Source organism: Saccopteryx bilineata, chromosome 4 (assembly GCF_036850765.1).
Source record: "Saccopteryx bilineata isolate mSacBil1 chromosome 4, mSacBil1_pri_phased_curated, whole genome shotgun sequence".
NCBI lineage: Eukaryota > Metazoa > Chordata > Mammalia > Chiroptera > Emballonuridae > Saccopteryx > Saccopteryx bilineata.
The window spans coordinates 262,721,009-262,792,820 of record NC_089493.1 but is presented as its reverse complement, the minus strand read 5'-3'; the positions used below and the strand labels follow the sequence as shown (position 1 = coordinate 262,792,820).

The 71,812-nt window shown below is 44.2% G+C and overlaps 2 protein-coding genes across 2 annotated transcripts in view; both read right to left on the bottom strand.

The window, feature by feature from the left end:
- Positions 1–25,457: 25,457 nt before the first annotated feature.
- ZSCAN21 (zinc finger and SCAN domain containing 21) lies at positions 25,458–42,529 on the bottom strand. Its single transcript, XM_066274321.1, has 6 exons — positions 42,407–42,529; positions 36,386–36,529; positions 32,532–32,791; positions 28,708–29,185; positions 28,244–28,421; positions 25,458–26,999 (listed from the first exon to the last, which is right to left on the bottom strand). The coding sequence occupies exons 4-6, from the start codon at positions 29,098–29,100 to the stop codon at positions 26,242–26,244; spliced, it is 1,329 nt and encodes a 442-aa protein (XP_066130418.1). The 5' UTR covers positions 29,101–29,185; positions 32,532–32,791; positions 36,386–36,529; positions 42,407–42,529; the 3' UTR covers positions 25,458–26,241.
- Positions 42,530–70,225: 27,696 nt separating this feature from the next.
- ZKSCAN1 (zinc finger with KRAB and SCAN domains 1) overlaps positions 70,226–71,812 on the bottom strand; it is a 50,838-nt gene continuing 49,251 nt past the window's right edge. Inside the window, exon 9 of the mRNA XM_066276823.1 lies at positions 70,226–71,475. Within this exon, the coding sequence (XP_066132920.1) occupies positions 70,643–71,475 (833 nt within the window). The 3' untranslated portion in view covers positions 70,226–70,642. The remainder of the gene's footprint in view (positions 71,476–71,812) is intronic.

The window sequence follows — 71,812 nt, the reverse complement described above, 5'->3', positions numbered from 1 at the left end:
TTGTGGTGGAAGTGTAAAATGGTAGAGCCACTCTGGAAAAACAGTTTGGCAATTTATCATAGAAGTATTGAACGTGCACATATAAAATGGCCCAGCGGTCCTAATCCTAGGTATTGACTCTAGAGAAATGAAAGTCATGGTCACATAAAAACCTGTACAGTGATGTTACAGCAGCTTTATTCATAATCTCCAGAAACTGGACACAAGTGAATTGTCCAAGTGGTGAATGAATCACCAAATTGTGGTACATTGTACAATGGAATTACTTAGCAATAAAATGAAATGAGCTATGGACACTTGCAACAGCTTAGATGAATCTAAAAGCATTATGCTGAGGGAAGGAAGCCAGTCTCAAAAAGTTACATACTGTATTATCTCATTTATATGACGTTCTTGAAAAGACAAACTCTCACTATAGTGATGGCTCAGTGGTGGCCATCAAGAGTGGAGGGAGGCTGTGATGAGAAAGGGCTGGCAGAGGAAGTTTGTGATGGAACAGGTGTGTGTGGTGACTGGGCTGGGGTTCCATGAATCTATGCATGTGTTAAAAATTCACAGAACTGGAAAACAAAAGAAAACTCACTTTACACGATAATTTTTAAATATTTAAAAATGTCTACTTCATGGATTGTTGAGTAGGCAAATCATCTGTGTCCAGGAAACAAAGTACTTGATGTGCCCATGATGTTAATTGGTGTAGCTGATTTGGTTATACAGGAAGAAACTATGGACTGTGACTCCAAGAACATTGTATGTTAAAGGTGGGGCTAATGGGCCCGCAGGGAAGTTTGTTCGGGGAGTCCTTGGAGGGGCTGATCAGAAGGGCAAATAGCGAGTAATCGGGCTCTCAGAGCAGCATGCGACCCTGTGCTGAGAGGCGGGGCGGCTCTGGAAGGGGCCCACAACCCTACCCTGGCTGGGAGCCACCCCCCCTCGCTTCCACTCCCGCCAGGTGGGAGTTTGGACACAAGGGGAGCCCGGGGACCGCAGTGCCACCCACTGCCCTGCCTCACTTGGTCTGCAGACCCCACGATCGGCAAGCCCCTTAGGAGGGAACCTGTATTTCTCGCTGGGAAAACCACGGTGTCAGAATCGCTGGCCCAGTCCAAACCCTGCTGCAGACTGTGGCACGGAGTCTCTAAGAGCTCACCCAGGTTTCCAGCATCAGAGGACCCCAACACTTCCTTAAGCACAGGCAGGCATTTGGGAGCCGGGCCTGCAGTGTGAGCTTCCCAGGTGATTTCAATGCACGATCAAGTTGAACCTGGAAGATCCTCTTTCTGGTCAGGTGGCAGTCTTCAAGGTGCCTGGATGGAAGTAGAAAGGAACAATCCACTCTGGTCTGCAGATCCATTCCTTTCATGCCATGCTTAAATGTTTGCTGTAACATGCAGCTCCTTTTAGAACATACAAACAGTCTGAACCGCAGCAGCCAGAGACCTGGAGCTCCCACTCTTATTTATTCTTTTTTTTTTTTTTTTTTTTGTAGAGAGAGAAGTGGGGAGGAACAGGAAGCATCAACTCCCATATGTGCCTTGACCAGGCAAGCCCAGGGTTTCGAACCGGTGACCTCAGCATTCCAGGTTGACACTTTATCCACTGAGCCACCTCAGATCAGGCCTGCAGCTCCCTCTCTAAACCCCTCACTTCATTGTCAGACAAGCTGACTTAAGTGCATGCACAGCCCCAGGTAAGAACACTACCTAGAAGAGCAGGACTTCCAGTACTTCCAACCACTGCAGTAAGTTGACCGAAGCACAAAGAATGGCTCTGCTGGACAAGCTGGACACCCCTGAGAGGAGATGGTGTTGAAGGGTAAAGAGAAGGTAGGGAGTCTGTTCATGGTGGAGAAACATCAAGTACTGATCCCAGGTTGGAGAAGGGAAGCTGAAGCAGGTCTGAGAAATAGGGCTGGTAGGAGAGGAAAGGGTCCCCCAGGAAAAGGTAGGGTGACCCTGTTTAAGGTCAGATTGGAAAAGGCCTTATATGGCAAGCTAAGGACTAGTCTCTTTCCTATAGTACCAGGGAAATCAAAGGAGGTTTGTAAGCATGGTGATTCAGTGAAAAATGTGAAGGTGTGGCTGATTCCCCTATGTAATGTGCCTAGCAACAAAGCCACTGGGGTCTGAGGCTATGTAGATAGACTGTGGGAGGGACGTACGTGCAGAATCATGCTTGGTCTGGCCATTATATTCAGAGGGCATGAGAATTGGGAGTCCATGCAGGTGTGAGAGTGCTCATGAAAAACTGGAAAAGGCTTTGCCACAAGAGAGATGATGAGGGATGGACAGGGACAGGGACCAGGGAGGGGAAGCTGTGGTATGAGAGATTTGGTCTAATGATCAGGTTCTCCAGAGGTAAAGGGATGAATTCCAAGAGGTCATCCTCAACTCTGGGCCCTGGGGCTCAGAAGTCCAGGGATGTTAGAAAAAAGACTGGGTGTTAGAGCAGACATTCAAACATCATATGAAAGATTGCATATTAATTTATTCAGTATTTATTGAGCAGCTGCCCAGGTAACACTCTAAGCTTAAGGTAAAGCAGGGAACAGAACAGTCTCTGGCATGACCAGGCAGTGGCACAGTGGATAGAGCATTGGACTGGGATGTGGAAGGACCAAGGTTTGAGACCTCGAGGTCGCCAGCTTGAGCGTGGGCTCATCTGGCTTGAGCAAAAAAAAAAAAAAAAAAAAAAAAGCTCACTAGCTTGGACCCAAGGTCACTGGCTCGAGCAAAGGGTTACTGGGTCTGCTGAAGGCCCGTGGTCAAGGCACATATGAGAAAGCAATCAATGAACAACTGAGGTGCTGCAACGAGAAACTGATGATTGATGCTTCTCATCTCTCTCCGTTCCTGTCTGTCTGTCCCTATCTATCACTCTCTCTGACTCTCTCTCTGTTCCTGTAAAAAATTAATTAATTAAAAAAATAAAAAATAAAAAAAAGAACAGTCTCTGGATCTTCTTTAAGTGGGAACAAAAATCATGGGTAAGCAATGAGTAGGAGGTAGAGTAATAGAAAGCAAAATCAAAGAGGTAAGAGGATATGATAGTTTCATGTGTCAACCTGGCCAGGCTACAATCCCCTGACATTCAATCAAACACTAATCAAGGAGTAGATGCGATGTGCATTTAGTCAGTGAGATAATTATTTGACTTTAAGTCAAGGAGGTCATCCTAGGTAGCTTAGTGGACTGATTTGGTCAGTTAAAGGGCCTTCAAGAGATCTCCTTTCCCTGAAGGAAGTCTCCTATTAGCAGCAGTTTCAGCTTGAGGTGGAGAGCTCCAGCCTGCCTTCATGATGGTCTGCACCCACAATTAACTAAGCCACTGCTGTAGGGAATCACCCATCTAACCTTGAACCCTCTATGACTTGGGTTGGGGAACTTTAGTTAAAAGCCCTGAGCAGAGGTAGATTTAATGGCAGGCGCATGCTTGAGGCCCCACAAAACCGCAACCTTACACTTTTTTCTAATGTAAGAGGCCCAATATTTTCTTCTGCAACCTGGGCCTCAACCGACCTTAACCCGCCTCTGGCTCCAAGTGATGTCTCTTGGATGCAAACACTAAGAAGCTGTATGAGTGACCTTTGTGCAGACATAACAGAATGCATGTTAACAGTCTTTAGAAAATTAGCCTAGAGCAGTGGTTCTCAAAGTGTGCGCCAGGGCGCACTGGTGCGCACTAGAAGATTTCCAGGTGCACCCTATAGTATTCCAGAGAAATATGTGCCTGTTGGGGACCAAAAAACCAACAGGGTTTTTGGAGTTTAGATTTTTGAGGGATAGAGGTATAAGGAACTGGTTGTAAGCTGACAGTCTGTCCAACCCCCCACCTCACTTGCCTGATTAGGTTGCAAAAGGCTGTTAAGCTGTGGTGCTGGATTGTTTACAGTACCCTCCATGTTCCCTGGGAAGACTGGAGGCAAGTTTCTTCTATCCTTTGGTTGGTGTCAAGTTAAGATGATATGTATGGTGGGGGTTTTGGATTGATGATTACACATAAGGAATTGTCTCCTGAAGGCTTTTGGATTTCTATAAAAGAAGAATATGTGGCAATATCTAAAAAAGCTTTGAACGTTTTACTACAATTTTCAACATCCTATTTATGTAAATTAGGATTTCCTACCCTCAACACAATTAAGAGTAAAAAGAGAGGAATTCTTCAGTGTATTGATGAGGAAATGAGAGTTTGCCTTTCAAATATATGCCCAAACATTGAAGAAATTGCTAGGATACATCAGGCTCATGTTTCTTTTTTATTTATTTATTTATTTTTCTGAAGCTGGAAACGGGGAGAGACAGACAGACTCCCGCATGCGCCCGACCGGGATCCACCCGGCACACCCACCAGGGGCGATGCTCTGCCCACCAGGGGGCGATGCTCTGCCCCTCCGGGGCGTTGCTCTGCCGCGACCAGAGCCACTCTAGCGCCTAGGGCAGAGGCCAAGGAGCCATCCCCAGCACCCGGGCCATCTTTGCTCCAGTGGAGCCTTGGCTGCGGGAGGGGAAGAGAGAGACAGAGAGGAAGGGGGGGGGTGGAGAAGCAAATAGGCGCTTCTCCTATGTGCCCTGGCCGGGAATCAAACCCGGGTCCCCCGCACGCCAGGCTGATGCTCTACCGCTGAGCCAACCAGCCAGGGCCCAGGCTCATGTTTCTTATAAACACAAGAATGAAAACCGTAACACATTCGCACTGGGACCTGCTGAATTTACTAAATCTTCTTAAGAATATATCTATATATATAAAAAGATAACTTTTCATGATTTATTTATTTATTTATTTATTTTTCCGTATTTTTCCGAAGCTGGAAACGGGGAGGCAGTCAGACAGACTCCCACATGCGCCTGACCGGGATCCACCCAGCACGCCCACCAGGGGGTGATGCTCTGCCCATCTGGGGCATCGCTCTGCTGCAACAGAGCCATTCTAGTGCCTGAGGCAGAGGCCACAGAGCCATCCCCAGTGCCCTGGCCAACTTTGCTCCAACGGAGCCTTGGCTGCGGGAGGGGAAGAGAGAGACAGAGAGGAAGGAGAGGGGGAGGGGTGGAGAAGCAGATGGGCGCTTCTCCTGTGTACCCTGGCCGGGAATCGAACCCAGGACTCCTGCACACCAGGCTGACGCTCTACCACTAAGCCAACTGGCCAGGGCCAGTTTTTTTATTTTTTAACCCCTCTTTTTTATGAATTCTAAAAAGCATAACAAAAAATGTAATATAAAAATTTTTTTTTTTTTTCATTTTTCTGAAGCTGGAAACAGGGAGAGACAGTCAGACAGACTCCCGCATGCGCCCGACCGGGATCCACCCGGCACGCCCACCATGGGGCGACGATCTGCCCACCAGGGGGCGATGCTCTGCCCATCCTGGGCGTCGCCATGTTGCGACCAGAGCCACTCTAGCACCTGGGGCAGCGGCCAAGGAGCCATCCCCAGTGCCTGGGCCATCTTTGCTCCAATGGAGCCTTGGCTGCGGGAGGGGAAGAGAGAGACAGAGAGGAAAGCGCGGCGGAGGGGCGGAGAAGCAAATGGGCGCTTCTCCTGTGTGCCCTGGCTGGGAATCGAACCCGGGTCCTATAAAAATGTTTTTTAATGTCAGATTAAATTTAATTTTGTTGTATTTATTTTGTTTAATTGCCATAAAAGCACGCTTGGACTTTATATTTTTTCTTTAATATTTGACTTAATTATTATAACATATTTCTCATAAATTTGTATATAGTGTGCCTACAATTATTTGTAGAATTTTAAATGCGCCCCAACTTCAAAAAGTTTGAGAACCAGTGGCCTAAAGATTCTAGATTGCCCCTTCCTCTGTGCTTGTTAATTAGCAAAAGAAAAAGTATGTACTGATCCAAATTAGCCCTTTCTCCATGTCAGCAAAATAGCCCTTAGTCATTCTTTCCCCTTATCACCTGGCCTCCCTCCCTTGTAATCCTGTTATCTCTGTTCTGTTTCTGATCAATAAAAGCCAAGGGAGAAGGAAATTCAGGAGGTCTTCTGTGCCTCCCTTGGCAGGCCTCCCCCCTCTTCCTCTTGACATCAGCTTATGTCTTGAGTAGGTTTTTTCCACAGGACACTGGTAGTTCCTAATGGGCTAGAGTACTACACACTTCCTTGCAATAAACCTCTTAAACTATCTTTTCCCTCTGACAAAGTGGGGCATGTCATGTAAGGCAATGTCAACCACTGTCAGGGATTAGACCTGTTTCCTGAGAGAGCCAGGAGTCATGAGAGGGCTTCAGCAGAGTGGACATGGTCTGACTTCCAGTGACAAGGTCTCACTCTGGCACCAAAGAGTCATGTTGGAGAGCAGAAAGGAAAAGTTTGGATGAGGAATGAAATTGATGTGCTGTAGAGATAGGTTGTTAGCTGTGGCTAGAAAGGCCACAGGAACTCAATGTTTTAAATTATTTATTTTGAATCAGCAAATAGTGTGATAAACTCAAAATGTGATCAAGTCCTGGTGGAACTAAAACAAACTCATCAGATCAGATCCTTGATCTTATGGGCATTACCTATCAAGTCATTTCCTGCTTCTCTCTCTTTTTTTTTTTTTTTTGTATTTTTCCTTAGTGAGAAGCCGGGTGGGAGTGGGAGACAGATAGACCACCGCATGCAGCTGACCAGGATCCACCCAGCATGCCCACTAGGGGGTGATGCTTGGCCCATCTGGGGTTGCTCTGCTGTAACCAGAGCCATTCTAGTACCTGAGGCAGAGGCCATGGAGCCATTCTCGTGCCCAGGCCAACTTTGCTCCTGGAGCCTTGGCTGTGGGAGGGGAACAGAGAGATAGAGAGAAAGGAGAGGGGGTATGGCGGAGAAGCAGATGGGTGCTTCTCCTGTGTTCCCTGGCCAGGAATCAAACCCAGGACTTCCACACCCTGGGCCAACGCTCTACTGCTGAGCCAACTGGCCAGGGCCCCTACATCTCTTGACTTCACAATCTGTTTTCAATATCTTACCATAAACCTAAACATATTCTCTGATAGTCAGCTAAGCTGCTGTTGAAACTTAAAAAAACTTTTTTTCCCCATTGATTTGGGGGTAGGTGGGGGAAGGAGATGAGAGAGAGAGAGAGAGAGAGAGAGAGAGAAGCATCAACTCATTGTTTCACTTTGTTGTTCCATTTAGTTGTGCATTCATTGATTGCTTCTCACACATGCCCTCACCCCGGGGTGGAACCTGCCACCTTGGTGTACCAGGTTGATGCTTTATTCACTGAGCCACCCAGCCAGGGCCAAAACTTGTTTTTTAAAGAGATGGTCTAGCCCAGGGGTAGTCAACCTTTTTATATAAACTGCCCACTTTTGTATCTCTGTTAGTAGTAAAATTTTCTAACTGCCCACCAGTTCCACGGTAATGGTGATTTATAAAGTAGGGAAGTACTTTACTTTATAAAATTTATAAAGCAGAGTTACAGCAAGTTAAAGCATATAATAATAATTACTTACCAAGTACTTTATGTCGGGTTTTCACTAAGTTTGGCAGAATAAATCTTTATAAAACAATCTACTAGCCTGGCCAGGTGGTGGCGCAGTGGATAGAGCGTCAGGATAGAGCATCAAACTGGGATGTGGAGGACCCAGGTTCAAGACTCTGGGGTCGCCAGCTTGAGCACAGGCTCGTCTGGTTTGAGCGGAGCTCACCAGCTTGGACTCAGGGTCGCTGGCTCGAGCGAGGGGTTACTTGATCTGCTGTGGCCCCACGGTCGGGCACATATGAGAAAGCAATCAATGAACAACTAGGGTGTCACAATGAAAGACTGATGATTGGTGTTTCTTATCTCTCTCCGTTCCTGTCTGTCTGTCTGTCTGTCCCTGTCTGTCCCTCTCTCTGACTTTCTCTGTCTCTGTAAAAAAAAAACAAAACAAAAAAACAATCTACTATAGTTAAATCTATTTTTTATTTATACTTTGGTTGCTCCGCTACCGCCCACCATGGAAGTTGGAACACCCACTAGTGGGTGGTAGCGACCAGGCTGACTACCACTGGTCTAGCCTGACTTGTGGTGACACAGTGGATAGAGAGAGAGTCAACCCAGGACACTGAGGTCCCCAGTTTGAAACCCAGAGGTTGCCAGCTTGAGTGTAGGCATGCCCACTCGAGCGCAGGGTTGCTGACTTGAGCACAGGATCACTGTCATGATACCAAGGTTGCTGGCTTGAGCAAGGGGTCACTGGCTCAGGTTGAACCCCCAGGTCAAAGCACGTATAAGAAGCAATCAATGGACAATAAAGTGAAGCAACTACGAGTTGATGCTTTTCATCTCTCCCTTCTTAAAAAAAAAGAAATCAGAACAATTAAATAAATAAAGTGATGGTCCATATATGTATAGAACAAACATGGTGGATTATGGACTCAGAGGCTTAGCTTTGCCCCTGAGTTGCTATGTGTGACTCTCTGGCAAATTTCTAAAAATTCTCTAAACCTTCTTTTTCACTTCTACAAACAGTAGTTACTTCATAGAATTTTGAGAGGCTTAAGTGAAAGCATGCCAGTAAAGTGTTTACGTAGAGGCTGCACAAGGTATGTGCTCACGAAACATTACTAATCATTCATATCAGTAGGAGGATCTACCAGGAGCAATTCATAAGGGAGATGCCAAACAGAACTGAAAATCCTCAAATAATTTGTTTTCTCCATTGATTTGAGAGGGAGAGAGAAAGAGAAAGGGAGCTGGGTGTGTGTGTGTGGGGGGGGGGGAGACAGAGAAAGAAGCATCAACTTGTTGTTCCACTTAGTTGTTCTATTTAGTTGTACACTTTTTTGTTGCTTCTTGTATGTGCCCTGACTAGGCATCGAACCCACACCTTGGTGCACTGGGATGACACTCTATCCACTGAACCACACAGCCAGGGCTCAAATAATTTTTAAAGAGTGTTTACAAACTCTTGGATTGTTGTTATTTTGTTTATTATTTTATTTTATTTTTTTTAGATTTTATTTATTCATTTTTATAAATACAGGAGAGAAAGAGAGAGAAAGTGGAGGAGCAGGAAGCATCAACTCCCATATGTGCCTTGTCCGGCAAGCCCAGGGTTTTGAACTGGCGACCTCAGCGTTCCACTTTATCCACTGCGCCACCACAGGTCAGGCCATTCTGAGTTTAGATATATTTTTTAACAACCATAAAAAATCTTCTGTTTTTAGCATACTCTAAATTTCCTTAAAAGTTGGATTCCACAGTTGCAGAATATGATTCAAACACCTAGTTGAGCTTTTCTTTTTTCTTTTTTTTGTAAAAGATAGTATGTATTGCATACACCAAGCATAACATACTTTTTTGGTGATTTTAAAAATTGTGGTAAAATAGACATAATTTTACTACTTTTGACCATTTTAAATGTAAAAGTTCAGTGGCATTAAGAACATTCATAATCTTGGAGTCTTTTGATACATCAGACTCAAAAGCTTTTCATGAAGTATGAGTTTGAGTGCCTGTATATGCCTGCTGTAGGATGCCTCCCATTTGGTAACAATTACAGGGCCCCTCTCTGATGTGGAGATCCTAAATTAAAATAACCTGATATATATAATATATATGAAATAAAATCCTAAAGGTGCATGAAGGCTCTCACAAGGCTTCCCTTTAGATGAACTCTCAGGTGCTTGGTAAGATCCCATCTGAGACAGAAGATTCTCTCACACTGACCACATGCATAGGGCCTCTCTCCAGTGTGGACACTGATAATAGATAAGGCTTCAGCTCTGGCTGAACATTCTCTCACATACATGTCATTGGCAAAGTTTCTCTTTATAGTATGCATACTCTGGTGTCTGCTGAGATACATGCTAAAGTGGAGTGCTTTCTTGCATAAGGACAGTCATAATAAGGTCTGTCTTCAGTGTGGATGCTAATGGGTGAGAATATTTGAGCTTTGACAAAAGCTTCTCTCAAGCTGCATTAAGAAGGTGTTTCTTAGGTGTGAACAGTCTGACGTTTGCTGACATCCCTACACACACAGAAGACTTTCTTACACCAGTCACATGCAAAGGACCTCGCTCTGATGTGAATGTTTTGCTCTATGATAAGGTTCGAATTTTTGCAGGCTTTCCCCACAATTGTTGCATTTATTAGGTTTCTCTCCTTTAAAAACAATTTATTGATTTTAGAGAGAGAGAAGAAAGGGAGAGGGAGAGAGACAGAAACATCAATCTGTTCCTGTAGGTGCCCTGACTAGGGATTGAACCCCCAAACTCTGCATATTGGGATGCTCTAACCAGCTGAGCTATCTGGCCAGGGCATCAGGTTTCTCTTCAATGTGGTTTCTCGGATGTACAGTAAGATTTGATGTCTGGAAGAACGTTTCTCTACAATGAATCCATGTGTGAGGTTTCTCCCCAGTGTGCGTCTTCGGTGTGTAATTAGACATGATTTTTTTTTTTTTCCAGAGACAGAGAAAGAGTCAGAGAGAGGGATAGACAGGGACAGACAAACAGAAACGAACAGAGATGAGAAGCATCAATCATCAGTTTTTCATTGCAACACCTTAGTTGTTCATTGATTGCTTTCTCATATGTGCCTTGACCGTGGGGCTACAGCAGTCCGAGTAACCCCTTCCTCGAGCCAGTGACCTTGGGTCCAAGCTGGTGAGCTTTGCTCAAACCAGATCAGCCCACGCTCAGGCTGGCAACCTCAGGGTCTCAAACCTGGATCATCCGCATCCCAGTCTGACGCTCTGTCCACTGCACCACCACCTGGTCAGGCTAGACTTGATTTTTAAAAAGAATTTATTGGTTGATTTTAGAGGAAGGGAGACAGACAGAAAATAAAATCTCTTTCTCTATGAGCCTGGACCAGGGATCAAACCAGCCACCTCTGCATATCTGGACAATACTCTAACCAACTGACCCATCCGGCCAGGGCTAGACTTGATTTCTGACAGGTTTTCCCAGAGTTGTTGTATTGATGAGGTTTCTCTCCAGTGTGGAACCTTTGATGTTTGGTGACATCTGTGCTAAAACAAAAGGTTTTCTCAAACCTCAGGAGTGAGCTTTCTCTCATTTGTTTCTTATGTTGGGAAAGGCATGAGCAATTCCTGAAGGCTTTTCCACACTCAGAACATTTGTATGGTTTATCTCTGGGATGAAATCTCTGATGTATGATGAGGTAAGGGTTCTGCCTTAAGAGTTTTCCACAGTCACTGCATTGAAATGGCTTCTCCCCAGGGTGGATTTTCCAATGCTGAGTGAGGGTGGGGCTCCCAGTGAACACATTCCCACACTCATTACACACAGAGGCTTCTCTCCAGTATGTTTTTCTCGTGTGTAGTACAAGGTGGCAGTTCTGATTGGCAGGTTTTCCCATAGTCAATACATACATAGGATTGGCTGAGCAACCCAACTTACATTTCTTACAAGATCGTTCTTCTTGTAGACTGCTGACATTTCTGTAACTTCCTCATGATTACAGGCTTTTTCTCCACTGAGGGTTTTTCTAGGAATGACTATTGTTCTGCTACAGCATAACCTGCAGGATGGGATACTTTTTCTTTCTCTCTTATGGGAATTTTTCTGCTTTGTTTCTTAACAGCTCATAGATTTATAAGACTCAGCAAATCTTCTGTTCATATCTGCAGCTTCAAAATCACCGCACTACGAAATACTCAGCTCAGTCTTTGTTGTCCACTTTAGGTCTAAGACAATAAATAGAAAGGGCAAATGTCATTCATCTCTGTGGCCAAGAAAAGAAACATTCTACAAAATGTCTAGAATGATCTACACTAGTGGTATTCATCTGGCCCCAGTCTGCAGGCTGGTGGTTGAAAACCACTGGTCTACATGACTCTCAGGTAAATGAGCTGGCACCTGGGTTTTGGAGGCAGGTGGAGCTTCGGTGGGAATTCTAGGTCCACCACTTTATTGCTTGGAGGCCTTGAGCCCGTTTCTTCATGTGTAAAATAGGATTAAAAAAAATAGGGATATGGTCCATTTTATGTGTATTTTATAATTTTAAAAATATTTGAAATGTAAAAATATATTGGTTCTGGTATTACTTGAAATATAACAATTGGAGTCAAAATTGGTTTATTCATCTAGATCCGCGATGGTGAACCTTTTTATAAAAACTGCCTACTTTTGCAGTGCTGGTCAACCTGGTCCATCCCACCCAATCTTGGATGTTCCAGCTTTCATGGTGAGTGGTAGCAGGGCAACCAAACAGTGCCACGATTGGCCCACCATGAAAGCTGGAATGCCCACTGGTGGGCAGAGGGACCAGGTTGACCAGCACTGCAAAAGTGGATGGTTTTTATAAAAAGGTTCACCATCACAGAACTAGAATCTTATTTATGAATCATATACTTAAACTATATAGTTTAAATCTTTGTAGATAGGCCAGATGGAGTGAATTTAAGCCATTATATAGAATTGAGGAGACAGCTGTTTGAATTCTTTCCCATCATCTCAAGACAGATCAGACCCTTCTGTCTCTAGTAGCCACCAATCTCCACAGTGTACCAGTTTCCCCCATTTGTTACATGATTTTACTGAAGGTCCCTAACAGAATTGAACACTAGTTGATGACAGAAGTCACTGGGTCAGTAATGCCTCATTATTGCCATTCCCTCCTCCCTTTTCTATTCCTTCTCCCTCAGTCCTGCTTCTTCAAGTCACTTTCCTAAATAAATTATCTGCCTCCAAGTCCTTGTCCCAGGCCCTGTTGAGGGGAAATCCAATCATGACAGTTGGTACTGGAAATGGCTCTAGAAATCGAGCTCTCAGGCTCAGATTCTGGAACAGGTCATTCACTGGTCAGATGGTAAAAAAAAAAAAAAAAAAAAAAAAAAAAGGATGCTGGTAATCGGTGCAGTGAAGATCCCCCCTGGCCTGCTACAGCGGGGCAGTGAGCAAGACTCTCACTAGTATGGCAAGAGATGAAGCATGGGTAGCAGAGGAAGCGTTAGCTCGTGCAGTAGTTCTCTAACTTGAACATTATTTGGATAGTGGCAATTAGAAGAATTGCAGTTTTTCTCTCTCTCCAGCTTTGGAGAGTGAACATGATAGGCTTAGGTCAGCCAACTATCAATTCAGGGCATGTTGTGAAAGCGAGAGGTCCTCCCATGGCAACAGTTAAAGAGATCCTCATCTTCTGCAGTGAGAGCAGACCGGCTTGAAAATCCGGCACAGGATTGAATTGAAAGGGTGGCAGAACTGCGAAGGTAGATAAGCGCAAGCTCTTGCCAAATCATTCATGGCTAGGCCCTGGGCCCTGGTTGAGTACGGGTAGGATCCTGATATATGAGACATTTGGGTATTTGTGCTTGAGTACCTCAAACCCTAAATTCTCTTGAGCCCTCTGGTGTAACAAAAGCATCTTCCTCCCCATTGCTGTAGGAGAGCAGCTTCTTTTTGTCTGAAGACCATGCAAAGATCTCACCTGAGGCAGGTACCTCTCAAGATAATGCCTGTCATCTTCAAAATCTGTCCCCACCTCCCTCAATATGTACAGAGCAATGCTGGGATCAGGTGTCAGTTTAGCCAAGTGGAGAAGCAGTCACTGATACAAGAACAAATGGCTTGTTCATTGGGAATGTTACAGAATGTGGGTAAAATCGCCTGCAAGAACCAAGAGAACATGCGTGAGGGTGGATCTTGGGGTAGTTGGTAGACTTGGTGGTGGTGGCAGTGTGTGCTGAAGGTGAAGCTAGCACAGGAAGGGAATATTAACCTAGGGGCTTTCTCCCATGAGTCAGATTTCAATGTCCTAGCAAAGACCTCCAGATGCCGCCTGTGATAGGCAGAATCAAGACCCCCAAAGATGTCTCGATTCTAACTGCTCAAACATGTGGCTAAAGTTGCAGATAGAATTAAGGATGTTAATGAGCTGAGCTCAAGATGGAGAGATTATCTTTTAGATAAATTTTTTAAAATCATTTTTTAATTACAGTTGACATACATTATTATATTAGTTTCAGGTGTACACCCTGGTTATTAGACATTGCATCACTTAGTGATCATCCTGAAAAATTTCACACCCATCTGATACCACAGTTACTACATAGAATATTATTGACTATATTCCCTATGCTGTATTTTACATCCCTATGACTAGTCTGTAACAACAAATTTGTACTTCTTTTTTTTATTTTATTTTATTTATTTATTCATTTTATAGGAGAGAGAGAGAGAGAGAGAGAGAGAGAGAGAGGGAGAAGGGGGGAGGAGCAGGAAGCATCAACTCCCATATGTGCCTTGACCAGGCAAGCCCAGGTTTTTTTTGTTGGTTTTGTTTTGTTTTGTTTTGTTTTGTTGTTTTTTTTTCTGAAGCTGGAAACGGGGACAGTCAGACAGACTCCCGCATGCGCCCAACTGGGATCCACCTGGCACGCCCACCAAGGGCGATGCTCTGCCCACCAGGGAGCGATGCTCTGCCCCTCCGGGGTGTTGCTCTGCAGCGACCAGAGCCACTCCAGCGCCTGGGGCAGAGGCCAAGGAGCCATGCCCAGCGCCTGGGCCATCTTCTCTCCAATGGAGCCCTGGCTGCGAGAGGGGAAGAGAGAGACAGAGAGAAAGGAGGGGGCGGGGTGGAGAAGCAAATGGGCGCTTCTCCTATGTGCCCTGGCCAGGAATCGAACCCGGGTCCCCCGCACGCCAGGCCGACGCTCTACCACTGAGCCAACCGGCCAGGGCCACGCCCAGGGTTTTGACCAGCGACCTCAGCATTCCAGGTCGACGCTTTATCCACTGCACCACCACAGGTCAGGCTTCCATCCTTCCCACCAACATTCTCCCATCTGGAAACCATCAAAGTGTTCTCTGTGAAAAAAATTCTGTGTCTATGAGTTTGTTTCTGTTCTTCTTGTTTGTTTTTTGGATTCAATGGTTGATAGATATGTATCTATTACATTTTAGTGTTCATACTTTATATATATTTTCTTCTTCTTCAAGAAGACCCTGTAACATTTCATATAATACTGGTTTGGTGGTGATGAACTCTTTAGTTTTTCTTGTCTGGGAAGCTCTTTATCTGTCCTTCAATTCTGTATGTGTGTGTGTGTGTGTGTGTGTGTGTGTGTGTGTGTTTCATAGAGACAGAGAGAAGGATAGACAGGGACAGACAGACAGAAAAGGAGATAAATAAGAAGCATCAATTCTTTGTTGGGACTCCAAAGTTGTTCATTGATTGCTTTTTCATATGTGCCTTGACCAGCAGTGTGTGTGTGTGTGTGTGTGTGTGTGTGTGTGTATGTGTGTGTGTGTGTCTACAGCAGAATGAGTGACCCCTTGCTCAAGCCAGTGACCTTGGGCTCAAACTAGCAACCTTTGGGCTCAAGCCAGCAACCATGGGTTAATGTCTGTGATCCCACACTCAAGCCAGTGGCCTTGGGGTTTTGAACCTGGGTCCTCTGCATCCCAGTTCAATGCTCTAGCTACTGCACCACTGCCTAGTCAAGCTGTCCTTCTGTTTTAAGTGATAGCTTTGCTTGGTAGAGTAATCTTGGTTGTAGGTCCTTGGTTTTCATCACTTTGAATATTTCTTGCCAATCCTTTCTGGTCTGACAAGTTTCTGTTAAGAAATCAGCTGAAAATAATGTTTTTTGTTTTTTTTTAAATTTGAGAGTACCTTTTTAAAGCTGGGGACAGTGAAAAAAGAAGGGCTTGGGATGGAAGAAGCAACAGAAGAGATCCTAGGTGGGGCAGCTTCGGCTCCCTGAGAAGTCAGAGAAAAGGGGACCTTGGAGACAGGTTCAGGGGGTTAGCTTGGGACAAGCTGCTGCTGTGGCTCTTTCTCCCCTGGTTCCAGGTGTCGTGGAATCCTTTAGAGTTTAGGGGATGCACACCTAGAGGAAGAAGAGGAAGGGATGGGCATACTCCCAGGACAGTGAGTGCACCTCAGCCGACTGTCTTATGGGTGCTCCCTTGTCGGTAACTAACTACTTTTCTCTTGCTGCTTTTAGGATTCTTTGTCTTTAACCTTTTTCATTTTAATTATGAGGTATCTTGGTGTGGGTCTCTTTGGGTTCATCTTGATTGGAACTCCCTGCACTACCTGGACTCGTATGTCTTTCCTTCACCAAGTTAGGGTATTCTTGTCATTTTTTTCAAATAGGTTTTCAATAGTGTGCTGTCTCTCTTCTCCTTCCAGCACCCCCACGATGTGAATGTTAGTATGCTTGAAGTTGTCCCTGAGGCTCCTGATACTATCCTCATTTTTTTTTTTTTTCTGTTCTGATTGGGTATTTTTTGCTTTTTTATATTTCAAATCATTGATTTGATTCTCTGCTTAATTTACTCTACTGTTGGTTCCCTGTAAATTATTCTTCATTTCAGTTGGTGTATCCTTCATTTCTGATTAGTCCTATTTTATGCTGTTGAAGTTCTCACTAAGTTTGTTGAACATCCTTACAACCAATGTGTTTTGTTTTTTTTCTGAAGCTAGAAACAGGGAGAGACAGTCAGACAGACTCCCACATGCGCCCGACCGGGATCCACCCGGCACGCCCACCAGGGGCGATGCTCTGCCCACCAGGGGGCGATGCTCTGCCCATCCTGGGCGTCGCCATGTTGCGACCAGAGCCACTCTAGCGCCTGAGGCAGAGGCCACAGAGCCATGCCCAGTGCCCGGGCCATCTTTGCTCCAATGGAGCCTTGGCTGCGGGAGGGGAAGAGAGAGACAGAGAGGAAGGCGCGGCGGAGGGGTGGAGAAGCAAATGGGCGCTTCTCCTGTATGCCCTGGCCGGGAATCGAACCCGGGTCCTCCGCACGCTAGGCCGATGCTCTACCGCTGAGCCAACCGGCCAGGGCTACAACCAATGTTTTGAACACTGCATCTAGATAGCTTGTCTCCATTTTGTTTAGTTCTCTTTCTGGAGTTTTGTTCTGTTCTGTCATTTGGGACATTTCTTTATCTTATTTTGGCAGTCTCCCTGTGTTTGTTTCTATGTACGAGGTAGAGCTTCTACATCTCCCAGGCTTGGTAGAGTGGCTAATGTAGTCGGTGTTCTGTAGGGTCCAGTGGCACAGCCTCCCCAATCACCCAAACTGGGCACTCAAGGTGCACCCTCACCCCATGTAGGCTGTGTATCTTGTAGTTGAGCCTTGATTGCTGTTGGCATGTCAATGGGAGGAATTTACCCCCTGGCCAATCAGCTGCAATGACTGGCTGTGACCACTGATCACCATGGAGGATCAGTTGTGCAGGGACCCACTTCCTAGAGCAGGAGTTACTTCAGCAGGGCTCTGGTACCTGCTGAGTCAGCCCCTTGAGTGTGTCACTTGTGGAGGTGGTTAAGTGGTGGTGCTTTGATGTGGTCTGAAGTTGTCCACTGGGTGCTCTGGCTCTGGGGTCTCCTGGGAAGTGCAGGTCAAGGTCAGTCGCCTCCTGTGTTCTGCCCAGGGCCACCTTCCATGAGTTACAAAGCTATCTGAAGATGGCTGCTACCTGTGCTGGGTATGGAGGTGCCAGGTAGGACAAGCTGCAAACAATGGCTGGCTGCTGCTAGTGCCGGGCCTGGGGAACTACCAGGGTGGAACCGAGTGAGGCAGATTTATGAAGACTCAGATATGGTGCCTTCCTGCCAGCTGTGTTAGGGGAGGACACATCAAAGGAACAATTACCTCTACCAGTACTTCTGTCTAGGAGATAGTTGCCCCCAGCTCTCTCCTTGATGCTGGACAACTCAGTTCCTCCCTGTATGTCTCTGGTGCCTTTCAAGCTGCTGCATCTGCAATGGAGCTCAGAGGAAGTGAGTCCAAGTTAGTCTGTGCACGGGCCTTTAAGGGGAATGATTGGGACTCCAGCAGCCCTCCATCTCCTTCTGCTTCAATCCCCCTGGTTTTTATAGCCAGAAGTTGTGGGGACTTCTTTTTCCGGCACTGGAACCTTGGGCTGGAGGGCCTGGTGTGGGGGCTGGGACCACTTGCTCAAGGGGAACTCTGCAGCCAAGTTATCCCTCCCCATTTCTATCTGCCACATGTGGGGGTGGGACCAGCCTGTTCTGTGTCTCAGGCCTTCCTACCAGTCTTAATGTGGCTCGCTCTTTAATTCCTTAGTTGTAGGACTTCCATTCAACCAAATTTCAGGCAGTTCTGAATGATTGTTCTGTAGTTTAGTTGTAATTTTGATATGGTTGTGGAAAGAGTTGAGTTCCACATTTACTTATGAAACTTTCTTGACAGGAGTACTTATTTGATAAATTGGATGTTTGTAAATTTAAGGTATACAGTGTGTTAATTTATATATTGTAATATGATCACCATCAAAGCAATATTTACACATTACATTAACTATAGTACAGTATTACTGACTGTATTTATTATTTTGTGCCTTAGCTCTTTATGGCTTATTTACTACACTGGATGGCCCCAAGGTAATCAAAAGGGTCTTCATAAGTGTAAAAGGCAGGCAAAATAGTCTGAGGTAAATGAGACTATGTAAGAGTGGTTAGAGAAAGATGTAATGTTGCTGGCTTGAAGATGGAGGGAGGGGAACTGTGAGTCATAGAATGTGCTCTAGTCTGGAAAAGGCAAGGAATCAGATTCTCCCTAGGAGCTCCACAAAGGGAAAAGTCCTGCTACCAGCTTGATGGTAGCCCAGTGAGACCCATGTTGGAATTCTAAGCTACAAAAAATAAAGTTGTGTTAAGCCACCATGTTTGTGGTTATTTGTTACAACAACAATAGTAAACTAATATAATCCCATTACACTTCTTGGATGGCTCATTAAAACTTGGACAGGAATGATGGCCTATAAGAAATGATGCAGATGCTGGAACTAGTTAACAGAGTATTGAGAAAAGGGTCAGCAGGCTCATGAACATTAAGTGGATTTATTACATGTGACCAGAGAACCCAACAACTGACTTATGTTAATCAGAGGGCCCTAAGAACTGCCTGTTCACTAAGACAATAAGGGGTACCCATGAGGGGAGCACAGGGATTGCTGAGGTGGGTGGTGGCTGTCTCTGTAGGCTAGAGTTAAAAGATTCTGCTATGGAACTGAGTTCCTTGGTGTCAGTGGGGATGACTGATTTCTAGAATAGCTATTATGATAAGCAACAAGGCTGAGATGGCAACTAGGGTGTCTTGACACAGGAATCGATGGCAATGGCTAATAATTTTTGATGTTCTTAGGAAGGATTGAGAGCCAACAGGGTAATGCTTGATTTGCATAAACAGAAAAAAATCAACAGCTAGTGAGAAGGCTATCAGCATTGCAATCAGAAATTTCCAGATCTGAGCCAGTTCTCAGATCCAGATTCATCAACTGAAGGGGGACGATTTTGGTTTCTCTGGGGAAGAACCTTACAATTCCACCATAATCATATACAATAAGTATTTCCTCAGAGTTGTGTGGCTATTTACTAGGGTAGTATACTAGGGGAAGGGAATGTCCAGACCTTTTTTTTTTTTTTTTTTCTTTTCCACAGAGACAGAGTCAGAGAGAGGGATAGACAGGGACAGACAGACAGGAACGAAGAGAGATGAGAAGCATCAATCATCAGTTTTTCGTTGTGCGTTGCGACACCTTAGTTGTTCATTGATTGCTTTCTCATATGTGCCTTGACCGTTGGCCTTCAGCAGACCAAGTAACCCCTTGCTGGAGCCAGCAACCTTGGGCTCAAGCTGGTGAGCTTTGCTCAAACCAGATGAGCCCGCGCTCAAGCTAGTGACCTCGGGGTCTCGAACCTGGGTCCTTCCTCATCCCAGTCCAACGCTCTATCCACTGCGCCACTACCTGGTCAGGCAAGGAATGCCCAGACCTTTGAGGCTACTGGATACAGGGTCTGAGGTGACGGATCTAGAGGGTCTAAAACTCCCACCATTAAAAAAAAGGAAAAAAGAAAATACTCCCATCATTGCTATCCATCTCAGTAGGCCCAGAGATGCACCCTATGGTTCTGTTCCTGACATAACTGGGATGGATATATTCAGCTAGGGGTGGATGTATACCACATTGCTTCCCTAACCTGTAGCATAAGTCCTTATGGTAGAAAGGGCCAAGTGGAACTCATGAAATTCCCTTTCACCTTGCCAAGATAGTAAATCAGAATATTACATCTTGTATAGGATTAGTCCCACCCTCAAAGATTTAAGACTCAATTCTCCTGAAATGATCCTGTAAAAAACAGAAGAATTGTGAGTGATGATGGTTATCTGGCATAAGCTTAATCACAATACTGTACTACCTTTTTTTTTTTTTTTTTTTTTTTTCATTTTTCTGAAGCTGGAAACAAGGAGAGACAGTCAGACAGACTCCCGCATGCGCCCCACCAGGATCCACCCGGCACGCCCACCAGGGGCGGTGCTCTGCCCCCCAGGGGGCGATGCTCTGCCCATCCTGGGCGTCGCCATATTGCGACCAGAGCCACTCTAGCGCCTGAGGCAGAGGCCACAGAGCCATGCCCAGCGCCCGGGCCATCTTTGCTCCAATGGAGCCTTGGCTGCGGGAGGGGAAGAGAGAGACAGTGAGGAAAGCGCGGCGGAGGGGTGGAGAAGCAAATGGGCGCTTCTCCTATGTGCCCTGGCCGGGAATCGAACCCGGGTCCTCCGCACGCTAGGCCGACGCTCTACCGCTGAGCCAACCGGCCAGGGCCAATACTGTACTACCTTTACTGGAACAGATCAACATGGCCTATGGCTCTTGGTATGCAGATAGTGAGCTGGTGAATGCATTTTTCACATACCCATCAATAGAGGATCCCAGGCAGTTAGTTCACAATTAAGTGAGAAGGACAACAGAGTGTGTTCAATTTCTTGACCCACAACCTGTGAATCCTCCTGCTACTTCACACAGGGACCTTGATTTTCTGGATGTTTTGTGGAACATTATTCTAGTGATGACAACATAATAATCAGACCTTATAGAAAGGAAGAAATGAGTGTACTTGGATCTCTCAGTAAAACACACATGTCCCCAAGGATGGAAGATAAATCTTAAAAAATTTCAAGGGCCTTTAATATCAGCCAAGTTTTGTGTTTTTTTTTTCTTATTTAAGTGAGAGGAGGAGAGACAGTAAGAAAGACTCTTGCATGCACCCCAACTAGGATCCACCAGCAACACGTCTGGGCTGATTCTCGAATCAAGCATGCTATTTTTAGTGCCTGAGGCTGATGCTTGGACCAACCAAGCTATCCTCAGCATCCTGGGCAATGCTCAAATCAATTGAGCCACTGGCTGTGGGAGGGGAAGAGAGAGAGAAATAGCTGGTCACTTCTTCTATGTGCTCTGACTGGGAATTGACCCAGGATGTCCATATACTGGGTTGGTGCTCTATCCGGTGAGCCAGCTGGCCAGAGCCATAGTAAAGTTTTTAAGAATCCAAATGTCTGAGGCATGCTGGGAAATCTTAAGGTAAGGAACAATAATTACATCTTGCCTTCATTACTAAGAAAGAGGCAGTGTTTAGTGAGCCTCCTTGGATTTTCAAGGTAACATATACACTTTCAGGTGTGGCCCAGTCATATAGTACAAGTACCATATGACCTGGCAGATTAAGATGGTGTTAGGGGTATCTATGGTAGGTGAGAAATATTGTGCAGACGTCTGGTAAGCCCTAATAGGAGCTTGCCAATAGAATTCTAGAGCAAGGCCATGCTGTCTTCAGTAAATAACTATTCAGTTTGAAAAGCAGCTCTAGTGATACCACTGACCATGAGACATCGAGTGACCATGTAACTGGAGCTGGTGATCATAACTGAGTATGCTGATTCACCAAGTCATTAGATCAGGAGCACAGAACAACCCATCATATGGAGGAAATGTCAAACTGGGATTAGGTATGAGCAGATCCAGAAGAGGTTATGTAAGCAGAAGGCTCACACCCTTGTCACCACCCTTTGTTGAATGGATACCTCCCTCTGCTCATACCTGTGGACTCAGAGAGGCTCCCTTAGACTTGGTGGTGGAAGAAACTGTGGTCTGTTTCACAGAGGGGTCAGCTCAATGTTGGTGTGGATCGAGAAGGCACTGTTGATTCACTCTGTCCTTCCTCAAGAGTGACCAGTGTGAGAAACCCGGTGGGCAGAGCTGCAAGCAGTCTAATTGGCACCAACTTTGTATGGAAGGCGAAGTGGCCTGAGGTAATGATTTCACAGCCTCTTAGCTGTTGCAAACAGCTTGTCTAGACAAAGGGCCTGCAAAGAATAAGGCTGTCTAAAGACTAAATCTGAAGAATTCAGCTTACAGATGGATCTATGGGAAATGAAGTGTGTAGATCAGTGGCGGTCAACCTGGTCCCTTTGCCCACTAGTGGGCGTTCCAGCTTTCATGGTGGCGGTAGCGGAGCAACCAAAGGGCGCCATGATTACATGGATTTAACTATAGTTAAGTTGTTTTATAAAGATTTATTCTGCCAAAAAGCAAAAATCCAACATAAAGTAATTATTATATTCTTTCACTTGCTGTAACTCTGCTTTATAAAATAAAGTTACTTCCCTACTTTATAAATCACCATTACTGTGGAACCGGTAGGCGGTTAGAAAATTTTACTACCAACAGATAAAAAAAGTGCAGGGGTAGGTATGCTGGAACGCCCACTAGTGGGTGGTATGGACCAGGTTGACCACCACTCAAAAGTGGGCAGTTCTTATAAAAAGGTTGACTACTCCTGAAGAAGCTGCATTACATAGAGGTAGCAACAATGTAAGGCAGTACCTGCACACACTAGGCTAGTTCTTCTGTTGCACCATCTTAAATCCCACCTCAGCTCCCTACTCTCTGCAAGAAGCAGATTACGAAGGGACTTTTCTGGTTGAAGTGATCACAGGCACGCAGCGCAAGGAAGAGTTAGCGTTCAGAGTCCAGTTATCGCGTGTTCCGTGCTTGGGCCAGCTGAGGGGTGGGGGTCAGAGCATGAGCCCCATCAGACAGGATGTTCTGAGGCTGTTCCCAGCCCTTTCCGCTTCCTTCACCTCAGGTTTTTGTCAAAATACTGATTTCCTTTCAGTAATAACTTGTGTCCATCTTTACGGGTTGAGAGGACATCGTAGCTAAGATAATGTAATTGCTGTTTATTTTAACTGAACTTTACTCATGATTTTTTTTAGCATTTGTGTCTGTTTATTAGCTTTTTACGTTTACATTTTCAGATCCATCTCTAAAAAACAACTTGATGGAAGGAAGAATTACAGATTTTAGGATATGTTGATAAGTAAAATAACCAGTACTGATATTTGCAGAACATAGAGGATTTATTTTCCAATCATGAACAAGGCGCATAGTTTGCCTAGCTTTCCTTGCCTAGCTTGCCTATGCTGTTTTCAAATCAAGCGTTTTTACTTGATTTTCTAAGACGGTTGTTCTGAGTTGACGAGTAGACATTCGTTTTGCTTCAGACATAGTATTTCCAGAAGCACCCAAAGGTACGTCCACGCTTATATTGCTTCCTCACCCTGGCCCAAAGACGATTCAGTGAAATGTTGGGATCTTGTCCAGAGAAAGCCTGAAACTAAAACCAAACAAACACAAACAGGTGGTTTATCAGTGAATTCAGAGTCCCGCATGAAAAAGGAATGTTAATAAAGACATCGGACTTTTCCTCTTGTTCTCTGGGATTTAATTGCAGTAAGAGCCCGTCGAGTGGGCTGTGAGGGTTCCCGGGTCCTGTGCCCACGCAATGTGCTTATTAGCCCTGCAACTGTGGAGGATTTGCCTACACGTTCATTGACCTGTTTCTACTCAAATAATCTGTTAGAGACAACTTCTAGACATTTGTTATCTTCTGCATAAAACAGATCTGTCTTCAAATTAACTTTTTGGATGGTTTTTTTATTCTAGAATTTTCATGAGCAAATCTTACAAATCCTTGTGTGATTTTAGTCTTTAACCATAACTGTTCTATTGAGAATAACTTCTATTTAGTCACATGTGGAAGCCACACCATCCCTTCCCAGGTGGTTCACCCCAGGTGAGGCCTCAGGTGCTGGGTGCCAGCCATCTCCAGGACTGAGGTTTCCAGAGTCTGTTTTTACAAAAGTATTAATGAGTGCTGTACCGAAAAGACATTTCTGGTCAACGTGTTTGGGAAGTGCTTGGTTAAATAATTGTGTAGTTTGTGATCTCCTGGGCCTTCAGTGTGCTGATGTGCACAGGGAGTCACCAGGACAGGAGAGGGGCTGGCTCGTGGGACTGGTGTGCCCAGAAAACACTAATTTGGAGTTGGGGAAGGAGTAAGATCAAGTACAGATTTTCCTTCAGCATACAAGATGCTCCATGAGCTGTGCCTCATTTCTAACTGTTCCCTATCCCCCACCATTCCCTACCGCAGCCTTCACACCACACCCCAAAACAACTTCCTGTGCCCTCAGCTGCCCATCGTCCTCTCCATGTTCTGAGCTTCTGAGCATATTCTTCCTCCTGGGCATTGCACTGCTGTGCTTCCCAGACCTCAATTTGCAAGTCACCCAGGGCCCTCATAAGCCGCAGATTTGAGTTCCTTGGGTGCTGGAGGGTGGGGTCTGAGAGTCAGCCTTTCTCACCAGGGCAGCTGGTCGGCCAGCCACATGTAGAGGTGAGGAAGGAGAGCACATGTGGATGACAAATGAGAGAGCAGGGACCTTATCTATCTTAACAATGTATCCACAACAGGCACAGGGTGAACATTGCTTCATGTCTCATATGCATCAAAATTTGGAGAGATTAATGCTTTGAAATACCATAACCAGAGTTATTTTAAGGTATAGTGTCTACCAGGGACGCTGTCTAGTTCATGAATTTAGGGTCCTCTATAAAGTCAGGATGTAGAATGTTCACCTTCTTAAACTTAGATCTTTGTGTCCATGTATCAGTGCCCCTCAGAAAGTCCCACTGTATAGACGGTATCAGGAAAATAAGGGGCAGTACAGACATGGGACCCATTCACCTCTCACCAAAGTAGAAGAGGCAGGACTTCAGGCTTAGCAGGCTCTTCTTTCATTTCGCTCGGGTGGAGCAGCTCCAGGAACCCTACAGATCAGATGCTGCCTTATGACTAGATTCCCTGCTTGAAGGGCCTCCGTTATGGTTAATATGTAACCAGGAGAGCTCATGTAAAAGGTACCGAGTTACAGTGCTGGCAGGACATCCAGAAGATCATCACCAAGCTACCAGAACAGTACGAACATTTCAGATTTCAGGCACAATTGATTTTCCCCCCGTAATGACGCCCTCCATAATACACTTGGCTAGTGCATCAAGAATTGTTATCTCTAGTTTAATCTGATCCCAGGGTGGCACACAGGCAGTTTCCAGAGATCAGAAGTGGTGCTAGACACGACACTTTCTTGTCCCTGATCCTGGCATATCATGTTTGCCTGACCTCTACGGCTACAACAATGGACAAAAAGATATTGTAATGACTGCTTGTAAGAGGTGAACAAAACTCAAAAACCAAGATAAGCAAGTGATAGCAGAAAGGAGTGAAGTAGCTGGGTTTCTAGGTAACAGGAGGACCTACTGGCCAAGAGACTTTTATAAAGTAGAAATAAGTATCTTAAGAAATCAAAGAGACTGCACTCAGAAGGAAAAGACAGGATGGACTTAAGGTAATCAAATTGTGTATTATTGATCTCTGGAGTTTAGAAGAAGGAAGTTTCTCAGGGAGTCAGATTTTCAGACTTTGGCGAGACAGAATATACACAAACAATATGCACAAGAGACTGACAAAATGTTCCCAATGGAAAAAAATGTGTTCATCATGTACGGAAAAAATAGGGCACAAAGTAGACCAAGATGCAGCTACTCTATAGTCTACTGCACTTTCCTAATACACATACTCACAAGTACTAAATGTTCTATTTACCCCTAATCCAAATTTTTTAAAAGCTAAACCAGTAGGAATAAGTTTTTTTCTTTCTAAAATAGTGTTCATTAACAACATAGCATTATAATAACAGCCCTGAAGCATTTCGTTATAAATTTATTCTGAATCAGATTAGATTGTGTTCAAATGGCTCAATTCTTTACAAATCATAATTCTTGAAAGTATGTTAGAAGTTAAACAGTCGTAATGTTTTTTCATAATTATACTCGATACACATCATTTTAACTATACAAAAGGCAATGCCAGCATGGTTAATGGGACATGACACATGGTGAGGGATCCTGCCCCAGTTGAAAGGCGAGTAAGGAATCCACCACACCTTCCAGGGCCTTCCGCCCCACTGTTCTAATCCTCCTGCCTCTCTTGGTTTTGAGAAAAACAAAATCTACCACTGAAGTTTATATTACAATTACCTGGATTCTCCCTAGCATTCATGTTCTAAAGTTAAAAAACAAAAAATAACAACCACCAAAAAAACCACCAAGGGAGCATACTTGACAGTTAAAGCACTTCTCCCTCTCCAGTGTGGACTTGCTGATGTTTAGAAAGATTAGACTTACTACAGAAGGTTTTTCCACAATTACTGCACCAATAAGGCTTTTCCCCAGTATGGATTCTATGATGCTTATTAAAATTGGAGCTGTGGTTAAAGGCTTTTCCACACTCCTCACATTTATACGGCTTCTCTCCAGTGTGGAGTCTCTGATGAAAACTGAGACCTGCATGCTGACTAAAACTCTTCCCACATTCGTTACAATGATAAGGTTTCTCCCCAGTGTGTATTCGATAGTGTTGAATGAGGCTGCCTTTAACACTGAAAGCTTTCCCACAATCTTTACACTGATAGGGTGCCTCTTCAGTGTGCATCCGCTGATGTTTAAGGAGATCTGAGCTTTGACTGAAGGCTTTTCCACACTTGGTGCATACATAGGGCTTCTCCCCAGTGTGGGTTCTCCGGTGCTTAGTAAGATTTGAGCTATTACTAAAGGCTTTCCCACACTCTGCACATATGTAACACCTCTCTCCTGGGGCAGGTTTGGTGGGCATCAATTCTTTACCTTTCTTGGAACCTTTGTCTAGGACAGGGGTTTTTGTTCCTCTTTCCTTTTCACGGTTTACCCACTGCCTTTCTAACCTAGCCTCACATTTATTGACAATAACCATGGGAATAATATTCTTTTTGAATTCTTCTGCATGAGACTCTTCAGAACTTTTCAGCACATCTGCTAATTCCTCATTCTTGGTGTTCGATTTACAATCTGAAACAATAAATAAAATAAGGACATGTGAGTTGTTTCTTATTCTGAGAAGAAACAATTAGAGGACAAAGAGAATCATAAGGTGACACTGATGGGTTTTCAAGCATGACCAAATATTGCCCCATGAGGGTAACAATATCACAATGATACAAATAAGCCATCATCAAATCTAGTTTTTAATACCAGACTTTCACACAAGCTCCCTACCAGAAGCTATTATGGTATGAAGAGAAAATCCATATGCTCACAGAAGCTGTATAAAAGCAATGAAAGAGAATGTTCAGTCCATTTATAATCATTCTAGTCTCAGTTCCTATTAATTTGAATGAAAGCGCTTAACTCTCGCCAGGATTCAACTCTTATCATTTAATCTACATTGGCCATGTTTTACAATTCTTTAAATTATAAAGTAACACTGTTGAATTCAGCCGAAGCAGTACATCTTTTCAGAGCATTTCAGTCCATCTAACCGTCTACACGCATGGATAAGGGGAGTAAGAGAAGCTCCCTCTGAAAAATGGGCTCCCCTAGAGCAGGGCCACCCTCCATGGGTAAAGAAGCCCCAGTCGACAAAGGTACTTTCCTCTAACCCCTTTTCCTTGTCCCTTTGTCCCTGTTTCTACCTGTTGATTCCCTTCCTCTGCTGGCAGTAACCACTCGGGTGCTTCCAGGCTCACCCCTCACTGTCTGCTGCTGACTGGACTGCAGCAGTAGAAACTAAAGCCTCTTTCACTCTCCATGATGAACAATCACTAGGCTACTCATCCGGCTTCCCTTCAGGTTGCTGTGTGTGGGAAATGAACTTAAAAGTTAATGAACAATAAACTATGTGTGGGAATTAAGTGACTTAAAAGTTAACAATTTTCAATAGCCTAATGAGGCAGAAGTTAAAAAAGAATTTACCAGGGACCACTTCCGCATAATCCAAAGCTGATTATAACGGGTTCACTAAATCATTAACAAATAAACACCATCTCTTACTGGTTCAGTCAACCTGTCCACACCTCTGTAAACAGTCCCTTTATTAAACTCACTTCAACTGACCTTATTAGCGTGTGACATCAGTGCTAGGAGCCTGACTGGAATAACACACCTGAGGGAGGAGACAGGACCCTTCTGCCTCCACAGCCAAACCAGTCAAGTCAATCTAGCGGGTGGCCTCATGATCAGTAATTAGAATTAGTCTGTTTCTTCAACCATGAAGGCCTGGTGCACTGAGTGGAGGCCTAACAGATGGTTCCTACCTTGACTCTGTCTCAGGTCTGGAGTGAAATCCTGCTCTTCACCAGTCTCTTGGATGTACAGGGGGCCCCAAGATTCATACTTGGGACTTGTCTCCACAGAGCGTGGCTGTGTGCTGCTTGGGGATTCCTCTGCTGCTGTCTCCCAAACCTGCTTCTGTTCATTTGGAGGAGGTGAAACCTAAGACAATAGGAACGGTTGGGTTTGTGCACAGCTCACTTTAAGAACGAGACTGAAAGAAAACCTCAGGAGAGCTACGTAGAATCTCTGGGAAAGAGAAATAAAACACTCTCATTCAGTTCTCAAGGCTACAGCTAGTACAGAACAGTAGGGGAAAGGGAGGAAACATGGTCGAACTCAGTAGAAACTTCCATTTACCTATTCATATTGCATGGAAAAACCATTCCTGCCTGGAGTTAGACAGGCTCCCAATCTCAGAGGATACAGAAAGGTTCCCCTAGCCTACCTGTTGTCCTGGTTCATCCAGTTCTCGCTCCAGATCCTCCAGGAGAGTGACGGCCTCTTCGGCGCTCTCTGGGCAGTGCTCCTGCACCCAGGCCTGAAGCTCCCGCGGCAGGATGGTCAGGAACTGCTCCAGCACCAGCAGCTCCAGGATCTGCTCCTTGGTGTGGATCTCGGGCCTCAGCCACTCACAGCAGAGCACCCGGAGCTGGCTCAGGGCCTCCCGGGGGCCAAGTGTGTCATGGTACCCAAACTGCCTAAAGCGCTGGCGGAACATCTCCAGGCTAGGAAAGCACTTCTCTTTCCATTCCTCCTCAACTTTCACAACCACAGGCCCCACCTGCTCCTGTGGAGGCCGAGGGCCCAGACCTGTGGCCATGTCCAGCACTTTGGTCATCAGACGGACTCAGAAACAGCCTCACGAAGGATGGGGCTCTGTGTGGCAGGAATACTGATTCCTTTGGGTTTCTGGTTCTTTAGGGCTACAGGATCAACATAAGAAAATAGGGTTACCATAAGATAACCAAGATAAAAAAATATTATTTTATTTTGGTCGATACAGCCACACTTTCAGCACAAGAAAATGTGGCAATTATGGCCACCATCAAACCAGCATATAAAAAGTACTGTTTAAATCTCTGTGGAGCTAGCTCAGGATATCCTACTTTGATTTTACTTTCAAAAAAGCACACTGGATGTGAGGGCGATCTGGCTGCGACATCTGTCACCCCATTGATCGCCAGGGTTGATTCGGCTGATCTGGCTGGCTAGGCGGGTGTCGCCTTCCTCCCTCACCGCTCCATGTACGTCCCTCCCGAAGCTGCGCGCTCGGTCAAAGAGGACGACCTTCCCCGCTAGAGGAGAGGACCGTTCTTCGGTCAAGGGTATACGAGTAGCTGCGCTCCCCTGCTAGAACCTCCAAACAAGTCTCAAAAAAGCACACTGTGGCATAATTTAAAAAATTGTTTAAATTAACTTTTACTCTGAAAACTGTTTCAGAATCTTAGAACTTCTGAGATTTCAACAGGCTATTGCTGTCCAAATGCTTTCTGTCTAAACCTAAGAATTTTTGGTGTCAGCATTCAAAATTTACTAATCAAATGACTGGGCTAGTCAGCATAACTAGGAATCATGTTATAAGGTTACGATTAACCAGTAAGTTTTAAAATGTTCAGTATAATTACTGACGTAATTTTAGGCTTCACTTGGCCCATTCTATGTAGGGTGTACTCAAGTTTTTAAATGTCCTTTTACTTTTACAGAAAGGCAACTAGACTGATAGATGAGACTAATAGTAACTTACGATCTTAGAGAAGTATTTATTTTGATGACATATGTACTGCTGGTAAGAAATTGAGGGGAAAGCCTGACCAGGCGGTGGCGCAGTGGATAGAGCGTCAGACTGGGATGCAGAAGACCCAGGTTCGAGACCGCGAAGTCGCCAGCTTGAGCGCGGGCTCATCTGGTTTGAGCAAAGCTCACCAGCTTGGACCCAAGGTCACTGGCTCGAGCAAGGGGTTACTCGGTCTGCTGAAGACCTATGGTCAAGGCATATATGAGAAAGCAATCAATGAACAACTAAGGTGTTGCAATGCGCAACTAATGATTGATGCTTCTCATCTCTCCGTTCCTGTCTGGCCCTGTCTATCCCTCACTCTGACTCTCTCTCTGTCTCTGTAAAAAAAAAAAAAAAAAAAATTAAATTAAAATAAAAAAAAAGAAATTGAGGGGAAAAAAATGAAATCATAATAGATAAAACAAAAATGTTTGAAAGTATTTTTCCCTTTTAAATTTTAAGTATTCTAAATTTTTCAGTCAGTTGATACATTAGAATACTGAAAACATATGTAGTGATTACAATTACTTCTATACCAGAAATATCTGTAGTGATTACAATTACTTCTATTTTCTTCATTTACCAAAAAAAGTGAAATCCATTCATTGAGCATTTACTGACTATCTGCTGTGGGCTTGGAGCTAGGACTGCAGTGATAAGACAGATAACACCCTTATCCCCACAGAGCTCTCTAGTTAGTGGGGGAGAGAGAAAATAAACAAGCAACAGACAACAGACTCAGTCTATCATAAATGGGACTCATTAAGTATTTTCTCAAATAAACCTACATAAATTAGTGAATCTTACATGTTGTGACTGGCCTTCCTGAGCATGTTTTCAAACTTTAAGCAGCATTTTTCACAGGTGTTTCCAACCTGGATTTGGATAATCTAGAGCAGGAAAACTCTGCAGTCCCAGTAAAGAGCCAAAGAGATAAAAATCAGCCTAGTTACTTGTTACATGAAATTATACTGATAATAAAGGTAGAGACCATAGAAAAGATGCACAATGGCTTATACAGACTGAAGGTGAGAGACTAGGAATGGTAATCTTTCAAATCTAAGGCATTTAGAAACTTGACTACAGTAATTAAAATTTTTATTTATTAATTTTAGGGATAGAGGAAGGGAGAGGGGAAAGGAGGAGGGAAGGGAAAGGGGAAAAGAGAAAGGGAGGGAGGGAGAGGGAGACAGAAACAGAGATCTGTTGTTCCACTTAATTTTGTATTCCTTGGTTGATTCTTGTGTGCCCTGACCCGGGATCAAACCTGCAACCTTAGACTATCGGGCCGGGACAACAATCTACCTGGCTAGGGCTACCTGGCTAGGGCTTGAATGTGCTAATTCCTAACATGCATGTCAGTTTCTATGGCTCTGTCAAACCAAAAATTTGAAATATCAAGTCTCACCACCTCTATCCCCACAATATACATATAATCGCAATGAAGAAAAAAGGACCTAAAATTAATAGAAACATTTATGGAATACTGAATTCGGATTTTATTAAAAAAATTTATTTTTAATTTTTTCAAAATTTTTATTATGGGCATTACTGCTTTTATATCAGAAAATCAGAAAGTCTTTCAAGGGATCACGAGCAATCTATTGACAAAATAATTTTTAATACTAATGCCCACATTTCAGGGCCTTAAAATAAACCAAACAAGAAACTCAAAACCCAGGAAAACAAAAAAGCAGCAATCAATTCCAGCCCAGGCACAACCTGCTTCCAATAAATGTACAGTGATGTTATAGCTCTTATATGAGCTGTTTAGTGTCCACACATTTAGTGAATACATATTAAAAACATGTACTTTATATACACCTAATCCCCTTCATTTATTTTTGTTACCAATTTTTGTAATTTTAAAAAGTATGGGGTTCTAGTAATAGAACCTCAGAATGTAACCTTGCTTTTATGAAAAATTCAGTAATTTTCGCCTGACCTGTGGTAGCGCAGTGGATAAAGCGTCGACCTGGAAATGCTGAGGTCACCGGTTTGAAACCCTGGGCTTGCCTGGTCAAGGCACATATGGGAGTTGATGCTTCCAGCTCCTCCCCACCTTCTCTCTTTCTGTCTCTCTCTCCTCTCTATCTCTCTGTCTCTCTCTCTTCCTTTCTCTCTCCTCTCTAAAATGAATAAAATTAAAAATTAAAAAATTTTAAAAAAATTAAAAAAAAAAATTCAGTAATTTTTAGAATTCTATGAATGCCAGTACTTGGACTCCCATCCACTGTACCAATTCTGGCGCACTTCATAAGATGCCAACATGTGTTCTGACAGGGCGACCCAGAATCTGTGCCATCTACTACCAAATGCTGTCCCATTCAACCAGTACCCTGGTGGAGCTCCCAAGCTCACAATTACTTGAAAAATGAGCCAGGAGAGAAGCACTGGCATCTAGTCTCCTAAAATAAGGGCACTGGCACCAAGACTAAAATAACTAAAAGTAACAAATGTAGCAGTACTGGGAGCATTTCTTAGAAACTTACAAGCCGACCTCAGTGTCAAAGAACAAACTGGTTGTAAAATTTCCCACTCCAGCCAGAGGGGGGCACCCCAACAACAGGAAAGACACCGGAACCTATTTGTCCTGCTGAGCTTCTGGGATCCAGTCACAAAACTCAACTGAATACTAGGAGTTATACAGCACAGGCAGCATTAAACAGTGTCCTATATCACATTCAGGTGCATCTATTCTCAGAACTTGGGAGTCCATATCCACACATGCCACTGTATCACATGATTGCCTCTGCAAAACAAACACATAGATGCAATTAAAGAAGAAATGTTGGCCCCGGCTGGCTGGCTCAGTGGTAGAGCTTTGGCACAGCATGTGGATGTCTTGGGTTCAATTCCCATTCAGGTCATACAGGGGAATCAACCATCTGCTTCTCCACCCGTCACCCAGCTATGGCTCCATTAGAGCAAGATGATCCGGGGTGCAGAAGATGGCTCCATGTTCTCTGCCTCAGGCACAAAAATGGCTCTGGTTGCAATGGAGCAAGGGCCCCAGATGGGCAGAGCATCACCCCCTAGTGGGCTAGCTGGGTGGATCCAGTCAGGGTGCATACAGGGAGTCTGTTCCTCTGCCTCTTCTCCTCTCACATTAAAAAAAAAAAAAAAGTAGAAAAAGTTTGCCTTGGATGGATAGCATAATTGACTAGAGTGTCATCTGGACATGCAAAAACTGGGCCCTGGCCTTTGGCTCAGTGGTAGAGTGTCAGCCTGGCAAGTGGATGTCCCGGGTTTGATTCCCAGTCAGGAAACACAGGAGAAGCAACCATCTGCTTCTCCACCCCTCCCCCTTCTCTCTGTTTCTCTCTCTTTCCTCCCACAGCCGTGGCTCAACTGGTCTGGGTGCTGAGGATGTCTTTGTGAAGCCACCACCTCAGGTGCTAAAAAATAGTGTGGCTGTGAGCATGGCCGCAGATGGGGGTTGCCGGGTGGATCCCGGTGGGTGTGCATGCTATCTCCCCTCCTCTCACTTGGAAAAGGAAAATTAAAGAGAAAAAACAAAACCAGATATGTAAGCTTGTGGGTTCAATCACATACAGCAGGGGTCCCCAAACTTTTTACACAGGGGGCCAGTTCACTGTCCCTTAGACCATTGGAGAGCCAGACTATAAAAAAAATTATGAACAAATTCCTATGCACACTGCACATGTCTTATTTTAAAGTAAAAACCAAAACGGGAACAAATACAATATTTAAAATAAAGAACAAGTAAATTTAAATCAACAAACTGACCAGTATTTCAATGGGAACTATGCTCCTCTCACTGACCACCAATGAAGAGGTGCCCCTTTCGGAAGTGCGACGGGGGCTGGATAAATGGCCTCAGTGGGCCGCATGCGGCCCGCGGGCCGCAGTTTGGGGACCCCTGACATACAGGAACAGATCAATGTTTCTGTCTCTCACCCTTCCTCTCTCTTAAATCAATCAATAATTTATTTTTTAAGCGAGAGAAAGAGAGAGCGAGCGAGCATGAGAGGGATACACAGGGACAGACAAGAAGGGAGAGAGATAAGAAACATCAACTTTTCGTTGTAGTAAAGTTGTTCATTGACTGCTTTCTCATATGTGAAACAGTCAATGACTGCCATCCCAGTCCCTCACCTCTACCTCGAGTATTGCAATTTTCCTTTTCCAAGTGAGAGGAGGGGAGATAGCATGCACACCAACCGGGATCCACCCGGCAACCCCCTTTTTTTAATATATACATATATATTCATTTTAGAGATGGGGGCTGGGGAGAGAAAAGGGGGAGGAGCAGAAAGCATCAACTCCCATATGTGCCTTGACCAAGCAAGCCCAGAGTTTCGAACCAGTGACCTCAGAGTTCCCGGTTGATGCTTTATCCATTGTGCCATCATAAGTCAGGGGCAATGGCTTCTTAATAGCTTCCACCTTTGCCCCTTCAGTCCAATCTCAATATATATAGTATTTGTATGGTGGTAAGCCTTGAAAAGGGGGCTTCAACTGACCAAGTGATCCCTTGCTCAAGCAAGCGACCACGGGGTCACATTTATGATCCAAGCTCAAGCTGGTGCACCTGCCCTCCCAAGCTGGTGAGCGTGAACTCAAGCCGACGACCTCAGGTTTCAAACCTGGGTCCTCAGCATCCCAGGCCGACGCTCTATCCACTGTGCAACCGCCTGGTCAGGCTAAATAAATTTTTAAAGAATTTCCCTAGAACAGTGTCTGCCTGGCCGCTGGATGGGCTAACTCACTAGCTAAGTGATTTATTTGAGTGCACCAGTTCTGTAGTGCCCACAATTCAAATTCATGTCTCAGCAATACCACAAATGAACAGCAAGCTGGCACATGGCCCCCCTCTTCCTTACTGCATTCATTCTCCTCAGACATCTCCTCCAGCCAGGTGACTTTAATTTCCAACCTATACCCCCACAATGTTCTGTTTATCTCCAGCCTGGACCTCTCCTTTGAAGTCCAGACTTATACAACCAACTACACACTTGAAATTTCCACCAGCTTGTCCAATGGCATCTCAAACTTAACATGTCCAAAAACTGCTTCCCACCTTTCTTCCAAAAGCTGCTTATCTCAGTTAATGGCAACTCTACTATTTTGTTTTTAGACCCAAAAACGTGGGTCATCCCTGATTCCTGTCTCTCTACATACAATTCATAAGCAAATCTTGTTAGTGCTACATCCAAGAGATCCAGAGTTCAACTACTTCTCACCGCCTTCAACACTGCCATCCCAGTCCCTCACCTCTACCTCGAGTATTGCAATGGCCTCTTTTTTTAATATATACATATATATTCATTTTAGAGATGGGGGCTGGGGAGAGAAAAGGGGGAGGAGCAGAAAGCATCAACTCCCATATGTGCCTTGACCAAGCAAGCCCAGAGTTTCGAACCAGTGACCTCAGAGTTCCCGGTTGATGCTTTATCCATTGTGCCATCATAAGTCAGGGGCAATGGCTTCTTAATAGCTTCCACCTTTGCCCCTTCAGTCCAATCTCAACACAACAGTCAGAGAGATCCAGTTAAAATACAAATCAGATCCTATCATTCCTCTGCTCACATCTCTCATGGTGTTGTGTGGGATACAGAGTAAAAGCCAAAGTCATCGTAATGGCTAACAAGGCCTCACAAAATCTACTGCCTCTGATCTCATCTTGTACTTCTCTCTCTCTGTTCATCCTACCCCAGCCTCTCTGTTCCCTGGAAGTGTGAGAAACACTTCCTCCTTAGAGCCTTGGTCCATACTGCTCCCTTTACCACTTCCTAAAGATCGTGCATGCCAGGCTCCCTCACGTCCGCCAGGTCTGCACTCAGGTGTCACCTTCCGGCTGAGGCACTCCTGACCACGTTTTTCAACCAGCACACTACCCTCCCTCATCCCCAAACTCCTTATGCTCAGGCTCTTTTCTCCACATCACTTACCACCATACAAATACTATATATTTTACCTTAAAAAAAAAACCAAGTGTCTCCTTCCTTTTTTTGAATTAAAAATTCTTTTTAATTTATTAATTTTAGTGAGAAAGAGAGGGAGGGAGTGTGAGAGACAGAGAGAGAGAGAGAGAGAGAGAGAAAGAGAGAGAGACAGGTACATCGATCTGTTCTGTATGTGCCCTGGCTGGGGATCAAACGGGCAACCTCAACGCTTCAGGAGGATGCTCTAACCCAGTGGTCCCCAACCTTTTTTAGGCCACGGACCGGTTTAATGTCAGAAAATATTTTCATGGACAGGCCTTTAGGGTGGGATGGCTAAATGTATCACGTGACCAAGACAAGCGTCAAGAGTGAGTCTTAGACGAATGTAACAGAGGGAATCTGGTCATTTTTTTAAAAATAAAACATCGTTGCCTGACCTGTGGTGGCGCAGTGGGATAAAACGTCGACCTGGAACACTGAGGTTGCCGGTTCGAAACCTTAGGCTTGCCTGGTCAAGGCACATATGGAAGTTGATGCTTCCTGCTCCTCCCCTTCTCTCTTTCTCTCTCACTCGTCTCTCTCTAAAAATCAATAAATAAAATATTAAAAAATACCCCAACAATAAATAAATAAAACATCGCTCAGACTTAAATATAAATAAAACAGAAATAATGTAAGCTATTTATTCTTTCTCTGTGGACTGGTACCAAATGGCCCACGGACCAGTACCGGTCCGCGGCCCGGGTGTTGGGGACCACTGTATCACATGACGGACACAAGCATCAAGAGTATGTCTTAGACGGATGTAACAGAGGGAATCTGGTCATTTCTTAAAATAAAACATCATTCAGACTTATATATAAATACAACGGGAATAATGTAAGTTATTAATCTTTCTCCACGGACCGGTACCAAATGGCCCACGGAATGGTACTGGTCCGTGGCCCGGAGTTGGGGACCACTGCTCTAACCAACTGAGCTATCTGGCCAGGGCTGTCTCCTTCCTTGAACAGCAACTCTTGAGTATACCTCATACTATGCAGGTACTCAAATATCTGTGGAAAGAATGTCATACATGGATCATTGGGGCTACTTTTAAAAAATAAATATTGTAAAATTGGGTTTGAAAAATATCAATATAGGCCCTGGCCGGTTGGCTCAGTGGTAGAGCGTCGGCCTGGCGTGCAGAAGTCCCAGGTTCAATTCCCGGCCAGGGCACACAGGAGAAGCGCCCATCTGCTTCTCCACACCTCCCCCTCTCCTTCCTCTCTGTCTCTCTTCCCCTCCTGCAGCGAGGCTCCATTGGAGCAAAGATGGCCCGGGCGCTGGGGATGGCTCCTTGGCCTCTGCCCCAGGCGCTAGAATGGCTCTGGTTGCGACAGAGCGACGCCCGGGATGGGCAGAGCATCGCCCCCTGGTGGGCAGAGCGCGCCCCCCCCCCCCGGGGGCGTGCCTGGTGGATCCGGTCGGGTACATGCAGGAGTCTGTCTGACTGTCTATCCCCATTTCCAGCTTCAGAAAAATACAAAAAAAAAAACCCCAAAAAACTCAAGATGGATTCATGCCAAGAGAAATACCAATAAAGAAAAATATCAATATAAATTTAAATTTAAAAATATGGCAGTATAAACTCATGTTTAGTGTAATACAGACAGAGGTTAATACAGAATTAGATAAGTGTGTGTTACTATACAGACATTTATTTCCTAGCTCTGCCTGCTGTGAAGGTCCAGAAACAATGACATCCTAGTAGCAATCAGCACACCCAGTGCCCAGATGCTGGTTTTGAAATATCATTCTCCCATAAAGTGAACTAGAGATGAAGAAATGGCTGACTCTATTTTGGGGAATATACAAGATGAGCCTGGAGCATCTTGTAATGCCAGAAAGTATTAAAAACAAACAAAGAAAAACTCTGAGGCAGGTCAAAGGGACACAGAAACCAATACATACATGCTCCTAATAGTAACAGCTGAAACAAGTTGAGTAATAAAATAAATAATGTAGTACTGGTTTATAACCTTAAGTGTAAAATAAATATCTGTAATAAGTCCATACTGATGTGAATAAAGGTGAGTGAATAAGTAGGGGAGAAAGACAAATTTCCTGTACAGAATTATTCCAACTAATTGATGTAGATACTCCCACTAATTGATGTAGATACTTCCTTCAAGAAGGTGGAGCTTGCCTGACCAGGCAGTGGCACAGTGGATAGAGCGTCGGACTGGGATGCAGAAGACCCAGGTTCGAGATCCCGAGGTCGCCAGCTTGAGTGCGAGCTCATCTGGCTTGAGCAAAGAAAGCTCACCAGCTTGGACCTAAGGTCGTTGGCTTGAGCAAGGGGTCACTCGGTCTGCTGAAGGCCCGCAGTCAAGGCACATATGAGAAAGCAATCAATGAACAACTAAAGTCTTGCAATGAGAAACTGATAATTGATACTTCTCATCTCTCTCCATTCCTGTCTGTCTGTCCCTATCTATCCCTCTGTCTGACTCTCTCTCTCTCTGTCCCTGTAAAAAAAAAAAAAAGGTGGAGCTTAACCCAGGGGTCCCCAAACTTTTTACACAGGGGGCCAGTTCACTGTCCCTCAGACCGTTGGAGGGCTGCCACATACAGTGCTCCTCTCACTGACCACCAATGAAAGAGGTGCCCCTTCCAGAAGTGTGGCAGGGGGCCAGATAAATGGCCTCAGGGGCTGCATGTGGCCCGCGGGCCGTAGTTTGGGGATGCCTGGTACACTTACTGACTTGCTTCCAAAGAGAGAATAGAAAGGGTTTGGGTGAAAGTAACTACAGTGGAGAAACCTGACAAACATTATCTTAGACAGTTGATCAAAATTAAAATTATCATAGTCTACACTCACACACACACACACATACACATACACACACACGAATACTACTCTGCCATTAAAAGATGAAATACAGCCATCTGGGACAACATGGACAGATCTTGTGGATATTATGGTAAGTGAAATAAGTCAGCCAGAAAGAACAAGAACTGTATGACTTCACTCACATGTGTAATATAAAACAAAAAAAGTAACAAGCAACCAAACCAAACAAAACAATAAACTACAACTCATCCAGACATCATAATGGTAGTACCAGAAAAGGAAGGACAAAATTGGTAAAGGAGGTCAAACTATATGGTAATGAATGGAAACTTCTGGCATGGGGATTATGAAATAGACTGTACAGATAGCAAGCTATAACGTTGTATACCTGAAATTTATATATTACTGAACAGTGCTACCTAAATAAAAACAAATATTTTTTTTTTGTTTTTTGTGGGGTTTTTTTTGCATTTTTCTGAAGCTGGAAACGGGGAGAGACAGTCAGACAGACTCCCGCATGCACCCGACCGGGATCCACCTGGCACGCCCACCAGGGGCGACACTCTGCCCACCAGGGGGCGATGCTCTGCCCCGCACTCCAGCACCTGGGGCAGAGGCCAAGGAGCCATCCCCAGCGCCTGGGCCATCTTTGCTCCAATGGAGCCTTGGCTGCGGGAGGGGAAGAGAGAGACAGAGAGGAAGGAGGGGGGGGGGGTGGAGAAGCAAATGGGCGCTTCTCCTATGTGCTCTGGCCGGGAATCGAACCCGGGTCCCCAGCACGCCAGGCCGACACTCTACCGCTGAGCCAACCGGCCAGGGCAAAACAAATAATTTTTTTAAAGATTAATATTATCAGTGATAAATCATGTGCCTTGATATGAGATGAGTAGTTCGCGGTCTTCCTCCTCAAAACCCACAATCCCAGTCTAATCATGAGAAAAACATCAGACAAACACAAACTGAGGGACAGTGTACAAAAATAACTGACTAGTAGTCCTCAAAACTGCAAAGTTCATCAAAAACAGGAAAGACTTAGAGACTGTCACTGACTAAAGGACACTAGTAGACATGAAAATTAATGTAATGTGGTCTCCTAGATGAGATCCTGGAGCAGAAAAGGACATTAGGAAAAACTAGTAAAATCTGAATAAACTGTGGAGCTTAGTGAATTGTAATGTGCCAATGCTGGTTCCCCAGTTGCAAGAAATGCACACAGTAATATGAGATGTTAACAAGGGAAACAAGGTGAGAGGTAGATGGGGACTCAGTGTATTATCTTTGAGTTTTTCTACAAACCTAAAACTATTCTGAAGCTATTTAAATAAAAAATATCGGGTACTAGAGCAAACAAGTGGCTTTAGTAAATGCTGTTCTATTATAAAGGGGTGGTAAAGAGAAATATGGCTGTTAACTTCCATACTTATGATGCTGAAGCAGATCATTCTCAGAGTTTACTTTTTAAGATTTTTTTTTTAAAGGTAACTGCTTTGTCTGTAGGAACAACAATAGTTAATTTCTGACTCTTCCAATAACTATCAAATATTGCCCTAATGAAAAAGTTTTCCAGCCTGAGGTGGTGCAGAGGGTAAAGCAATGACCTGGAATGCTGGGATCGCTGGTTCAAATTCCCAGGCTTATTCAGTCAAGGCACATACGAGAAGCAACTACTACTAGGAATTGATGCTTTCAGCTCCTCCCTGCACCCCCTCCTCTAAAAATCAATAAATGAAGTCTTTAAAAAACATTTCTAGCAGATCTATTTCAAACATAATATAAAGCCTATTTTTAATTTTATCAAATACTTTTAGCTTTGAACTAGTTGGCAAAATTACAAAATTCCTTCATCTTCTGAAATCACATAGTTCATTTTCCAGTTTGGCAATTCTATCTCCACAGGCTCAAAGGCTATCTGCATAGGTTTAAAACACACATCTGCTCGTATCACCCTACTGTTTAAAATTACTTAACTTTCTTGCATGACAAGCAAATCCCAATCTGACCTCTGCTACCCCTTTCAACCATCACTCCCTTCTCATTTCCTATGCTCACTCAATTCCCAATTATTTTTTGTTTTGAGCGAGCAAGCAAGACAAGAAGGGAGAGAGATGAGAAGCATTAACTTGGAGTTGCGTTACTTTAGTTGTTCATTGATTGCTTCTCATATGTGCCTTGACCAGGTGGCTCCAGTCAAGCCAGTGACCCCCTGCTCAAGCCAGCAACCTGTCAATGCCCAATTCTTATAGCAGGCTTCTATTTATCTTTAAAGTCTCAGTTCAGCACTTAGTTCATGAAAAGATGCTCAACCTTAGTTACAATAAAAGAAATGCTCCCACCTCTCACACTGGCAAATATTAAAAAACAAATCTGATAATGCTCAGCCTTTGTTTGTTTTCCACGGACAAAAGCCAGTAAGTTCACATTTGGTCAATCTAAGTCTACTGAAACGTTCACATAGGGGTGCCCTCCAGATCTTGCTTCTGAATTTTTCTTAGTAAGTGCTCATCAAATCAAGAAGCATATGGACAGAAAATGGAGGCTTCATTACTGACTCAAACTGTCTTCAACCATAGAGAATTACTTTTTAAAGGCTATATAGAATGTTAAGCTAAAGAGATCCATCAAGCAAAAATCCGTCTACTATAAGCAGAAGGCTTTTGTTCTGTTCCAAGACCCTCCCACTCTTTTATGTCAGTTTCCCAAAGCACGTATTTCCTTATTAAAGTGCCCTAAATCCATTCTGGAACAAGATGAGGCATAAATAAATCAAACTATCATAGATCCTAATAATTTAATATCAAAACGTCTTTAACGCACTAAAAACCTGTACCCGAAAACTCCCATGCGGACAAATTTGAACATCTTAAGAGGCACAGAATTAGAACTATTAGTTCTAATTGTTAATGAGCTTTTCTTTTCACCGAACCAAACTGTGCATATTTTTAACCTAATATTTTCACAGATCCTAGTTCAGTCCTAGACCAACACTTCGTTACAAAGACTGAAAACAATCGTCTTGCCTCTTAACCCTTTTCTTATCCATATGTATTTGTTTCAACCGGTCCTTAGTGGGTTTCCAAGTACCTCACCCACCAGATCACCTTTCTTATGACGAACTGTATAACAAATGGTCCTTTAATACCGTGTTTCCCACATCCATGTTATTTGTATGCTTTCTAACCTGAACAAAGGCCAATGGAACTATTCACTCCCCTGGATCAGACATTACCCAAAGCTTCTAAAGCGGTTTGGTTTCACAGAGGAGGTTTCCAACTCCCTCGGGCGTGTTTCATCAACCAGCCCTGAGTTTAGACCTCCCACTGAGAGCCAGGGGAAAAGAGAAGGCAGCCCCTGCTCCGCTCAGGAAGCGCTCACAAAACTGCTCTGAAACTGCGAAACAGTTTCATTTGTTCAAGCTCCGGGAGGAGGAAAAGGCTTTCCAAGGAGCAAGCGCCTTTGGGGCTGGGCAGGGATATGGCTCTTGCCCACAGCCCTTCCAGGACCGGTCTGGGGGGTGGGGGGTCCTGGGAGGCCACAACTGTACACCCATTCCTCCCTCTCCGAATCCTTTCGACCTAGGCTCCCGCTTCCGCCCGCCTAGCTAACCAGGCACCAGGAGGCTCACCATGAATCAGAGGTGCTCTTAGCGCTGGAACACCTAGACGCGCAGAACGGGAGGCGCAGCCGGAAGTGCGTCATACCCCGCCCGCGGACTGTTGTGCGCGGCCGCAGAGACCTTTTAGGAATTCTGGATATCTCTGCGTCTCGGTGTCTCGGATACCTGGGAAATTGAGGCGCCTCCGCAGGAAAATGGAGTCGCCCTCTACTTGAACCCGCAGTGTTCTTGTCTCCCCGCCCTCTTTAATGTTTTACTAAGAAAGGTCCGACCTGAAGGCGGCGGCGTCTTTGGCCTGAAATGAGCAATCCGGAGGTATGAGTTAACACCATGCTCTTCGACCCCCCCCAAATCTAGAAAATTTGTTCTTATCTTGGGTAGAAACAAGGGGAGCATGAAGGACAGATCAGTCCCAGTTTTCAAATATGTTAAGTGCTGTCATTTGAAAAAGTATGTGTTACGGAACCCCAGACAACCAACGAAGGGAACTGAGAGAAAAGTTCAGTGCAAGGAAGTGTTGTAAGGTACCAGAAGGTACAGAATTAATATGAATAATTTAGGAAGCTTAAAGAACACTTTATTAATTTGGGCTAGGCATGTAAGGAGATCTTGTAAACATGATTCTTTGTGCTTGTGTGATCTACACAAAAAACAGGATGGCAGGTAACATTGTATTGTAAATGAAGAAATTCCTTCCCCCACACCTCTGAGGAGGCAGGTAGATAGCTAGCCATGTAGGAGAGGAGAGAGAGATTAAGTTAAACCAGGGGTCCCCAAACTTTTTACACAGGGGGCCAGTTCACTGTCCACCAATGAAAGAGGTACCCTTCCAGAAGTGCGGCAGGGGGCGGATAAATGGCCTCAGGGGGCCGCATGTGGCCCACGGGGCCATAGTTTGGGGACCCCTGAGTTAAACCTTTTCTTTTACTAATGGGCCATATACAGGCATTTGTCCTTATGGAAACTACCTCTCCCTTCCAAAAAGCATGTAACCAAATATATGTATTTCTGAACAAAGAAATAACAAATGAACACTAGAAAACAAGGGAATGTCTTTTAATATATAAAATAACATTTTTACCATTGTGTTGCATTGTAAGTTTTGGTGTATAAAAACATGTTTGTATGAATCCTGTAAACTAATGTTGTGAACTTGCTAATGAACTGTGTCCCATCCCCCCTTCCCACCCCAAACCTCTGTAGGTAAAAACAAAGATTATAAGCTTATGCCATGATGTCAGGCTTTTCCCCCTCCCATATGTGATTAGGAATATATAACCAAACCCTGGAATATTAAGACACACGATTTGGGATACCCCAGTGTAAGCTGTATACGGCCGGCATATTTAATAAATTTCCTCCTTAATAAAACTTTTCAAAAACTTACTTGGACTACATGGCTCTACAGAAACCCGCGGAAAGTCCCTGACTGGTTGGCTCAGCGGTAGAGCGTCAGCCTGGCGTGCAGGAGTCCCGGGTTTTATTCCTGGCCAGGGCACACAGGAGAAGCGCCCATCTGCTTCTCCACCCCTCCCCCCTCCTTCCTCTCTGTCTCTCTCTTCCCCTCCTACAGCCAAGGCTCCATTGGAGCAAAGTTGGCCCGGGTGCTGAGGATGGCTCTATGGCCTCTGCCTCAGGTGCTAGAATGGTTCTGGTTGCAACAGAGCAACGCCCCAAATGGGCAGAGCATTGCCCCCTGGTGGGCATGCCGGGTGGATCCTGGTTGGGCGCATGCGGGAGTCTGTCTGACTGCCTTCCTGTTTCCAACTTCAGAAAAATACAAAAAAACCAAAAACAAACCCCATGGAATTGTGAATATTTAGCACTTTACAACAAAAGGACTTTTCTCAAGAAAGAGTTGCATAAAAATGGCCACTTCCTGCATCATTTTGTGCTGTTTTGATTGTGAGAGCCCTGGGAATGAGAAGGACAGGAATTTTGAAGAATAAGTTTTGGGGGTTAGATGATCTTTTACATCTTTATACAGTTTGCTGCAGACTATTAGTTTTCTCTTTAATAGGAGAAACCTGTTACAACACTCCTTTATCATTACCACTTCCAACACATACCTCCTTTGAGTACTTACTATGGGCCAGATACTGTGTTAAGTTCTTGGTTTCAGTTTTTAATTTTTTAGGGAGAGAGAGGAAGGAAGAAAGATGAGAAGCATCAGCTGTAGTTGCATCATTTTAGTTGTTCATTGATTACACTGGGGAACAATTTTTTTTTCATTTTTTGTTGCATGAGGTTTTAGAACTATTTCTATATATTTCTGCATCGTTGATTTGAAATCTAAAATCCGTGTTTTGGTGCATGCTCTAGTTTTTATGCAATTTTAATTTCTTTTTGTTACAGTTAATGGCATGCATTGGTTTTTAAATTGGAGTTAAAGGGCAACGACTCTTGGATTGAACATAACCACAAGGCAATTAATGTTTTACAAACATCACTTTTACATAATTGTAGTTGTTTTTTTTTTAATTTTTGTTTAACATTTAGAATTTGTCTCTTTTTTTCATTTTTCCGAAGCTGGAAACGGAGAGGCAGTCAGACAGACTCCCGCATGTGCCCGACCGGGATCCACCTGGCATGCACACCAGGGGGCGATGTTCTGCCCCTCTGGGGCGTCGCTCTGTTGCATCCAGAGCCATTCTAGTGCCTGAGGCAGAGGCCACAGAGCCATCCCCAGCGCCCGGGCCATCTTTGCTCCAATGGAGCCTCGGCTGCAGGAGGGGAAGAGAGAGACAGAGAGGAAGGAGAGGGGGAAGGGTAGAGAAGCACATGGGTGCTTCTCCTGTGTGCCCTGGCCGGGAATCGAACCTGGGACTAATGCATCGCCAGGCCGACGCTCTACCGCTGAGCCAACCGGCCAGGGCTAGTTTTTAAATGTAAAAAATTATTATCTGATAGAAACACCCTCTTATTTTATTTTAAGATTGAATCATGGCTTCTTCGAGTAGGCGTAAATGTAAGAATAGTCCTGACACTTTCTGTTATATATGTGGTTGTTACACACTTCAATGACAAAGGTGCAATATTTCATCATTTGTGACACATGCATATATTGCCTGTTTTTAGCAGTTCTAATTGGTTATTCAACTCATCTGCAAGAAGATTATAATGACATAAAAATTGTCCTTGACTTTCTGAAGTATGAGGAGCATAACTGGATCATTTGTATGAATCTAAAAATGGTAAATTTCCTGCTAGGACAACAGAGAGGTTTCATGAAGTATCCTTGCTTTCTGTGTTTGTGGGACAGCCGAGCTCGGGAGAAACACTGGACACAGAAGGAGTGGCCAAAACGTGAAGCTCTGGAAGTAGGGATGCAAAATATTGTGAATGAACCTGTAGTTAATTGAGACAGGATCATTTTTCCCCACTTCACATCAAACTTGGCTTAATGAAGCAGTTTGTTCAGGCTTTGAAATAGAGAAAGTGAATGCTTTCAACATATTATTTCTGCTTTTCCTGCCTTGACCTTTGAAAAGATAAAAGCAGGTGTATTGGATGGACCTCAAATTCGAACCCTCATATGTGACGAAGAATTTGCCAGGAAGGTGAATAAGGAGGAGAAAGCAGCATGGCAGTCTTTTGTGGCAGTTACAAAGAACTTCCTTGGCAACGAAAAACTAAGTTCAAAGAAAACTATGAACTTCTGGTTCAAAGGATGCTGTTGGCTTTCTGCGACACTGGATGTAACATGAGCATTAAGATTCACTTCCTAAACAGTCACCTTGATAAGTTTCCTGAAAATCTTGGAGCTGTTAGTGATGAGCAGACTACTGCTGGAGCATCAAAGAAGATTGTCCTGAACAAGTACACAAACGCAAGAGCTATAAAAACAAATTTTTGCTTGAATAGAATTTAAATAAGTTTTGCAAACATTTTATGATTAAAATAAGTGTTTTAATATGTTCTATTTTGAAATTGTAGACAAATTCTGATGTAATCATATTTTTAGTGTATTAGTGTATTTACTGCATTATATAAATTATTATATTGTCACAAAGATGATGCCCAAGAAGACATTCTACTTCATTATGTTAAACTAAATGTTGAAAATTTTACAATAAGATGACAACGTAAAATCTTGAATTGCAAAAAAAGTGTATCTTACAGAGAAAAACTAATGTCAGATTTGAGATCAGCACACTCGAATTAGGTAAGAACAAGTGTTTTTGTGGATGCAACAAAAATTTTGTTCCCCAGCGTTATTCCTGGGGAGGAGGGGTTAGGTTCCAGCCTACCCAGTTACTCCTTGCTCAAGCCAGTGACCTTGGGATCATCTCCATGATACCATGCTCAAGCCTGAGACCCTGTGCTCAAGCTGGATGAATGTGCACTCAAGTTGGTAACCTTGAGGTTTTGAACCTGGGATCTCAGAGTCCCAGGTTGATGCTCTATCTACTGTGCCACCACCGGTTAGGCTTGGTTTCAGGCTTTTTTTTTTTTTTTTTTTCATTTTTCTGAAGCTGGAAACAGGGAGAGACAGTCAGACAGACTCCTGCATGCGCCCTACCGGGATCCACCCGGCACGCCCACCAGGGGGCGACGCTCTGCCCACCAGGGGGCGATGCTCTGCCCAGCCTGGACGTCGCCATGTTGCTACCAGAGCCACAATAGCGCCTGGGGCAGAGGCCACAGAGCCATCCCCAGCGCCCGGGCCATCTTTGCTCCAATGGAGCCTTGGCTGCGGGAGGGGAAGAGAGAGACGAGAGGAAAGTGCGGTGGAGGGGTGGAGAAGCAAATGGGCGCTTCCCCTGTGTGCCCTGGCCAGGAGTCGAACCCGGGTCCTCCGCACGCTAGGCCGACGCTCTACCGCTGAGCCAACCGGCCAGGGCTTCAGGCTTTTTTGTTTTCTGTTTTATTAAATTTTTTTCTTAAGTGAGAAGCAGGGAGGCAGAGAGACAGACTCCCACATGTGCCTCTATGGCAGTGGTCCTCAACCTTTTTTGGGCCACGAACTGGTTTAATGTCAGAAAATATTTTCACGGATCGGCCTTTAGGGTGGGACGCATAAATGCACAAAATAAAATTATGTGACCAGCGTAAAAACTGGTATTTTTATTTTTTTTAAGATTTTATTTATTCATTTTAGAGAGGAGAGAGAGAGAGAGAGGGAGAAGAGGGAGGAGCAGGAAGCATCAACTCCCATATGTGCCTTGACCAGGTAAGCCCAGGGTTTCGAACCGGGGACCTCAGCGTTCCAGGTTGACGCTTTATCCACTGCGCCACCACAGGTCAGGCAAAACTGTGGTATTTTTAAATGTAATTGCCGAACTTACGAGACAAGCGTCAAGAGTGAGTCTTTGACGGATGTAACAGAGGGAATCTGGTCATTTTTAAAAAATAAAACATTGTTCAAACTTAAATATAAATAAAACAGAAATAATGTAAGTTATTTATTCTTTCTCTGCGGACCAGTACCGGTCCGTGGTCCGGGGGTTGGGGACCACTGCTCTATGGGATCCACATAGCAAGCCCATATTCTGTTGCTCAACAATCGACCTATTTCAGTGCCTGAGGGGAGGCCATGGAGCCATTCTCCATGCGGGGGGGGGGCCAACTTGCTCTAATTGAAGTGTGGCTCAGGGAGGAGATGAGAGAGATAGAGAGAAAAGGGAAAGGGGGAGGGGTAGAAAAGCAGATGGATGCTTCTCTTGTGTGCCCTGACCAGGAATTGAACCTGGGACATCTATACAACCGGCTGATGCTCTGTCACTGAGCTAACCAGCCAGGGCCGGTTTTAGTTTTTTATTGCTGCATAAAGCACTACCTCCAAACTTGGTGCCTCAACACAACAATGATCATTTCTCACATGATCTCACAAATCCGTGGATTGGCTGGATTTTTTTGCTTCCTGTGGTGTCAGCTGAGGATGCAGGATGGGTGGCAGTTGGTGCTGGCCCACAGACTGGAAACTCAGCTGGGATGTTGGCCCGGGGCCTCCATGCTCCTGCATGTGAGTCTGTTGGCAGAGCTGCTTTGGCCTTCTTTGCATGATGTCTGGGTTCTCCAAGAGGAGCATTTTAAGAGGTCAAGGTATAACTTGTAGATGTTTAGGGCCCAGCCTTGGAAGTTATATAGCATCATTTTCACCACATTATGTTGTTAGAACAGGTCACCGGGCCAGATTCAAGGGGAAGAAAAATAGATTCTATCTGTTGGTCACACTGCAAGAGTATATGGGATGAGAGATGTGACTATCTTTGGAAACAATCTACTGCATATATTTTCATTACCTTAATCCTATGAAATAATCCTGAGAATACTTACCCCTGTGAAATAGTAAAATTTCTATTTTATAGATTAATAAACTTGGGCTCAGAAAAGTAAGTAACTTATCCAGTGTCATATAACTGATCTGTGGGGAAGTCAAAATTTAAACTTGGTTCTCCAAAGCCTATGCTTTTAAGCTCTACACTTCCTCTGCATTGGCTAGGGCAGTGGTCGGCAAACTCATTAGTCAACAGAGCCAAATATCAGCAGTACAACGATTGAAATTTCTTTTGAGAGCCAAGTTTTTTAAACTTACACTATACAGGTAGGTACATTGTTATTAACTTAATTAGGGTACTCTTAAACAGGACCTTGCTAAATACTCAAGGGGCCAAAGAGCCACGTGGCTCACGAGCCGCGGTTTGCCGACCAAGGGGCGAGGGAAAGAATAAATGATTAAAGGGAATGGAATCACTAGGACTGAGGGGAAAACCAGGAAACCTGCATCTATTCCATTAGCCTCACATGTGTTCATGCTTTGGTAGTGCTCTATCTAGTCACCTAGTCAAGGGAGCTCTGCCTAGTCGTGCAGCCAGGGGGTTGAAATGCTGGAGCTTGAAGAAACTCTTCCAATCTTAGCAAAGGGGCCTAGAGTTGCAAAATATCAATGCCAAAATAAACTTAAGGACAATCTGGTTAAGCTCTTGTTTTCAGATGAAGAAACCAATAGCTGGAGAAGTCAGATCCAAGGTGCACTAGTTAGCTAATCAGTAGCAGAGCCTAGAGTAGAAGTCAGATTCTCTAATTCAATCTTGTGTCATTACTATGTCTCAACAGATTTTTAAAGATAAAGATGCTGTCCATCTAAACCAGGGGTAGTCAACCTTTTTATACTACCGCCCACTTTTGTATCTCTGTTAGTAGTAAAATTTTCTAACCACCCACCGGTTCCACAGAAATGGTGATTTATAAAGTAGGGAAGTAACTTTATAAAATTTATAAAGCAGAGTTACAGCAAGTTAAAGCATATAATAATAATACTTACTTACCAAGTACTTTGTGTCGGGTTTTCACTAAGTTTGGCAGAATAAATCTTTATAAAACAATCTACTATAGTTAAATCTATCCTTTTACTTATATACATACTTTGGTTGCTCTGCTACCGCCCAATGGAACGTCCACTAGTGGGTGGTAGCGACCAGGCTGACTACCACTGGTTTAGCCTGACTTGTGGTGACACAGTGGATAGAGAGTCAACCCAGGACACTGAGGTCCCCAGTTTGAAACCCAGAGGTTGCTGGCTTGAGTGTAGGCATGCCCACTTGAGCGCAGGGTTGCTGGCTTGAGCACAGGATCATTGTCATGATCCCAAGGTCGCTGGCTTAAGCAAGGGGTCACTGGCTCAGCTTGAACCCCCAGGTCAAAGCACATATAAGAAGCAATCAATGAACAAGTAAAGTGAAGCAACTATGAGTTGATGCTTTTCATCTCTCCCCTCTCAAAAAAAAATAATAAAAATAATTAAATAAATAAAGTGATGGTCCATATATCTATGGAGCAAACATAGTGGATTATGGATTCAGAGGCTTAGCTTTGCCCCTTGAGTTGCTATGTGTGACCCTTTGACAAATTTCTAACCTCTAAGCCTTTGTTTTCACTTCTATAAACAGTGTTACATCATAGAATTTTGTGAGGCTTAAATGAAAGCATGCCAGTAAAGTGTTTACGTAGAGGCTGCACAAGGTATGTGCTCAGGAAACATTACTAATCACTCATATCAGTAGGAGGATCTACCAGGAGCAATTCATAAGGGAGATGCCAAACAGAACTGAAAATCCTCAAATAATTTGTTTTCTCCATTGATTTGAGAGGGAGAGAGAAAGAGAAAGGGAGGTGTGTGTGTGTGTGGGGGGGGAGACAGAGAAAGAAGCATCAACTTGTTGTTCCACTTAGTTGTTCTATTTAGTTGTACACTTTTTTGTTACTTGTTGTATGTGCCCTGACTAGGCATCGAACCCACACCTTGGTGCACTGGGATGGCGCTCTATCCACTGAACCACACAGCCAGGGCTCAAATAATTTTTAAAGAGTGTTTACAAACTCTCAGACTGTTGTTATAACAGTTTTTTCAGTTTAGATATATTTTCAAACTACCATAAAAAAATCTGTTTTTAGCATACTCTAAATTTCCTTAAAAGTTGGATTCCAGGCCCTGGCTGGTTTGCTCAGTGATAGAGCGTCGGCCTGGCGTGCAGGAGTCCCAGGTTCCATTTCCAGCCAGGGCACACAGGAGAAGCGCCCATCTGCTTCTCCATCCCTCCCCCCTCCTTCCTCTCTGTCTCTCTCTTCCCCTCCCACAGCCAAGGCTCCATTGGAGTGGCTCCATGGCCTCTGCCTCAGGCGCTAGAATGGCTCTAATTGCAGTGAAGCAACGCCCCAGAGGGGCAGAGCATCGCCCCCTGGTGGGCGTGCTGGATCCCGGTCGGGTGCATGCAGGAGTCTGTCTGACTGCTTCCCCGTTTCCAACTTCAGAAAAATACAAAAATAAATAAGAAATAAAAAAGTTGGATTCTACAGTTGCAGAATATGATTCAAACACCTAGTTGAACTTTTCTTTTTTCTTTTTTTGTAAAAGATAGTATGTATTGCATACACCAAGCATAACATACTTTTTTGGTGATTTTAAAAATTGTGGTAAAATAGACATAATTTTACTACTTTTGACCATTTAAAGGGTAAAAGTACAGTGGCATTAAGAACATTCATAATCTTGGAGTCTTTTGATACATCAGACTCAAAAACTTTTCATGAAGTATGAGTTTGAGTGCCTGTATATGCCTGATGTAGGATGCCTCCCATTTGGTAACAATTACAGGGCCCCTCTCTGATGTGGAGATCCTAAATGAAAATACCTGATATATATAGTATATATGAAATAAAATCCTAAAGGTGCATGAAGGCTCTCACAAGGCTTCCCTTTAGATGAACTCTCAGGTGCTTGGTAAGATCCCAACTGAGACAGAAGATTCTCTCACACTGACCACATGCATAGGGCCTCTCTCTAGTGTGGACACTGATAATGGATAAGGCTTCAGCTCTGGCTGAACATTTTCTCACATACACGTCATTGGCAAAGTTTCTCTTTATAGTGTGCATACTCTGGTGTCTGCTGAGATACATGCTAAAGTGGAGTGCTTTCTTGCATAAGGACAGTCATAATAAGGTCTGTCTTCAGTGTGGATGCTAATGGGTGAGAATATTCGAGCTTTGACAAAAGCTTCTCTCAAGCTGCATTAAGAAGGTGTTTCTTAGGTGTGAACAGTCTGACGTTTGCTGACATCCCTACACACACAGAAGACTTTCTCACACCAGTCACATGCAAAGGACCTCACTCTGATGTGAATGTTTTGCAGTATGATAAGGTTTGAATTTTTGCAGAAGGCTTTCCCCACAATCGTTGCATTTATAAGGTTTCTCTCCTTTAAAAACAATTTATTGATTTTAGAGAGAGAGAAGAAAGGGAGAGGGAGAGAGACAGAAACATCAATCTGTTCCTGTAGGTGCCCTGACTAGGGATTGAACCCCCAAACTCTGCATATTGGGATGCTCTAACCAGCTGAGCTATCTGGCCAGGGCATCAGGTTTCTCTTCAATGTGGTTTCTCGGATGTACAATAAGATTTGATGTCTGGAAGAACGTTTCTCTACAATGAATCCATGTGTGAGGTTTCTCCCTAGTGTGTGTCTTCGGTGTGTAATTAGACATGATTTTTTTTTTTTTTTTCAGAGACAGAGAGAGAGTCAGAGAGAGAGATAGATAGGGACAGACAGACAGGAATGGAGAGAGATGAGAAGCATCAATCATCAGGGTTTTACTTTTTTGCGGGGGTTTTTTTTTTTTGTATTTTTCTGAAGTTGGAAACTGGGAGGCAGTCAGACAGACTCCTGCATGCGCCCAACCGGGATCCACCTGGCATACCCACCAGGGGGTGATGCTCTGCCCGTCAGGGGCGTTGCTCTGTTGCAACCAGAGCCATTCTAGCGCCTGAGGCAGAGGCCAAGGAGGTATCCTCAGTGGCCAGGCCAACTTTGCTCCAATGGAGCCTTGGCTGTGGGAGGGGAAGAGAGAGACAGAGAGGAAGGAGAGGGGGAGGGGTGGAGAAGCAGATGGGCACTTCTCCTGTGTGCCCTGGCCAGGAATCGAACCCGGGACTCCTGCACGCCAGGCCGACGCTCTCCCACTGAACCAACCGGCCAGGGCCTCAATCATCAGTTTTTCATTGCAACACTTTAGTTGTTCATTGATTGCTTTCTCATATGTGCCTTGACCGTGGGGCTACAGTGGACTGAGTAACCCCTTTCTCGAGCCAGTGACCTTGGGTCCAAGCTGGTGAGCTTTGCTCAAACCAGATGAGCCACGCTCAGGCTGGCGACCTCGGGGTCTCAAACCTGGATCCTCCGCATCCCAGTCTGACGCTCTGTCCGCTGCACCACCACCTGGTTAGGCTAGACTTGATTTTTTTTTTTTTTTTTTTACAGAGACAGAGAGAGAGAGAGGTACAGACAGGGACAGACAGACAGAAACGGAGAGAGACGAGAAGCATCAATCATCAGTTTCCCGTTGTGACACCTTAGTTGCTCACTGACCACTCTCCCATATGTGCCTCGACTGCTGGCCCCCATTAGGCCGAGCAACCCCTTGCTCGAGCCAGGGACCTTGAGTTCAAGCTGGTGAGCCCCGTTCAAACCAGATGAGCCCGCGCTCAAGCTGGTGACCCCAGGGTCTCGAACCTGGGTCCTCTGCATCCCAGTCCGACGCTCCATCCACTGAGCCATCGCCTGGTCAGGCTAGACTTGATTTTTAAAAAGAATTTATTGGTTGATTTTAGAGGAAGGGAGACAGACAGAAAAAAAAATCTGTTTCTCTATGAGCCTGGACCAGGGATCAAACCAGCAACCTCTGCATATCTGGACAATACTCTAACCAACTGACCCATCTGGCCAGAGCTAGACTTGATTTCTGACAGGTTTTCCCACAGTTGTTGTATTGATGAGGTTTCTCTCCAGTGTGGAACCTCTGATGTTTGGTGAGATCTGTGCTAAAAGGAAAGGTTTTCTCACACCAATGACAGCAGTGAGGTTTCTCTCGTTTGTTTCTTATGTTGGGAAAGGCATGAGCAATTCCTGAAGGTTTTTCCACACTCAGAACATTTGTATGGTTTATCTCTGGGATGAAATCTCTGATGTATGATGAGGTAAGGGTTCTGCCTTAAGAGTTTTCCACAGTCACTGCATTGAAATGGCTTCTCCCCAGGGTGGATTTTCCAATGCTGAGTGAGGGTGGGGCTCCCAGTGAACACATTCCCACACTCATTACACACAGAGGCTTCTCTCCAGTATGTTTTTCTCATGTGTAGTACAAGGCAGTTCTGATTGGCAGGTTTTCCCATAGTCAATACATACATAGGATTTCTTTACTCTGAGATTTTCTGATGATTACCAATAGCTGAGCAACCCAACTTACATTTCTTTCTTCTTTTTTTTTTTTTCCTGAAGTTGAAAACTGGGAGGCAGTCAGAAAGACTCCCGCATGCACCCGACCGGGATCCACCCAGCATGCCCACCAGGGGGCCATGCTCTGCCCATCCAGAGCATTGCTCTGTTGCAACCAGAGCCATTTTAGCGCCCGAGGCAGAGGCCATGGAGCCATCCTCAGTGCCCGGGCCAACTTTTTGCTCCAATGGAGCCTTGGCTGCGGGAGGAGAAGAGAGAGACAGAGAGGAAGGAGAGGGGGAGGGGTGGAGAAGCAGATGGGCACGTCTCCTGTGTGCCCTGGCCAAGAATCGAACCCGGGACTCCTGCACGCCAGGCCAACGCTCTACCACTGAGCCAACAGGCCAGGGCCCCCAACTTACATTTCTTACAAGATCGTTCTTCTTGTAGACTGCTGACATTTCTGTAACTTCCTCATGATTATAGGCTTTTTCTCTACTGAGGGTTTTTCTAGGAATGACTATTGTTCTGCTACAGCATAACCTGCAGGATGGGATACTTTTTCTTTCTCTCTTGTGGAATTTTTCTGCTTTGTTTCTTTAACAGCTCATAGATTTATAAGACTCAGCAAATCTTCTGTTCATATCTGCAGCTTCAAAATCACCGCACTACGAAATACTCAGCTCAGTCTTTGTTGTCCACTTTAGGTCTAAGACAATAAATAGAAAGGGCAAATGTCATTCATCTCTGTGGCCAAGAAAAGAAACATTCTACAAAATGTCTAGAATGATCTACACTAGTGGTATTCATCTGGCCCCAGTCTGCAGGCTGGTGGTTGAAAACCACTGGTCTACATGACTCTCAGGTAAATGAGCTGGCACCTGGGTTTTGGAGGCAGGTGGAGCTTTGGTGGGAATTCTAGGTCCACCACTTTATTGCTTGGAGGCCTTGAGCCTGTTTCTTCATGTGTAAAATAGGATTAAAAAATAGGGGTATGGCCTGACCTGTGGTGGCGCAGTGGATAAAGCGTCGACCTGGAACACTGAGGTTGCCAGTTCGAAACCCTGGGCTTGCCTGGTCAAGGCACAAATGGGAGTTGATGCTTCCTGCTCCTCCCCCTTCTCTCTCTTACTCTCTCTTTCTCTTTCCCTCTCTCTCTGAAAAATTAATAAAGTCCTTAAAAAAATGAAAAAAAAATAGGGGTATGGTTCATTTTATGTGTATTATACGATTTTAAAAATACTTAAAATGTAAAAAATATATTGGTTCTGGTATTACTTGAAATATAACAATAGGAGTCAAAATTGGTTTATTCATCTAGAACCGTGATTGGTGGACCAATTGTGGCGCTGTTTAGTTGCTCTGCTACCACCCACCATGAAAGCTGGAACACCCAAGATTGAGTGGGATGGACCAGGTTGACCAGCACTGTAAAAGTGGGCGGTTTTTTAAAAAGGTTCGCCATCACAGAACTAGAATCTTATTTATGAATCATATACTTAAACTATATAGTTTAAATCTTTGTGGATAGGCCAGATGGAGTGAATTTAAGCCATTATATAGAGTTGAGGAGACAGCTGTTTGAATTCTTTCCCATCATCTCAAGACAGATCAGACCCTTCTGTCTCTAGTAGCCACCAATCTCCACAGTGTACCAGTTTCCCCCATTTGTTACATGATTTTACTGAAGGTCCCTAACAGAATTGAACACTAGTTGATGACAGAAGTCACTGGGTCAATAATGCCTCATTATTGCCATTCCCTCCTCCCCTTTCTATTCCTTCTCCCTCAGTCCTGCTTCTTCAAGTCACTTTTCTAAATAAATTATCTGCCTCCAAGTCCTTGTCCCAGGCCCTGTTGAGGGGAAATCCAATCATGACAGTTGGTACTGGAAATGGTCCTAGAAATCGAGCTCTCAGGCTCAGATTCTGGAACAGGTCATTCACTGGTCAGATGGTAAAAAAAAAAAGAAAGGATGCTGGTAATCGGTGCAGTGAAGATCCCCCCTGGCCTGCTACAGCGGGGCAGTGAGCAAGACTCTCACTAGTATGGCAAGAGATGAAGCATGGGTAGCAGAGGAAGCGTTAGCTCGTGCAGTAGTTCTCTAACTTGAACATTATTTGGATAGTGGCAATTAGAAGAATTGCAGTTTTTCTCTCTCTCCAGCTTTGGAGAGTGAACATGATAGGCTTAGGTCAGCCAACTATCAATTCAGGGCATGTTGTGAAGAGGTCCTCCCATGGCAACAGTTAAAGAGATCCTCATCTTCTGCAGTGAGAGCAGACCGGCTTGAAAATCCGGCACAGGATTGAATTGAAAGGGTGGCAGAACTGCGAAGGTAGATAAGCGCAAGCTCTTGCCAAATCATTCATGGCTAGGCCCTGGGCCCTGGTTGAGTACGGGTAGGATCCTGATATATGAGACATTTGGGTATTTGTGCTTGAGTACCTCAAACCCTAAATTCTCTTGAGCCCTCTGGTGTAACAAAAGCATCTTCCTCCCCATTGCTGTAGGAGAGCAGCTTCTTTTTGTCTGAAGACTATGCAAAGATCTCACCTGAGGCAGGTACCTCTCAAGATAATGCCTGTCATCTTCAAAATCTGTCCCCACCTCCCTCAATATGTACAGAGCAATGCTGGGATCAGGTGTCAGTTTAGCCAAGTGGAGAAGCAGTCACTGATACAAGAACAAATGGCTTGTTCATTGGGAATGTTACAGAATGTGGGTAAAATCACCTGCAAGAACCAAGAGAACATGCGTGAGGGTGGATCTTGGGGTAGTTGGTAGACTTGGTGGTGGTGGCAGTGTGTGCTGAAGGTGAAGCTGGCACAGGAAGGGAATATTAACCTAGGGCCGTGGTCAGCAAACTCATTAGTCAACAGAGCCAAATATCAACAGTACAATGATTGAAATTTCTTTTGAGAGCCAAATTTTTTAAACTTAAACTATATAGGTAGGTACATTTCTTATCAATGTAGCACCCGCACGTGGTATTTTGTGGAAGAGCCACACTCAAGGGGCCAAAGAGCTGCATGTGGCTTGTGAGCCGCAGTTTGCTGACCATGGACCTAGGGGCTTTCTCCTATAAGTCAGATTTCAATGTCCTAACAAAGACCTCCAGGTGCAGCCTGTGATAGGCAGAATCGTAACCTTCAAAGATGTCTTGATTTTAACTGCTCAAATATGTGACTAAAGTTGCAGATATAATTAAGGATGTTAATGAGCTGAGCTCAAGATGGAGAGATTATCTTTTTTTTTTTTTTTTTTTTTTTTTTTTACAGAGGCAGAGATAGTCAGGGACAGACAGGAACGGAGAGAGATGAGAAGCATCAATCATCAGATTCTCGTTGCGCGTTGCGACTTCTTAGTTGTTCATTGATTGCTTTCTCACATGTGCCTTGACCGCGGGCCTTCAGCAGACCGAGTAACCCTCTGCTGGAGCCAGCGACCTTGGGTCTAAGCTGGTGAGCTCTTTGCTCAAGCCAGATGAGCCCGCGCTCAAGCTGGCGACCTCGGGGTCTCGAACCTGGGTCCTTCCGCATCCCAGTCCGATGCTCTATCCACTGTGCCACCACCTGGTCAGGCTATCTTTTTTTTTTTTAATTTATTTATTCATTTTTAGAGAGGAGAGGGAGAGACAGAGAGAGAGGAGAGACAGAGAGAGAAGGGGGGAGGAGCTGGAAGCATCAACTCCCATACATGCCTTGACCAGGTAAGCCCAGGGTTTCGAACTGGTGACCTCAGCATTTCCAGGTCGACGCTTTATCCACTGTGCCACCACAGGTCAGGCCGAGATTATCTTTTTGATAAATTTTTAAAAATCATTTTTTAAAAACTATATACATTCTTATATTAGTTTCAGTTGTACATTCTGGTTATTAGACATTGCATCACTTACTTAGTGATCATCCTGATAAATCTCACACCCATCTGATACCACCTAGTTACTATATAAAATATTACACTGGGTAACAAAATTTTTGTTGCATCTACAAAAACACTTGTTCTACCTAATTCAAGTGTGCTGAGCTCAAATCTGACATTAGTTTTTCTCTGTGAGCTACAGTTTTTTTGCAATTCAAGATTTTAGTTTTTCATCTTATTGTAAAATTTTCAACATTTAGTTTAACATAATAAAATAGATGTTTTCTTGGGCATCTTTGTGAAAATATAATAATTTATATAATGCAGTAAATATACTAATACACTAAAAGATATGATTGCATCAGAATTTGTTTAAAATTTCAAAATAGAACATATTAAAATACTTATTTTAATCATAAAATTTGTGCAAAACTTATTTAAATTCTATTCAGGCAAAACTTTGCATTTGTAGCTCTTGAGTTTCTGTATTTGTTGAGGACAATCTTGTTTGATGCTCCAGCAGTAGTCTGTCATCATATTTCTGTCCCATCGCCCCTGATAATGCTCTTCCATCGTCTTCAGATCTTGATGAAAGCGTTCTTCCTTCTCATCACTAACAGCTCAAGATTTTGGGGAAACTTATCAAGGTGACTGTTCAGGAAGTGAATCTTTTTTTTTTTTTTTGCTTTCAATATAGTATTTATTCATTTAACAACAATGAATCTATTACATGTCAACTATTTGTGTGTGTGTTGTGTGTCTGTGTGGAAAACATTTTTTAAAACAAAAAATTTAGTGAGAAGAGAAAATGTTTTTACATTTCTGCAAATCTTTCGAATGTCTGGCTCAATGGAAGACAGCTGGATTCCCGTCTCCCTCTGCGTTCAATCTGCTGCAGTATTCTTCTGTTCAGGCTGTGTCAAGGTGCTGGTGAGAAAGTAGACGAGCGAGAGCCCAAAGACCAGGGCAAGCACCCACCGCTTCCGCAGGAGCTGGCGCCACACCATGGCCGCCAGGTTCACCATGCCGGTGTGGACGCAGGGCGCGGTGGCTGGGGCGCGGAACGGGGCAGGCCCGGGCCCCCGGGCGGCATGGCCACTACGCAGCCACAGCCGGCTGCCCCATTCCTCACGCAGTGCGGGCCCGGCGGCCTTCAGCCTAGCCAGCTCCCGGCAACCACTCCCAGGAAGTGAATCTTAATGTTCATGTTACATCCAGTGTCGCAGAAAGCCAACAGCATCCTTTGAACCAGAAGTTCATAGATTTCTGCTTCTTTGTTGCCAAGAAAGTTCTTTGTAACTGCCACAAAAGACTGCCATGCTGCTTTCTCCTCCTTATTCATCTTTCTGGCAAATTCTTCATCACATATGAAGGTTCGAATTTGAGGTCCATCGAATACACCTGCTTTTATCTTCTCGAAAGACAGGGCAGGAAAAGCAGAAATAATATGTTGAAAGCACTCAGTTTCTTTATTCAAAGCCTGAACAAACTGCTTCATTAAGCCAAGTTTGATGTGAAGTGGGGAAAAAATGATCCTGTCTCGATTAACTACAGGTTCATTCACAATATTTTGCATCCCTACATCCAGAGCTTCACGTTTTGGCCACTCCTGTGTCCAGTGTTTCTCCTGAGCTCGGCTGTCCCACAAACACAGAAAGCAAGGATACTTCGTGAACCCTCTCTGTTGTCCTAGCAGGAAATTTACCATTTTAAGATCCACACTAATGATCCAGTTATGCTCCTCATACTTCAGAAAGTCAAGGACAATTTTTATGTCATTATAATCTTCTCGCAGGTGAGTTGAATAACCAGTTGGAACCACTGCATAAACATTACCATTGTGTAGGAGAACACATTTCAGACTCCGTTTAGAGCTGTCAAGAAATAGCCGCCATTCTCTTGGACTGTAAGTAGTGACACCTAGCTGGCTGAGAAAACTACTGATATCATGACAGTAAACAAAGTGTTTGTCTTCGGAAAAAAAGTCCACAAAAATTTGTTCACGCTTCCTGAAATGGGATACTTTAGCTGAGTGGTGAAGTACATTCTTTTCTTGAAGCCTGAAGGCTAATAACTCAGCTGCTTTCTTTGATAGACCCAAATCTCTTACTAAATCATTCAATTCGGGTTGGCTAAACTGCTGAGGGGTTAATGACTCTTGGCATCAGAAGAACACCCTTCAGATTCTATAACCATTTCCTCATGCATCTTATCAAAATACACTTGATCACCATGTTCACTTTCTTCATCCTTAGAAGAAATAAAACCATTGAAAACTGGAACCGGGAGTATCTCAGAGTGTAGGATGGGTCGTATTGCTGAAGGAATATTAGGATATGCGATCATATGCCATTTTTTCTTGCCGATGCCCTTTGTATGGATCAGACAGAAATAACAGTCACTGCTGTGGTCCTTAGGTTCATGCCAAACCATGGGAATACAAAAAGACATTCTCCTTTGCATTTTCCTTTTGTTCAGTCACGAAGCATTTCCTCACAATTATGACACACAATATGAGGAGCCCAATTCTTGTCTTGATCGCCAAGGGGAACTTGAAAATTGACAATATATGCACGTGTCACAAATGATGAAATATTGCGCCTTTGACGTTGAAGTGTGTAACAACCACATATATAACAGAAGGTGTCAGGACTATTCTTACATTTATGCCTACTCGAAGAAGCCATGATTCATTCTTAAAACAAAATAGGAGGGTGTTTCTATCAGATAATAATTTTTTACATTTAAAAACAACTACAATTATGTAAAAGTGATGTTTGTAAAACATTAATTGCCTTGTGGTTATGTTCAATCCAAGAGTCGTTGCCCTTTAACTCCAATTTAAAAACCAATGCATGCCATTAACTGTAACAAAAAGAAATTAAAATTGTATAAAAACTGGAGCATGCACCAAAAATCGGATTTCAGATTTGGAATCAGTGATGCAGAGATATATAAATAAAGTTCTAAAACCTCAACAACATAAAACAAAAAAAAATTTGTTCCCCAGTGTTATCAACTATATTCCCTATGCTGTATTTTACATCCCTATGACTAGTCTGTAACAAAAACTTGTACTTCTTAATCTCTTCACCTTTTCCATCCTTCCTACCAACATTCTCCCATCTGGCAACCATCAAAATGGTTTCTGTGAAAAAAAAAATGTTCTCTTTGTCTATGAATTTGTTTCTGTTCTTGTTTGTTTTTTGGATTCAATGGTTGATAGGTATGTATCTATTGCCATTTTAGTGTTCATACTTATCTTTTTTCTTCTTAAAGAAGACCCTGTAACATTTCAAATAATACTGGTTTGGTGGTAATGAACTCTAGTTTTTCTTGTCTGGGAAACTCTTTATCTGTCCTTCAATTCTGTGTGTGTGTGTGTGTGTGTTTGATAGAGCCAGAGAGTAGGAAAGACAGCGACAGACAGAAAGGGAAAGAAATGAGAAGCATCTATTCTTCGTTGTGACTCCTTAGTTTTTCATTTAATGCTTTCTCATATATGCCTTAACCAGCGGTGTGTGTGTCTACAGCAGAATGAGTGACCCCTTGCTCAAGCTAGTGGCCTTGGGCTCAAGCCAGCAACCTTGGGTTTCAAGCCAGTGACCTTTGGGCTCAAGCCAGCAACCTTGGGCTTCAAGCCAGGGACCTTTGGGGTCAAGCCAGCAACAATGGGTTCATGTCTGTGATCCCACACTCAAGCCAGTGGCCTTGGGGTTTTGAACCTGGTTCCTCTGCATCCCAGTTCAATGCTTTAGCTACTGCACCACTGCCTAGTCAAGCTGTCCTTCTATTTTAAGTGATAGCTTTGCTTGGTAGAGTAATCTTGGTCGTAGGTCCTGGGTTTTTATCACTTTGAATATTTATTGCCAATCCCTTCTGGCCTGACAAGTTTCTGTTAAGAAATCAGCTGAAAATAATGTTTCTTTTATTTTTTTTAAATTTTGAGAGTGCCTTTATTAAAGCTGGGGACTGAAAAAAGAAGGGCTTGGGATGGAAGAAGCAACAGAAGAGATCCTAGGTGGGGCAGCTTCGGCTCCCTGAGAAGTCAGAGAAAGGGGGCCTTGGAGACAGGTTCAGGGGGTTAGCCTGGGACAAGCTGCTGCTGTGGCTCTTTCTCCCCTGGTTCCAGGTGTCGTGGAATCCCTTCGAGTTTGGGGGATTCACGCCTGAGAGGAAGAAGAGGGGGAAGGAAAAGGCCCACGTGGGCATACTCCCAGGACAGGGAGTGCACCTCAGCCGACTGTCTTATGGGTGCGCCCTTGTCGGTAACTAACTACTTTTCTCTTGCTGCTTTTAGGATTCTTTGTCTTTAACCTTTTTCATTTTAATTATGAGGTATCTTGGTGTGAGTCTCTTTGGGTTCATCTTGATTGGAACTCCCTGCACTACCTGGACTCGTATGTCTTTCCTTCACCAAGTTAGGGAATTCTTGTCATTTTTTTCAAATAGGTTTTCAATAGTGTGCTGTCTCTCTTCTCCTTCCAGCACCCCCACGATGTGAATGTTAGTATGCTTGAAGTTGTCCCTGAGGCTCCTGATACTATCCTCTTTTTTTTTTTGCTGTTCTGATTGGGTATTTTTTGCTTTTTTATATTTGAAATTATTGATTTGATTCTCTGCTTAATTTACTCTACTGTTGGTTCCCTGTAAATTATTATTCATTTCAGTTGCTGTATCCTTCATTTCTGATTAGTCCTATTTTATGCTGTTGAAGTTCTCACTAAGTTTGTTGAGCATCCTTATAACCAATGTTTTGAACACTGCATCTAGATAGCTTATCTCCATTTTATTTAGTTCTCTTTCTGGAGTTTTGTTCTGTTCTGTCATTTGGGACGGTTCTTTATCTTATTTTGGCAGTCTCCCTGTGTTTGTTTCTATGTACGAGGTAGAGCTTCTACATCTCCCAGGCTTGGTAGAGTGGCTAATGTAGTCAGTGTTCTGTAGGGTCCAGTGGCACAGCCTCCCCGATCACCCAAACTGGGCACTCAAGGTGCACCCTCACCCCATGTAGGCTGTGTATCTTGTAGTTGAGCCTTGATTGCTGTTGGCATGTCAATGGGAGGAATTTACCCCCTGTCCAATCAGCTGCAATGAGTGGCTGTGACCACTGACCACCATGGAGGATCAGTTGTGCAGGGACCCACTTCCCAGAGCAGGACTTACTTCAGCAGGGCTCTGGTACCTGCTGAGTCAGCCCCTTGAATGTGTCACTTGTGGAGGTGGTTAAGTGGTGGTGCTTTGATGTGGTCTGAAGTTGTCCACTGGGTGCTCTGGCTCTGGGGCCTCCCGGGAAGTGCAGGTCAAGGCCAGTTGTCTCCTGTGTTCTGCCCAGGGCCACCTGCCATGAGTTATAAAGCTATCTGCAGATGGCTGCTACCTGTGCTGGGTATGGAGGTGCCCAGATAGGACAAGCTGCAAACAATGGCTGGCTGCTGCTAGTGCCGGGCCTGGGGAACTACCAGGGTGGACAGAGTAAGGCAGATTTATGGAGACTCCTTGATGCTGGACAATTCAGTTCCTCCCTGTATGTCTCTGGTGCCTTTCAAACTGCTGCATCTGCGCTGGAGCTCAGAGGAAGTGAGTCCAAGTTAGTCTGTGCATGGGCCCTTTAAGAGGAATGATTGGGACTCCAGCAGCCCTCCAGCTCCTTCTGCTTCAATCCCCCTGGTTTGGGTTTTTTTTGTTTGTTTTTTTTGTTGTTGTTTTTTTTACAGAGAGAGAGAGAGAGAGAGAGAGAGAGAGTCAGAGGGAGGGATAGATAGGGACAGACAGACAGGAACGAAGAGAGATGAGAAGCATCAATTATCTGTTTGTTTGTTTTTTTCATTACACCACCTTAGTTGTTAATTGATTGCTTTCTCATATGTGCCTTGACCGTGGGCCTTCAGCAGACTGAGTAACCAGCGACCTTGGTCCAAACTGTTGAGCTTTGCTCACACCAGATGAACCCGCGCTCAAGCTGGAGAGCTCAGGGTCTCAAACCTGGGTCCTTCCGCATCCCAGTGTGACGCTCCATCCACTGCGCCACCGCCTGGTCAGGCAATCCCCCTGGTTTTTATAGCCAGAAGTTGTGGGGACTTCTCTTTCTGGCACTGGAACCCTGGGCTGGAGGGCCTGGTGTGGGGGCTGGGACCACTCGCTCAAGGGGAACTCTGCAGCCAAGATATCCCTCCCCATTTCTATCTGCCACATGTGGGGGGTGGGACCAGCCTATTCTGTGTCTCTGGCCTTCCTACCTGTCTCAATGTGGCTTGCTCTTTAATTCCTTTTTTTTTTAAATTTTATTTATTCATTTTAGGGAGAAGAGACAGGGACAGATAGAGAAGGGAGGGAGGAGCAAGAAGCATCAACTCCCATATGTGCCTTGACTAGGGAAGCCTGGGGTTTCAAACCAGCGACCTCAGCGTTTCAGGTCGACGCTTTTACCCACTGCGCAACCACAGGTCAGGCTCTTTAATTCCTTAGTTGTAGGACTTCTATTCAACCAAATTTCAGGCAGTTCTGAATGATGATTGTTCTGTAGATTAGTTGTAATTTTGATATGGTTATAGGAAGAGTTGAGTTCTACATTTACTTATGCAACTTATTTGACTGGAGTACTTATTTGATAAATTTAATGTTTGTAAATTTAAAGTATAGTGTGTTAACTTATATATTGTAATATGATAGCCATCAAAGCAATATTTTCACATTACAGAACTATAGTACAGTAGTACTGACTGTATTCATTATTTTGTGCCTTAGCTTTTTTTTTTTTTTTTTACTGAGACAGAGAGAGAGTCAGAGAGAGGGATACCCAGGGACAGACAGACAGGAACAGAGAAATGAGAAGTATCAATTATTAGTTTTTCATTGCACATTGCAACACCTTAGTTGTTCATTGATTGCTTTCTCATATGTGCCTTGACTGCAGGCCTTCAGCCAACTGAGTACTAGGGGTCGTCAATCTTTTTATAAAAACTGCCCATTTTTGCAGTGCTGGTCAACCTGGTCACTACCGCCCACTAGTGGGCATTCCTGCTTTCATGGTGGGCCAATCGCAGTGCCATTTTGTTGCTCCTCTCTGCCCACCATGAAAGCTGAAACGCCCACTAGTGGGCAGCAGGGACTAGGTTGACCAGCACTGCAAAAGTGGGCGGTTTTTATAAAGTTTGAGGACCCCCCCCTTGCTGGAGCCAGCGTCCTTGGGTCCAAGCTGGTGAGTTTTTGCTCAAACCAGATGAGCCTGTGCTGCAGCTGGCAACTTCGGGGTCTTGAACTGGGCCCTTGGCATCCCAGTCCAATGCTCTATCCACTGTGCAACCGCCTGGGCAGGCTGTGCCTTAGCTCTTTATTGGCTTATTTACTACACTGGATGGCCTCAAGGTAATCAAAGGGGTCTTCATAAGTGTAAAAGGAGGCAGAAGCGTCTGAGGTAAATGAGACTATGTAAGAGTGGTTAGAGAAAGATGTAATGTTGCTGCCCTTGAAGATGGAGGGAGGGGAACTGTGAGTCACGGAATGTGCTCTAGAGCAGGGGTCGGGAACCTATGGCTCACGAGCCAGATGTGGCTCTTTTGATGGCTGCATCTGGCTTGCAGACATATCTTTAATAAAAAAAAATGTTAAAAATATAAAACATTATCATGTATTACAATCCATTCATTTTCTACCGCTCATGTTCATGGTTGCGGGTGGCTGGAGCCAATCACAGCTGTCCTCTGGACAACACCAAATTTTTATTGGATAATGCGTAAGGTACACGGGTGTTGTATGGCTCTCACGGAATTACATTTAAAATTTTTTATGGTGTTCATGGCTCTCTCAGCCAAAAGGATTCCCAACCTCTGCTCTAGAGGCTGGAAAAGGCAAGGAATCAGATTCTCCCTAGGAGCTCCACAAAGGGAAAAGTCCTGCTACCAGCTTGATGATAGCCCAGTGAGACCCATGTTGGAATTCTAAGCTACAAAAAATAAAGTTGTGTTAAGCCACCATGTTTGTGGTTATTTGTTACAGCAACAATAGTAAACTAAAACAATCCCATTACACTTCTTGGATGGCTCATTAAAACTTGGACAGGAATGATGGCCTATAATAAATGATGTAGATGCTGGAACAAGTTAACAGAGTATTGAGAAAAGGGTCAGCAGGCTCATGAACATTAAGTGGATTTATTACATGTGACCAGAGAACTCAACAACTGACTTATGTTAATCAGAGGGCCCTAAGAACTGCCTGTTCACTAAGACAATAAGGGGTACCCATGAGGGGAGCACAGGGATTGCTGAGGTGGGTGGTGGCTGTCTCTGTAGGCTAGAGTTAAAAGATGCTGCCATGGCACCGAGTTCCTTGGTGTCAGTGGGGATGACTGATTTCTAGAATAGCTATTATGATAAGCAACAAGGCTGATGGCAACTAGGGTGTCTTGACACAGGAATCGGTGGCAATGGCTAATAATTTTTGATGTTCTTAGGAAGGATTGAGAGCCAACAGGGTAATGCTTGATTTGCATAAACAGAAAAAAAATCAACAGCTAGTGAGAAGGCTATCAGCATTGCAATCAGAAATTTCCAGATCTGAACCAGTTCTCAGATCCAGATTCATCAACTGAAGGGGGACGATTTTGGTTTCTCTGGGGAAGAACCTTACAATTCCACCATAATCATATACAATAAGTATTTCCTCAGAGTTGTGTGGCTATTTACTAGGGTAGTATACTAGGGAAAGGGAATGCCCAGACCTTTGAGGCTACTGGATACAGGGTCTGAGGTGACAGATCTATAGGGTCTAAAACTCCCACCATTAAAAAAAAGGAAAAAAGAAAACATCTCAGTGGGCCCAGAGATGCACCCTATGGTTCTGTTCCTGACATAACTGGGATGGATATATTCAGCTAGGGGTGGATGTATACCACATTGATTCCCTAACCTGTAGCATAAGTCCTTATGGTAGAAAGGGCCAAGTGGAACTCATGAAATTCCCTTTCACCTTGCCAAGATAGTAAATAAGAATATTACATCTTGTATAGGACTAGTCCCACCCTCAAAGATTTAAGACTCAATTCTCCTGAAATGATCCTGTAAAAAAACAGAAGAATTGTGAATGATGATGGTTATCTGGCATAAGCTTAATCACAATACTGTACTACCTTTACTGGAACAGATCAACATGGCCTATGGCTCTTGGTATGCAGATAGTGAGCTGGTGAATGCATTCTTCACATACCCATCAATAGAGGGTCCAAGGCAGTTCACAATTAAGTGGGAAGGACAACAGAGTGTGTTCAATTTCTTGACCCACAACCTGTCAACCCTCCTGCTCCTTCACACAGAGACCTTGATTTTCTGGACGTTTTGTGGAACATTATTCTAGTGGTGACAACATAATAATCAGACCTTGTGGAAAGGAAGAAATGAGTGTACTTAGATCTCTCAGTAAAACACACATGTGCCCGAGGATGGGAGATTTTAAATCCTAAAAAATTTCAAGGGCCTTTTATATCAGCCAAGTTTTGTGTGTTTTTTTTTAAATTTAAGTGAGAGGAGACAGTAAGAAAGACTCTTGCATGCACCCCAACTAGGATCCACCAGCAACACGTCTGGGCTGATTCTCGAATCAAGCATGCTATTTTTAGTGCCTGAGGCTGATGCTTGGACCAACCGAGCTATCCTCAGCACCCTGGGCAATGCTCAAACCAATTGAGCCACTGGCTGTGGGAGGGGAAGAGAGAAAAGGCTGGTCACTTCTCCTATGTGTTCTGACTGGGAATTGAACCCAGGATGTCCATACACTAAGTTGACGCTTTATCCAGTGAGCCAGCTGGCCAGGGCCATTGAAAAGTTATTAAGGATCCATATGTCTGAGGCATGCTAGGAAATTCTAAGGTAAGGAACAATGATTACATCTTGCCTTCATTACTAAGAAAGAGGCAGTGTTTAGTGAGCCTCCTTGGATTTTCAAGGTAACATATACACTTTCAAGTGTGGCCCAGTCATATAGTACAAGTACCATATGACCTGGCAGATTAAGATGGTGTTAGGGGTATCTATGGTGGGTGAGAAATATTGTGCAGACGTCTGGTAAGCCCTAATAGGAGCTTGCCAATAGAATTCTAGAGCAAGGCCATGCTGTCTTCAGTAAATAACTATTCAGTTTGAAATCAGCTCTAGTGATACCACTGACCATGAGACATCGAGTGACCATGTAACTGGAGCTGGTGATCATAGCTGAGTATGCTGATTCACCAAGTCATTAGATCAGGAGCACAGAACAACCCATCATATGGAGGAAATGTCAAACTGGGATTAGGTATGAGCAGATCCAGAAGAGGTTATGTAAGCAGAAGGCTCACACCCTTGTCACCACCCTTTGTTGAATGGATACCTCCCTCTGCTCATACCTGTGGACTCAGAGAGGCTCCCTTAGACTTGGTGGTGGAAGAAACTGTGGTCTGTTTCACAGAGGGGTCAGCTCAATGTTGGTGTGGATCGAGAAGGCACTGTTGATTCACTCTGTCCTTCCTCAAGAGTGGCCAGTGTGAGAAACCCGGTGGGCAGAGCTGCAAGCAGTCTAATTGGCACCAACTTTGTATGGAAGGTGAAGTGGCCTGAGGTAATGATTTCACAGCCTCTGAGCTGTGGCAAACAGCTTGTCTAGACAAGGGGCCTGCAAAGAAGAAGGTTGTCTAAAGACTAGATCTGAAGAATTCAGCTTACGGATGGATCTATGGGAAATGAAGTGTGTAGATCTTGTGTCCTTGTGTCAGTTCCCCTCAGAAAGTCCCACTGTATAGATGGTATCAGGAAAATAAGGGGCAGTACAGACGTGGGACCCATTCACCTCTCACTGAAGTAGGAGAGGCAGGACCTCAGGCTTAGCAGGCTCTTCTTTCATTTCGCTCAGGTGGAGCAGCTCCAGGAACCCTACAGATCAGCTGCTGCCTAATCACTAGATTTTCTGCTTGAAGGGCCTCCGTTATGGTTAATATGTAACCAGGAGAGCTCATGTAAAAGGTACCGAGTTACAGTGCTGGCAGGACATCCAGAAGGTCATCACCAAGCTACCAGAACAGTACAAACATTTCAGATTTCAGGTACAATTGATTTCCCCCCCGTAATGACGCCCTCCATAATACACTTGGCTAGTGCATCAAGAATTGTTATCTCTAGTTTAATCTGATCCCAGGGTGGCACACAGGCAGTTTCCAGAGATCAGAAGTGGTGCTAGACACGACACTTTCTTGTCCCTGATCCTGGCATATCATGTTTGCCTGACCTCTACGGCTACAACGATGGACAAAAAGATATTTTAATGACTGCTTGTAAGAGGTGAACAAAACTCAAAAACCAAGATAAGCAAGTGATAGGAGAAAGGAGTGAAGTAGCTGGGTTTCTAGGTAACAGGAGGACCTACTGGCCAAGAGACTTTTATAAGGTAGAAATAAGTATCTTAAGAAATCAAAGAGGCCCTGGCCGGTTGGCTCAGCAGTAGAGCGTCGGCCTGGCGTGCGGGGGACCTGGGTTCGATTCCCGGCCAGGGCACATAGGAGAAGTGCCCATTTGCTTCTCCACCCCCACCCCCTCCTTCTTTTCTGTCTCTCTCTTCCCCTCCCGCAGCCAAGGCTCCATTGGAGCAAAGGTGGCCTGGGCGCTGGGGATGGCTCCTTGGCCTCTGCCCCAGGCGCTAGAGTGGCTCTGGTCTCGGCAGAGTGACACCCCAGAGGGGCAGAGCATCGCCCCCTGGTGGGCAGAGCGTCGTCCCTGGTGGGCGTGCTGGGTGGATCCCAGTGGGGTGCATGCGGGAGTCTGTCTGACTGTCTCTCCCCGTTTCCAGCTTCAGAAAAATACAAAAAAAATAAAAAAATAAAAAAAAATCAAAGAGAGTAGTCAGAAGGAAAAGACAGGATGGACTTAAGGTAATCAAATTGTGTATTATTGATCTCTGGAGTTTAGAAGAAGGAAGCTTCTCAGGGAGTCAGATTTTCAGACTTTGGCGAGACAGAATATACACAAACAAAATGCACAAGAGACTGACAAAATGTTCCCAATGGAAAAAAATGTGTTCATCATGTACGGAAAAAATAGGGCACAAAGTAGACCAAGATGCAGCTACTCTATAGTCTACTGCACTTTCCTAATACACATACTCACAAGTACTAAATGTTCTATTTACCCCTAATCCAAATTTTCCAAAAGCGAAACCAGTAGGAGTAAGTTTTTTCTTTCCAAAATAGTGTTCATTAACATAGCATTATAATAACAGTCCTGTTCGTTATAAATTTATTCTGAATCACATTAGATTGTGTTCAAATGGCTCAATTCTTTACAAATCGTAATTCTTGAAAGTATGTTAGAAGTTAAACAGACGTAATTTTTTTTTCATAATTATACTCGATACACATCATTTTAACTATACAAAAGGCAATGCCAGCATGGTTAATGGGACATGACACGTGGTGAGGGATCCTGCCCCAGTTGAAAGGCGAGTAAGGAATCTACCACACCTTCCAGGGCCTTCCTGCGCCACTGTTCTAATCCTCCTGCCTCTCTTGGTTTTGAGAAAAACAAAATCTACCACTGAAGTTTATATTACAATTACCTGGATTCTCCCTAGCATTTATGTTCTAAAGTTAAAAAACAAAAAATAACAACCACCAAAAAAACCACCGAGGAAGCATACTTGACAGTTAAAGCACTTCTCCCTCTCCAGTGTGGACTCGCTGATGTTTAGAAAGATTAGACTTACTACAGAAGGTTTTTCCACAATTGTTACACCAATAAGGCTTTTCCCCAGTATGGATTCTATGATGCTTATTAAAATTGGAGCTGTGGTTAAAGGCTTTTCCACACTCCTTACATTTATACGGCTTCTCTCCAGTGTGGAGTCTCTGATGAGAACTGAGACCTGCATGCTGACTAAAGCTCTTCCCACATTCGTTACACTGATAAGGTTTCTCCCCAGTGTGTATTCGATAGTGTCGAATGAGGCTGCCTTTACCACTGAAAGCTTTCCCACAATCTTTACACTGATAGGGTGCCTCTTCAGTGTGCATCCGCTGATGTTTAAGGAGATCTGAGCTTTGACCGAAGGCTTTTCCACACTTACAGTCATAGGGCCGGTCCACCAAGTGTGTTCTGTAATGAAGGGTAAGGTTTGAGCTGTGGCTAAAGGCTTTGCCACACTTGGTGCATACATAGGGCTTCTCCCCAGTGTGGGTTCTCCGGTGCTTAGTAAGATTTGAGCTATTACTAAAGGCTTTCCCACACTCTGCACATATGTAACGCCTCTCTCCTGGGGCAGGCTTAGTGGGCATCAATTCTTTACCTTTCTTGGAACCTTTGTCTAGGACAGGGGTTTTTGTTCCTCTTTCCTTTTCACGGTTTACCCATTGCCTTTCTAACCTAGCCTCACATTTACTGGCAATAACCATGGGATCCTTTTTGAATTCTTCTGCATGAGACTCTTCAGAACATTTCGGCATATCTGCTAATTCCTCATTCTTGGTGTTCGATTTACGATCTGAAACAATAAATAAAATAAGGACATGTGAGTTGTTTCTTGTTGTGAGAAGAAACAATTAAAGGACAAAGAGAATCATAAGGTGACACTGATGGGTTTTTAAGCGTGACCAAATATTGCCCCATGAGGGTAACAACATCACAATGATACAAATAAGCCATCATCAAATCTAGTTTTTAATACCAGACTTTCACACAAGCTCCCTACCAGAAGCTATTATGGTATGAAGAGAACATGGATTTTTCTGCGAGACGAGCTTGTTCTATAGAGGGCAACATGGCAAAAGTAAGCATACTGGGACAGCAGCAAAGGAGATGCTCAGGTGGACTGAGGTAAG

Coding starts and splice junctions, on each gene's coding strand:
- ZSCAN21 (XM_066274321.1), bottom strand. CDS start 29,100: ATGACCAAAGTGCTGGACATGGCCACAGGTCTGGGCCCTCGGCCTCCA. Junction 28,422..28,707: donor TGGATGAACCAGGACAACAG/GTAGGCTAGGGG, acceptor CTATTGTCTTAG/GTTTCACCTCCTCCAAATGA. Junction 27,000..28,243: donor AGACCTGAGACAGAGTCAAG/GTAGGAACCATC, acceptor TTATTGTTTCAG/ATTGTAAATCGAACACCAAG.